Here is a 53,318-nt window from a genome sequence, read left to right as displayed (position 1 = left end):
TAGTTATTAATGAAGTATTTAGTTGTATTTATTGCTTTGAAAACAGCCAGTAAGATGTCACTTGCCCTCAGCAGCACCATCTTAAACCGCAACTGCAGAGGTTAATCGAAGCAGCCTAGTCCACCACAAGCACAATGACAGCATCTACAGGAGGAACCATGTCAAGAATGTGGCATCGATCATCAAGTATTCTCACCATCCGGGTCATGCCATCTTTTTGCTTCTAAATATCCCACACAACCAGGTTCAAGAACAGCTACCATCAGGTTTTTGAATTGACCTTCACAACCTTAACCCCACAACAATGAAAACAAAGGAACACCAGTTTACTCTGGCCAGATCTCTATTCATCCCATTGAAAGCAGTTATTCTGCAATTCTCTAATTTTATTGCAGAGTGGGCAACAGACACAAAATGCTGGAGGAACTCAGCAGGCCAGGCAACATCTATGGAAAAAGAGTACAGTTGATGTTTTGGGCTGAAACCCTTCAGCAGAATTGGAGAATGAAGCTGAGGAGTAGATTTAAAAGGTGCCGGGAGGAATGAAATAAAGAGCTGGGAAGTTGATTGATGAGATGAGGTGAGAGAGGTACGTTTTTCTATTGACGCTGCTGGGCTTGCTGAGCTCCTCCAGCAGTTTGTGTGTGTTGCTCGGATTTCCAGCATCTGCAGATTTTCTCTTGTTTGCAGAGTGGTCAATATTCTTTTCCTCAGCAATCATTGTATCATTAGGTTTTGTATACAGGTAGCTATCTCTTAGATGTTTGTCCAATGATGTTTTCTCCAAATGATCTGGTTCGTTTTACAGAATTATATCCTAACATGCTGCCTTCCTTGTAGAACCAGAAATGAACAGATTTAAGAGGATCTGTTCAAGAATTTAGAAATTTAGGAACTCCTCCATCTTTGTTTCTTTTGTAATTGTTTGGGTAAAATAAAATCCCTTATTCTTCTATTGCTTTTGTTCCTATCAATAATTTCCCTGCAAATTTGCTCCCAATATTTCTCCCCCCCCCCCCCAGTTCATGAACTATATACTGAACCTGGAAGTCATAGAGTCACAGAAAAGCACAGCCCAGATATGGGTCATTCTACCCCTCTAGTCCTAGACCCACTTAAACTACTTACTTCCATCTACCTGCACCAGGACCATAGCTCTCCATACCCTTACCATCAATCTACCTATCCAAACTTCTCTTAAACGTTGAAATCGACCTGGTATGCACCACTTGCACTGGCAGCTCATTCCTCACCCTCATGACCCTCTGAATGAAGAAGTTTCCTCTCATGTTCCCCTTAAACTTTTCACAGTTCACCCTTAACCCATGACCTTTAGGGTAAATTCATTTTTGTTATTTCTTAACTCTATATTTCCTAACTCTAAGTGGATAGATTTTTCTGGGACATCTCTCTCCAACATTGCATTGTTCTCCTTTATCAGAAACACCACTGTTCCTCCTTTTTTCCTATCACTATCTTTAACGTTATTGATATTTAGAGCTTATTCCTGCTCTTTTTAAATCAGGTACCTATCTTGTGTTGTTAACCACGTAATGGTAATGACAACTGTTGTTTTCAGGGGAAAACATTTAAAAAATTGAGTAATCTGAACTTCAACAGATATAAATTTAATAGAAATTAGCAAACAGAAATTTTACTTTTATTTATTTAGTGACTGTATAACAAGCTTATCACTTTCATCTGTGGATGATTCCAACATCCTTCCAGGCAGCAAGTCAGGATCCAGAAAATTCAATCTGTTTTGATTGGTAACCTGAATTTGACTTGACTGTTTATTTCTTTGTAGTTGCTTTAGTTTCTCAGAGGCTTTAGCTTCACTGCCCTTTGAGGTTTTACTTTCTAAAGAGTCACCTGATTGAAATAATGTTTCTATGAAGCTGTTTTTCTTGTCATTCCTTGAAAGTGATGGAAAACAGTTCTCAGGTTTTGCACTTTGTCCATCCCCTACGTGTTGCCTCAGTTCATTCACTTGACTGCAAAACTTCCCAAAGGATGGCTCATAACTCCTGAATGAAGAGCCCAGATCCAGCAACTCCTCATTTTCCGACCTTTCATGTCGTCTTTTGCTGTTATTTTGGCCCACGCACGATAGTTTGTAGACAGGAAGCCCTTTGTGGAGATTTTCAGTTTGCTCTGTGAACCTGTAACGTCTTCTGAGCCTAGAAGGAGTTTTATTGGAGCTGTCAGTCAATGGAAAGGCCTCATCTGCTTCCTTGATTACATCATCTAGTGGTGATTCATCTCCGTCTGTCTCAGCTTTTTGCTGTTCTCTTTCCTTCATCGACGTGGTCTCCTCCTGATCTCTGAATTCTTTACTCTCAAGGGCTTCCTTCAAAATTTGGGCAGCTCGCTCTTTCTCCTGTTTTTCTCTTTTTTCCTTTTCCAGGTTTTCCAAGATATCTTTCTCGACCATCTCTTTCCATCTCTTCTCTGCCTGCTCATATTCTAATGAGAAGGAGGGGAAAAACATAAATTAATTCACATATGTAAGTGAATAGTTAAGGTTTTTGGCATCTGTAATATTTAAGTATCGACAACTTGACACCTGGTGGCCAAATATGCAAGAGAAAGGTTCCTGTAATTTTATTGGGGTAATATAGATATATAACTACTGGTGGTTCCACAGGGGTCTGTGTTGGGATCAATTCTTTTTACCTTATATGTCAATGATATGGGATGATGGAATTGATGGCTTTGTTGCAAGGTTTGCAGACAATATGAAGATAGGTGGAGGGAGTGGTTTTGAGGAAATAGGGAGGCTACATAAGGACGTAAACAGATTAGGAGAATGGGCATTGAAATGGCAAATGAAATACAGTGTCAGGAAGTGTATAGTCATCCACTTTGGTAAAAGAAGCAAAAGGGTTGACTAAATCAAAAGAAAGTATAACAATCTGAGGTGCTAAGGGACTTGGGAGTCCTTGTGCAGGATTCCCTAAAGGTTAATTTGCAGGTTGAGTCTGTGGTGAGGAAAATAAATGCGTTTCATTTCAAGAGGACTAGAATATAAAAGCAAGGATGTAATATTGATACTTTATAAAGCCCAGGTGAGGCCTCACTTGGTGTACTGTGTGCAGTTTTCAACCCCTTATCTTAGAAAGGATGTGCTGAAACTGGAGAGGGTTCAAAGGAGGTTCACGAAAATGATTCCAGGATTAAATGGTGTGTCATATGAAGAGCATTTGATGGCTCTGGTCCTGTATTCACTGGAATTTAGAAGAATGAGGGCTAATCTAATTGAAACCTATTGAATGGTGAAAGGCTTTGATAAAGTGGATGTGGAGAGGATGTTTCCTATGGTGCGAGTGTTTAAGACCAGAGAACACAGCCTCAAATTAAAGGGGTTTCGTTTTAGAATGGAGATGAGGAGGAATTTCTTTAGCCAGAGAGTGGTGAATCTGTGGAATTTGTTGCCACAAGCAGCTGTGGAGGCCAGGTCTTTATCTATATTTAAGGCAGAAGTTGATAGATTCTTGATTGGTCAGGGCATGAAGGGATATGGGGAGAAGGCAGGAGATTGGAGCTGAAAGGAAAATAGATCAGCCATGATGAGCAGACTCGATGGGCCAAATGGCCTGATTTTGCTCTGATATCTGATGGTCTTATACTTATTACTTCAAAAATGTAATTTAATTGGAATAAAAAATAAACACCGAAGAAAACTGTGCAAAAACCTTTTACATTTATGGTTGTCACACTCAGTAATGTAAAAAAAAGTTTTAAGAAAATGAACAAATGTAGCCCCATGTACTTTTGTGGTCCTGTTGGGGCGATACTCTGATTTTATTGTTCAAGAGCCTTTCCCACCCAATGTCGTCCCTCCATGTGCTGCAGCAGAAGGAGTCCATACTGGGGCCCTTCCCACATAGATGCAATGATACTTGTTATTATTGAAATTTGGAGCAGGTGTAAGCCACTCCACAGCACTGCTACCCAATTCTGTACCACTGTACAGTTGGACCATAGGTACACCAGTATCACTTATATGTTAGCTCCAAATTCTTAGTTGCAATTTCTTACCTTTCAACTGAACTTGTCTTCACAAACTTTTGTATTAGTTGGGGAAGAAGATTCTAAAAAAGCATCACTCACCATGTCTAAAACTGCTTTTTGATTTCATGCCTAATGGCCTTCTCTAACTTGAACACCCAACATCTCCTGTATTCTATAATTGTCCATCAGAGAAAATATTTTCTCTGAAGTACACAATGTAAGTAGATTCTGAAATGGACCATGATTGGATGTTCAAGGACAAACTAATGCATATACATTATTGAGTTGGTTTATCATTTTAAGGGTCATACTGGATCATTGTTTTATTTTCTAACTTCAAGAGAATACAGATCAAGTTCATGAAGTATTCCTTCTAATTTAGATGTATACACCCTGATATAGGTAGCAGGGTGGAGATAGGTCTCTACTAAAGGAGGTGTAACGTGCTCCTTCCCTCCGCTAGCCTGCTGGTTTCTTTGGACAAGGTGTAGCACCTGCTTAGCGCCCCAGTCACCATCATTTGAAGTTATCGAAGCAGGTGGTGGATGGTCGTATGAGCAGCTGATACATAACACAAGTCCTGGTTATGCGACCACTGACACCAGGCAGGCAATCTCCGAAGAGTATTTATAAGGGATTAGACACTACCCAGAAGAAGGCAACGGCAAACCACTTCTGTAGAAAAATTTGCCATAATCACGGCCATGAGATCATGATCACCCACATCATGACACGACACATAATGATGATGAGGACACCCTGGTAATCCTTAGTGTACCCTGTCAAGCTTAATATATCTTTCCTAATGTTGTGCCCAAACTTGTCTCATAAATCCCTGAGGTAAAGGATACATTCAGAAACTTCTCTGAATGATGTACCCATAGGAAGTTTTGGTTGATGAGATAGGCAAAGAGAGGGAAGTAGCAGAGGCAGCTGAATGGTTGATCTCAGTTTTAAAGAGAAGCTAAACCATGAGCTCCCACTGCTTATAGTTGGAGGTGAGATGGAGGAGAAGGTTAACCAAGTAGGAAAATATGGTTGGTACTGAAGTGGGGAAACCAGCAATTATCATTATATTCTGGAATATCTCAGAGTTTCAAGCAGTTTGATCAGAGTTAGTTAACTTAAGCAAAGATGCTGTGGTTTAACCAGACTTGGAAATTAAATGTTTTAAAAAATGATACATGATTGGGGGTAAGGTATTGGTGTGGGTGGAGAATTGGTTAGCAGACAGGAAGCAAAGAGTGGGAATAAACGGGACCTTTTCAGAATGGCAGGCGGTGACTAGTGGGGTACCATAAGGCTCAGTGCTGGGACCCCAGTTGTTTACAATATATATTAATGACTTGGATGAGGGAATTAAATGCAGCATCTCCAAGTTTGCGGATGACACGAAGCTGGGTGGCAGTGTTAGCTGTGAGGAGGATGCTAAGAGGATGCAGGGTGACTTGGATAGGTTGGGTGAGTGGGCAAATTCATGGCAGATGCAATTTAATGTGGATAAATGTGAAGTTATCCACTTTGGTGGCAAAAATAGGAAAACAGATTATTATCTGAATGGTGGCCGATTAGGAAAAGGGGAGGAGCAACGAGACCTGGGTGTCATTATACACCAGTCATTGAAAGTGGGCATGCAGGTACAGCAGGCGGTGAAAAAGGCGAATGGTATGCTGGCATTTATAGCGAGAGGATTCGAGTACAGGAGCAGGGAGGTACTACTGCAGTTGTACAAGGCCTTGGTGAGACCACACCTGGAGTATTGTGTGCAGTTTTGGTCCCCTAATCTGAGGAAAGACATCTTTGCCATAGAGGGAGTACAAAGAAGGTTCACCAGATTGATTTCTGGGATGGCAGGACTTTCATATGAAGAAAGACTGGATGAACTGGGCTTGTACTCGTTGGAATTTAGAAGATTGAGGGGGGATCTGATTGAAACGTATAAGATCCTAAAGGGATTGGACAGGCTAGATGCAGGAAGATTGTTCCCGATGTTGGGGAAGTCCAGAACGAGGGGCCACAGTTTGAGGATAGAGGGGAAGCCTTTTAGGACCGAGATTAGGAAAAACTTCTTCACACAGAGAGTGGTGAATCTGTGGAATTCTCTGCTACAGGAAACAGTTGAGGCCAGTTCATTGGCTATATTTAAGAGGGAGTTAGATATGGCCCTTGTGGCTACAGGGGTCAGGGGGTATGGAGGGAAGGCTGGGGCAGGGTTCTGAGTTGGATGATCAGCCATGATCATAATAAATGGCGGTGCAGGCTCGAAGGGCCAAATGGCCTACTCCTGCACCTATTTTCTATGTTTCTATGATAAGCCTTCAAGTTTCTATTTGCTCAACTGAGTAAAGTACTGGGGGTGGATCAGCCGGGCTGCAGAGGAGAGTGAGTTTTACAGGGACAGCAGCAGCTCAGGTGGAGATTGAGCACAGTGGCAACTCCATACATTTGGAAGCAGTTGGAAGCCAAACACTCAGCAGTTAACAATTTGAAAATGTTGCTAAAAGGTGGAAAACTTTTCAAGAAGCAGACATTTAAGCAATGGGGTTGAATGTGAGTGGAGAGGGATATAAGTAACTAGTTTGAGATGGCTTTATTTGTGATTGAGATGATGGAATAAGAGAGAATGTGAAAAATTACAGTCTTAAGAGGTTGCTGCAGCTATGTATAGAGAAGTTGTGTGGAGACCCAAGTTAATGGATAATTGGATGACAGAGAAGAGAGAACAAAAATGAGTTGCTGACATTACATGTAAGCTAATTTTCAATTATCGTCATATTATTGATGTAATCATCTACAAGTTATATTTGGCAGTAGACTTGGTCATGTGAACTGATGTTTTGGAGGAAAAGGTAGAGACACTATTGATCAATTGGGCAAATGCACCAGATGGCACTGGCATGTTATTTCATGCTCGTTAATTATTGCTATTTATTTATGTCTGCATTTGCACAGTTTATTTACAGCAAACAGCTCCTGATGTTTACAGTTGATGTTCGATAGATTTGCTAAGTATGCCCGCAGAAAAAGAACCTCAGGGTTGTATGTGGTGACATGTATGTATTCTGATAATAAATTTTACTTTGAACTTTGAAATGAGACAAAGAGGATAAACATATCTGCACAGTGGAGGCGTGCCCCTTGTCCCAGGCGGTAATCCTCATCCATTCCTCAATGGTTGATTAATCATCATAAACATTGGCACAATTATATGGAATGTTTCTTGTTAGAAAAACTTGCAGCTCATATTCTGGGATCCTGGTAACTGTACTTGGGCAGTTAGCCCTGATTTGTTACACAAACGGGACTGATTGTTTTGCAACTGCCAAAATGTTCCCAGCCTGATTTGTATCCATTGCACTGATCGGCTCTAACTCAATGGCAGAAGAGGGAGGCCAAGGCAAAGCTGGGAGCTAGAGTGGGTGCATGGACCCAACAGACTGAAGGAAAATCTGAGGCAAAAATACTGGGGGTAACTTTAATCTGCGAAACAGCTTTCCAGCTGAAGTTCTTGCCACGCTGCTCCTTCGTGGTGTCGGCCTATGTCACCTGAATTCAGGTGAACGTAGCTCTATCAATATTAGTTCAGCAGCCAGGAACAAGAAAGCAGTTGATAAGGCTGGACATTTATCTAGCTCAAGCTTAAAAAGAGGCAACAGGAGATTTTAAATTCCAATTCTATACAATGATCTTTAATTATTTCATAAATATTTGTTGATTTTGGATGTCGGTTTTCCTAGTGTCAGGTAGAGATTCAGAGCCTGATATCCTTGCATTATATCCACAATTATATATGAGGAGTCTATGATTGATACAAGATGTGACTTATATCTTCAGTGCACTGAATGTTAAATTTGTAAAAAATAAACATAAACATTTGATTTTTGATGTTTCCCTGCTCCCCTGAAGGAGTAGAATTTCTACCTAATCATGGTTGGTCAAATGTTGGAAACCCTCCAAATGTATCACCAAGGTGACCATACCTTTCCCTTGAACCTGAGCAAGAAATGTCACAAAAGGCAACGTGTAGAAGGGAAATGTTGCAAACGGCAAGCACATGAGGCCATGTGTAGAAGAAGGGAAAGCAGACCCTCATGTCCACAGGGTGAGAAGTGTCAGGACAGGAAGCTGAGTAATTATGATGGTCGGGCAAAAGTCTAACTCAATGGCAGAAGAGGGAGGCCAAGGCAAAGCTGGGAGCTAGAGTGGGTGCATGGACCCAACAGACTGAAGGAAAGGGAAAGGAGCAGCATCAATCATTATCCATGCCCTCTTCTGACCTCACTGAAACCTTTATTTCCATCAACCTGGAGGGACTGTGGAATACTTTCCCCAAAGTCGGCTACCCGCAGAAACATACTGCTTAACATTTGCTTCAAGATGGCATCTGAGTCATGATCCTAAACAATGGGTCGATAACAAAAGAACCAATCTCAATTTTCTCACAAGATGACAACACCAAGCAGACAGGAGAAGACTGAAGTTTATGCTCAGTGACTGTTTCAATGTTCCCATATTCTCACATGCTTATGATTCCCTGCCCCATGACTGTGTCCAGGAGAAAACAGGATGGATGGAGAACATCAAATGCCTACAGAAGCCCTGGGTAAGCAATGAAAAGACCATCTCATAAATTACCCACCCTCCTACCCTGTTAAATTCATTCCGCCCCATCTGTGGAAGAACTAGGATCAATAAAGCACTCATAAACAAGAGAAGATCTGCAGATGCTGGAAATCCAAGCAACAGACACTAAATGCTGGAGGAACTCAGCATGCCAGGCAGCATCTATGGAAAAGAGTACAGTTGATGTTTCAGGCTGAGACACTTCAGTAGGACTGGAGAAAAGTAGCTGAGTAGATTTAAAAGGTGGGGGAAGATGAAGGAGAAACACCATGTGATAGGTGAAACCTGAAAGGGAAGGGATGAAATAAAGAGCTGGGAAGTTGATTGGTGAAGGAGATACAGGGCTGAGGAAGGGGGAATCTGACAGAAAGCCATGGAAGAAAGAAACGTGGGGAGGAGCACCAGAGGGAGGTGCTAGGTGGGCAAGGAGATAAGGTGAGAGAGGGAAAAGGGGATGGGGAATGGTGAAGGAGTGGGGGAGGGGGGCATTAACGGAAATTCAAGAAATCGATATTCATGCCATCAGGTTGGAGGCTACCTAGACGGAATATAAGGTGTTGTTCCTCCAACTTGAGTGTGGCCTCATCACGACAGTGGAGGAGGCCGTGGATACACGTATCGGAATGGGAATGGGAGGTGGAATTAAAATGGGTGGTCACTATTTCTTTTTGAAACCACTATTTCTTTTGTAGGCATCCTCCCTAAGAAAATACGGCCTTAAAGAATTGCTTTAGGATATCTAAATGGAGTGATAAAAGTGAATTAATTTTTTGTCTTCACTTTCATTCTTCTCTCCTCTCTCCAATATTAAAATAGTTACCCATAACATGTAGTATCAATACATTTTAATTATCTGAATAGGAGGCGTATGGAGGGCTATGATCCAGATGCAGGTTGATGGAACTAGGCAAAATAATAGATTGGTGCAGAATAGATGGGCTGAAGGGCCTGTTTCTGTGCTGTGGTGCCCTATAATTTTTTATTTTTCTACCTATGTACCCATTCTTGTAGCCTGATTATTATTGGGTTAATATACTTTGCAATTATAAAGCCAATCCTAAAGACTAATGTTTTCCTACCACCTAAAATGCATTCAGCAAGAAGGAGTCAGGCACTTGTGAACAGCTGTTAGACTTGAAAGATTGCTAATAAGCCCCCACACCACCCCTGCAAAATTAACCACTAGTAATAATAGACAATAAATGTATGTAATGTACAGAAGAACAGCAATTAGTGTCCACAGCAGCTTCTGTCTGCTTTTAAATGGGCAAATGACTTCAGGTTCAATTGTCCAGTAATTTCATAGGAAGACCGGTCTTCTTTAAATGAAAACATTTTTCTATTCATAACTCCGACTAATGATTTGAACTTACTGGTAAAGCACAGCCGATAACACAGAAGATGCAATGGCTCTAATGTATTTTAAAATATTTAAAGAGAAGCATTAACTAAAAATGCCATTGAGATATATTCACTAATACAGGATCTGAACTGTAAAGGTTAACAATTTGTAATTTTCCATGTATTAACATTAGATTGCGAGGTACAAATTAATAGCATTTACAGTTACTACAAATTGTGTGTTCTTGTCTGTTTATTTTTGCTGAGTACTGTCCTTGGTAAATTGGATAATGGAATTTTTCTCCACTGATATTGCTCTCCATCTCACACCAGTTCCTTCTGCACTCAAGGCTTTTATTTCCCTGCAGTGAAGTAGTTTGCTCCTGTTTGGCTTCTCTCTCATGATCATCAGTGATACAATGAAAATCCCGTATGAAAGTTTCTGGGAATGAATGTTCTATGGTGCAACCTTTCTGAATTCAATTCTTAAAAAAATGTAAGCAACACACACAAAAAATGCGGGTGAATGCAGCAGGCCAGGCAGCATCTATACGAAGAGGTACAGTCAACGTTTTGGGTCGAGACCGTTAAAAAATGTAATTGTTTCCCATGTTATTTCCTATAAATGCTTTCAGTGTAATCAGAATCAGAAACAGGTTTCATATCACGGGCCATGTTGTGAAATTTGTTAACATAGTGACCAGCAGTACATGATAATAGAGAGAGAAAAAAGCTGTGAATTGCAGTAAGCGTGTGTCCAGTTACTATAAAATGTATTTCCCCCCCCCCCCAGGAAGTTTTCCTGTTTTATTGTTCTGCAACATTGAATCACAGTGAATTTAATTTGGCGTTTTTTGACACTGATCTTTTGTATCAAAGTGAAAACAGATCTCTACAAAGTGATCTAAATTAATTACAAATATAAAACACAAAATAATTGATTGCATAAGTATTCATCCCCTTCAAGTCAGTATTTAGTAGATGCACCTTTGGCAGCAATTACAGCCTTGAGACTGTGTGGATAGGCCTTCATCATCTTTGTACAACTGGACACTACAATTTTTCCCCATTCTTCTTTACAAAACTGCTCAAGGTCTGTCAGATTGCATGGGGATCATGAGTGAACAGCCTTTTTCAAGTCCAGCCACAAATTCTCAATTGGATTGCAGCCTGGACTCTGATTTGGCCACATTAACTTTGTTGTTTCTGAGTCATTCCTGTGTAACTTTGGCCTTATGCTTAGGACCATTGTCTTGCTGGAAAATGAATCTTCTCCTGACTCGCAGTTCTCTTACAGACTGCATCACGTTTTCCTCCAAGATTTCCCTGTATTTTGCTGCATTCATTTTACCCTCTACCTTTACAAACCTTCCAGGGCCTGCTGCAGTGTACGCCAAACATAGTGTTTAATCTGATAGCCCAGAAAGCTCAATTTTGGTTTCATCAGACCATAAAACATTTTTCCAGATGACTTCAGAGTCTCCCACATGTCTTCTGGCAAATTCTAGTCGAGATTTCATGTGAGTTTTTTTTTCAACGGTGGCTTTCTCTTTGCCACTGTCTCATAAAGCTGTGATTGGTGAAAAACCTGGGCAACAGTTGTATGCGCAGTCTCCCATCTCAGCCACTGAAGCTTGTAACTCCTCCACAGTTGTCATACGTCTCTTGGTGGTCTCCTTCACTAATCCCGTTCTTGCACAGTCACTCAGTTTTTGAGGATGGCCTATTCTAGGCAGATTTACAGCTGTGCCATATTCTTTCTCTTTCTTGATGAATGACTTAACTGTACTCCAAGGGATATTATGACTTGGAAACTTTCTTGTATTCATTTCCTAACTTGAACTTTTCAATAACCTTTTCGCAGAGTTGCTTGGAGTGTTCTTTTGTCTTCATGGTGATTTTGCCAGGATAATGACTCACCAGCAGTTGGACCTTACAGATACAGGAGTAATTTTACTACAATCTTTACACAGGTGTAATTTTACTATACATGTCTCCAAAAACAGATCTCCATTTAACCAAATTATGTGACTTCTAAAACCAATTGGCTGCACCAATGATGATTTGGTATGTTATATTACAGGGGGTGAATACTTATGCAATAACTTATTTTGTGTTGTATATTTGTAATTAATTTAGATCACTTTGTGGAGATCTGTTTTCACTTTGACACAAAAGAGTCTTTTTTTGTTGATCAGTGTCAGAAAAGCCAAATTAAATCCACTGTTATTCAATGTTGTGAAACAATAAAACATGAAAACGTCCAAGGGGGGTGAATACTTTCTAAAGGCACTGTGTATACTTACTGTCATTTGCAATTTTCTAATATAAAGCTCTTATATTACTGGCCAATTTTACAACTCTCTGCATTTACTTTGATCCTGTGCAATAGCTCTCCCCCCCATACCAGACGATGATGCACTTATACAGTTAGTGAGTATAAGTGTAAATGAGTAAGAACCATTCAACATTAAAATGGACCAGATTTACCTTTTCTTAATTTCACTGCCTCAGATTCTGTTTCATTGTCGTCCTTTATGAGTTGTCTAATTGATTCTTTGTCTTCATCGTCGACATCTCTCAGAGCCTCTTTCTGTTACAGGAATACATCATCCAAACGTCAATAGAGCCACATTACATCTGATAATAATAAAAATGCAAATCAGAATGGTTACCTTACTGTCGATGGTCTTCTCTACATTTGGAAGGACATTGTGTGGAGAAAAGGAATTGATGGGAGAAATACGTTCTTCTGTCTGTATTGCTTTGGCTATGTTTGCTGTGTAACAAACAGACAACAATTAATGAAGCTGTGGAATCTGCCAAAGGCGAGATCAAAGCAAAATTTGTAGATATAAGTTTTTATTCTATCACAACACATTCAAACAGCGTTAATTCTTTCACAATTTTGACTGAAGTGCAGCCAAACTCATTGGAAATTATACAGTGCCATATGTACCAGAATATATAATTGAACTTAAGTAGAACATAGGGAAGACTAACATCAGTCCCTAAAAACTAGCACAAAAATAATTCAAGTGCAAATAAGGGCCAATTAAATAGCAGTAATATTTATGCATCCATACAGGGAGCCATACAGAGCTACCAGAGGAAAGGGTTAAACAGGTACAAGAACAACTGATAAAAGACACTAGGGCAGGACACTAGGATAGGAAAGATTTTGAAGGATATGGGCCACCTGCAGACAAATGGGACTAGATTGAATTGGCATCTTGGTTAGCATGGGCCAGTTGGGCTGAAAGGCCTGTGACCACAGTGTAGATCTCTACGACTCCACAATTGAGATATTTGGCACAATACCATCTTAACTTTGGGCTCTGATGGTTCACTCTTGATAAATTGAAAAATGTAAAATGTAAAACTGTAACGGAGGAAAATCATTCATCTATTAGACAGAACATTTTTAAAGACACAGTAAAGGACTTATGGGATAATGGGATAACTAGGGGAATATAAAAGGATTCAGAAGCTAATTGGATGCTGTGTATTGATGGATTTGGTGGGTCAGTAAATTATTTATTGAACAAGAATGTATCAAATGGTTTTCCTTCTTCCTAAAATTTTCTCTACATTCAATTCACAAGTTCCATAAAATCAGGAGCAAAATTGATGTGGTATACTCAGTTACATTGCAAAGCAAAAGCTTTGGATGATGGAAATCTGATATAAAAACAGAAAATACTGGAAATACTCAGCGGGTCAGGCAGCATATGTGGAGAGAGAAAAAGAGTTAGCGCCACAGTTCAATGTCCACTAAGTGGTTTCAGGCGAACCACTTTCTCTCATACAGCACCGCCACCATTTGCATCATTCTGACTCTCATGGTCTCCAATCCATAACAGATATTCCCCTAATGTCCCTTCAATCTTTCCTTCTTTGCTGCAACTTAAAATATGCTTAATTTCTAAATTACTGATGAAAGTTCATTCAATTGGAATAGTTGGTTCTCCAGCATTTCTGTGATGTAACTTTGGTTGTTTCTCCTCCTGACTGAATTAGGGTTAGTCCTCTCTCAATAGAAATGATAGGGAAAGAAATATACCTTATATCCTTTACAAACTTGGCATACTATAGATATCCTTAGCGTTTGTAAATATTAAGATATTAAAAACAGATTATTCAATAAATGCTAAACGTTTGCGGGCCTTTTGGTGGTGAAATGGGTCAAGCTGCAACCATTTTCATTCATAGGATTAAAATAAAACCTATTTTATTTCATGTTTCTGCGTTTGTGTCTTTGGTCAGTGGTGGTACAATGGCACCCCTTAGTGTTCAACTGGTGAATTACTGCAGCCGCTCTGATCCTTCAGCACAGTGAAGTACTGCAACTGCACTACATACACAACCCACCTATGAACTCCATTTTAATGCATAAGAGAAAGATGTCCGATTGTTTTCCCGTCCTTCCCAGTTTCTCATCTTCCTGATAACATCTCCATCTGTTAACTGAATGGTGTAATGACTTCCATTTTCTTCCCGTACCACAGAGCATCTGCCCGGCACCAGCGTTTTTCGCTGGATTTACCTTTGATGCTCAGGGCAAGCTCCGGTTTTCCCGCATTAGCATAGGCTTAAGCTGGTGATGGTATTGTCCGCTCAGTTGTCTCTGACGTCTATTAGATTCTACGAGTGGTCCAATGGAGCACTGCATCTTTCCACATTTTCCCAGCACTCTGACTGGAAGCCTGTCCCTCACTAAACCTGTGTAGTGTTCAACCCTGGTTCAAGATTATCAGACCCTTTCAAATTTATGGGAGAAATCAATTTCTGAGAAAACAAATAGAACTACTACTTTTAAATAATTGCTTAAATGAAATTTGCGTAAATATCCACGTGCTTGCCTGCATTTAACTGCAAGTGTGTGTGTGTGTATATATATATGTGTGTGTGTGTGTATATATATATATATATATATATATATATATTTATGTTTATATCTGTGTATGTTTTAGTCTTACAACTTTATTAAAAGAGCGCTGATGGATGGTCTCGGCCCGAAACGTAAACTGTTTACTCTTTTCCCTTGATGCTGCCTGGCCTGCTGAATTCCTCCAGCATTTTGTGCCCGTTGCTTGGATTTCCAGTATTTGCAGATTTTCTCTTGTTTGTAATTTTAACACATTTTATTTTGTAGATGTTGAATAGACAGTTGCTGCTGAGGGTGGAGCCTTGTCTATTTAGAACATAGAAGATTCCAGCACAGTAAAGGCCCTTCATCCTATGACATCCGGTCTTTTAACCTACTCTAAGATCAACCTAACCCTTTCCTCTACCTAGCCCTCCACATTTCTGTGATCCATTTGTCTATCTAAGAGTCTCTTAAATGTCCCTAATGTATCTGCCTCTACCACCACCCCCGACAGGGTGTTCCACGCACCCACCACTCTCAGTGTAAAAGACATCACCCCTATCCGCTCTATCTGTGCCCCTCTTGTGCACGTCTACCAAGACATTTTGCCAGTGCAGCCGATTGGTCACACTGAGATAGCCAATACCCTGAGCCGATGTAGGTGTCTGTAACTGCAAGGAGCAGTCTGACCTAAAGGTTATCTCAGGGCAGCAGAGCATCTGCCCATAGCCAAGATTTCACAAATAGCACAGCATGTTGAATAATGAAATGGGGTTAGACAATTAGGCTTGTGGTTGTTATGATGCAAAGCACAACTATTTATTAACTATTTTACTTATTGTTGGTTAACTAGGAGTCGAAGGTGCAAGCAATCTAAACAAAACATTAAACTCTCTAATCTTCTTTATATACTGCCAGAGTAGCACACATAAATGCTGGAGGAATTCAGCAAGTCAGGCAGCATCTATGGAGGAGGAATAAACAGTTAATGTTCAGGCTGAGACTCTTCATCGGGACATATACTGCTAGATCTCCTTTGGTATTGCTCATTGAGGATTTTGGTAATATGGGTACAGAAGAGTTAAAGTAACTCCTATTTAAATAATATTAAAATACATATCAAGAGTATAATGAAGAGACACAATAACAATTTCTTACATATTTTGTATATCTATCAGAGAATCTCTATCATCTGATATGTGAGATCTGCCAGACAAAGCTGAACAGCTCAGACTGGCTTTCCCTCACTGAAGTGTGGACAAGGTGATATGCTCAGTAGCCATTCTAATATTAACACCACACCATTTTTCACTCATTCATGGGACATGAACAGCACCAGCCAGCTTTTATTGTCCTAATTTGACTCTAATAAAGTGGCCACTGTGTAGATATTTATCGTGAATAAAATCTCGTTCTGAAATAGAAAAAAAATCAGTAATTCCTTTAACTGAGTGTCTTACCAGGCCTTTGACAAGACAATTAACTGAGTCTATGAACTAACTACATTGCTACATTTGGATTGACACATTAGCCATCCCGGACAGAGACAGCAGATTTCTTTCTCTACAGTACACGAGCAAACAGGATATCAGAGGATTGGTGAGATTGCTCCTCCTTATCACAAGAACGTGCTCCAACAATCTCTAATCTGCTCCTATCTAGAATGCAGAAATCTAATTATAGAGTCGTAGAGTGCTACATACACAGAAACAGGCCCTTCAGCCCATCTAGTCAGTGCCGAATTACGACAACGGAGTCTTGCTAAAATGGGATTGACTTAAGTCTTTCGTCCAGCGGCCAGAAAAGTTAGTTGCAGGCTTTTACATGGAATGTCTGGGGCAGCATGGTAACATTGCGGCTTGAGTAATGCTATTCCAGCACCAGTGACATGGGTTCAATAATGCCATGGTCTGTAAGGAGTTTGTATATTCTACCTATGACCACATGGGTTCCCTCTGGGCTGGTAGATCAATTAGTCATTTGGGTGTAATTGGATAGCATAGGCTCATTAGGCTGCACGGGTCTGTTGCATGCCTGTATCTCTAAATAGATTTGTAGTTGCATATCCAATTTTTAATTTTTAAGACCCACTTGAGTGTGTGTGTGTGTGTGTGTGTGTGTGTGTGTAAGGGGAGGGAGTTAATACTGAGGCCATAACAGTGGGAATTTAACTCTTAACCTTTTCATACAAAAGTAATGATACCATTAGCAACAAAGTCACAGTAACTCTGGTACTGGAGTATGCCTTACAATGTTTTTCAATCAAATCAAAGTTTAGGTAAAAGGCTGTGAATGACTGCTATTGAATAACATTATAATAATCAATATGAATGCACCCAGGTTGATCTACCTTTGCGTCTTGGTGATGATGAGTTATTCTTTGTGATCCGATTAACATAGATATTTCGAGCTTCCAAGAGCCTTTCTTTCTCCTAAAAGATTTAAAAATTATTATCAGACATAAGCTCAGTATAATCATATGTATCCACTATCATCTAGAAGGATGTTCTGTACACTTAAGGTTCAGAGTAAGCTATTTTAAAAAAGGAGCCAAAGTCTTCCAATAGCAAAACATTTTTGTTCCTGTTTTCTGCAGAAAATTTCTGAGTTTAGTTGGCGTTTGCTGGAGACAGTAAATTCAGGTGTTGCAGCTGTGTAGTGTTAGCATGCCTTAAGGAAGAAGGATATTACAAGAGGAGACCATAATCTGCTATGGATTATCTTAGTGAATGATTGATAATCAATGCAGATCAAAAGAGCAAGCTGTCTACCATGCTGGCATGGCATAAGAAAACCTGTTACTGGGGAAGGGAGGGATTGTAAGAGCCAGTATTTGATTGAAGGGTACAGTTGAAAAATCATAAACTCAAAGGAGTCTGCAGATGCTGGAAATCCAGAACAACACTCACAAAATGCTAGGGGAATTTAACAGGTCAGGCAGCATCTATGGAGAGGAATAAACAGTTGACATTTTGGGCCGATACCCTTCATTAGGACAGACAAAGGGTCTTGACCCGAAACAACAAAATTGGCCTGAAAACGTCCGCTGCTTATTTCTCTCCATAAATGCTGCTTGGCTGGGCTTCTCCAGCATTTAGTATGACATTTGAAACATGTTTTTCTGTTGATTTGCCTTAGAAACCATAAACTATCTTGATTGACATTCGCTTTCAGATTTGCCCCAGATGCTAAGTTTCACCAGTGTCAGAGGCCACGTTTAACAAATTACCAAGAATAGTAATGCCACATCCAGGCAATTTGCAGGTTATAACAGGGTCCCGTTCCTGAGAACTGTTTGTAATCTGAAAAAATTCTAGTCAAAATTGACAAGTACAGTGTGAAGGAGAGAAAACAACTGTGACAAGTTCTTATTTGCCAAGTAGGTAAAGCTGGCAGCAAGTCTATCTGCCAGCCTCCTGTACCAATGACAGTAGAAACATTTACTCCAGACCAATATCCTATAACTGGAGGTAAACTGAGGCAAAACTTCTCATGTGAAAGATATGTTGTGGATCTCTCTCTAAGGTAAATAAATGTGCTCAAGGTTATTTTTCACCTTCTGACTCAATTTGACATAACATGAACACAAGGAAACTTATTTCCCAGGGATAAGATTTCACAGATAGAAAGATAGAACTGAGAATTTAGAAACTCTTTGTATAGAAATTGTGATCTCTGCTTGCAAAACATTGTGCACATTCCAGGATTGAAAGAGCATTTGATGGTTCTGGGCCTATAACTGGAATTCAGAAGAATGAGGGGTGACCTCATTGAAACCTATTGAATGGTGAAGGGCCTCAGTAGAGTGGATGTTTCCTATGGTGTTGGAGTCTAGGACTAAAGGGCACAGCCTCAGAATAGAGATGAAGAGGAACTTCTTTAGCCAGAGAGTGGTGAATCTGTGGAATTCATTGCCACAGCCAGCTGTGGAGGCCAAGTCAGAGGGTATATTTAAGGCAGAGGTTGATTTTTTTCTTGATTGATCAGGGCTTGAAGGGATATGGGGAGAAGGCAGGAGAACGGGGCTGAGAGGAAAATTGGATCAGCCATGATGAAAATGGCGGAGCAGACTCAATGGGCCAAATGGCCTAATTCTGCTCCTACATCCTATGGTTTTGTGATGTAAACATAAGCCAAGAAGATCCTGGATTCCATTATTAGACTATCTTGAGTTAGCTCAGCTTAGAGAAAGATAATTTAACATGGGCGGCACAGTAGCAGAACAGTTAGCACAATGCATCTCGGGGCATCTTGGAGTCCAATTCCAGCACCGCTCTGTAATCCCAGCTGGTCAGCACATTTCCCTGCCTCATCAACACTGGACTCGGTCTCCTTTCAGACCACTAATCCTCCTCTCAGTATGAATCAAGGACAGTATCCTGTGTCTACCCATTAAAAAGCAAGAAATATGCAAGGTTAAGTAGGGATGGAATTAAATGTAAAATTATGCTTACTTTTTTCAATGCTCTTTCGTACATCGACTGTGAAAGTTTTGTTTTGGTCACAGAAATAAATGTGTTATTATTGCCAACTTACTTTTCATTTTCAATCTTAGTTTTATTTCAGCTTTACACTTTGTATGGCTACACTTTTGAAAGTGATTAACAAGAAAGCAAAAATTTCAACAAATGCAGCTTTATTCTCATTTCAGTCAATTAGAACCTTATTTCAGCCACTTTCTGTAACATTTCTTAGCTGACTAACTCCTTAACCAAATGAAACAGTATTTTTTATTAAGAGTTCACTGAGGTAAATTCTTCCTTTGATCCAAATTAGTGAAATTGGCAACATTATCATCTCAGAATGTCAGGCTGCTCACTTTTGCAAAGAGAAATACTTGCACTTTTATCTGAAAAGGACTAATCACTGATACATTGTTAAAACCTCTTTAGTGCTTGGATTGTTAGCTGGGTTAAAATCACACTTAGAGAACCACTTTTGCATTTACCCTGTGGTAGCATTGTGGTTGTTACTGGACAACTAACTTCTGATCAAACCACAGGATCAAATCCCACCAAGGCAGCTGAGAAATTAAAATCAGAAATTTTAGAAAATAGTCTCAGTAATGGTGGCATAAAATTTCTGGATTTAACAATATTCATTAAGAGCTTCAGTGGATAAAATCTGCCTTCCTTATCCATCCTGGCTACATGTGATTTCAGTTAAATGCTGTTGTCTCCCAACTGCACCCTGATTAAGCCATTAGAGTACAGTCAGACTGGGGAAGACTAATACATTTTGGACTTGCCAGCAATGTCCATAGAACATTTTACTTTAAGCTGATATTATCCATCATAGGAACAGTGGGACTAACTCCTGGGTTGGGGAGTACTTCACCTGGTCATCAATGTAGCATCCTGAGGCAAATTGAATAACTGCCCCTCAAGTTAAATTGGAAACTCCTGGAATGGTGGAAGTGCATATAACTTACACAGTAGTATTTTACTGGGGTTCTGCAAATCCCACCAGAATTATGCTGGGTAACTACAGAAATCCAGGAGAACCTTTGAAGTTATGTGGGACAATGTAAATGGACTCTCTGGCTGATTTAACTGTTTTAACACGGCATCCATAACTATACGCACACCAACATATCTAGAGCTGAAGCAACACACACAAAACTCAGCAGGTCAGGCAGCATCTATGGAAATGAGTAAACAGTTGATGTTTTGGGATGAAACCCTTCTTCAGGACTGGAAGGGAAGGGGGAAGGTGCCAGAATAAAAAAGTGGGGTGAGGAGAAAGAGGCTTGCTGGAAGGTGATAGATGAAGGCAGGTGGATGGGAAAGGTCAAGGGCTGGAGATGAAAGAATCAGATAGGAGGGGGCAAAGGGGGAAATAGTTGGCAGGTGAGAAGAACTTGCCTATTACTTCCCCCTGGGTCCCCTCCTCCTCTCCTTCCTATTGTCTACTCTCCTGTCAGGTTCTTTCCTCTCCAGCACTTGACCCTTACCACCCCCCCTGCCTTTTCAGCTAGCCCCTTATCCCTCCCCCCAACTTTTCATTCTGGCATTTTCCACCTTCCTTCTCAGTCCGGATGAAGCGTCTCGGCCTGAGACATCCACTGTTCACTCTTTTCCATAGATGCTGCCTGGCCTGATGAGTTGCTCCAGCGTTTTGTGTGTGTTGCTATGACTTTATTAGCATTGGGTTACTGAGCCATTAATTTGTCACTATTATCAAAATGTTGTTAAATGGGATTATTCTAACTTCTGCTCATTCAACCTTAAAAGTTTTGAAGTTAAATTGATGTTTTCTACTGAACAATACTCTCTCTTCACCTCAGAAGACCACATGGCTGGAAGATGATGATCTAATAGACGCAGTCCCCACTTTATGGCATTTCGGATAGTGGAACTGAGCCCTGACAGAGTTCACAAATCGCTACCAGTTTGCATAACAAAAGTTTGCTCTTACAAAATGCATGTGGAAAAAAAGTAAACACACACAAAATATTTTCAACTTTTTCATAATTTCTTGATGCATTCACAGACAATACAGCTTCACGTTACAGAAAATCATGAGGCAGATTGTTTTCTAGGAACAAAGTCCCCACCTCTCCGAACATAGTATAGGGGTTGCCTGTATATAAATAGATAATCGTGTGGATTTCCTTCACTGGCTTGGTAGATTAAAAAGAACAGTGATATTGAGAATGAAGTACAGATTGAGAAGTCCTGGATTTTACTTATGACTAATAATGTGTTGGTCAGCTGGCTATTAGTGGAATACTAAGATTAGCACCAGTATCTATAAGGTCAGGAAATAAATTGAGGCTCCTGCACTCCTCTGTAATCCAGTGACCCTGCCATAAAAACTTATCTATGTCAGTAGAAAAATTATATCTCGGTTGAAAGTTGGTTTCAATGACTTCCATCATACAGGCTGGTCACAGCTTTTTTTTCTCCAGCAGAATAAATTCCCAATGTTAAGTATTAATGCAAGTGATTTGATATAAAGATGATGTCATATAATTCCATTTGAAAAAAAAAGCTCGGTGTCCTTTTGTAAAAATGACATGAGAAGAAGACTCCCTCCAACCTATTGTGAGCCAAGATGAGTCGTCTAGGCTCATTCAGTCTGGCTTTGCCAAAGGGCTATCCCGTTTCAAAGATATCACACTGACCAAAGACAGAGATCATTTTCTGCTTTTATCTGAACACCTGACCCTGGGGAATGGGCATGTCACTTCGCCTCTTAAACTTTCTGAATTTACTTTACTTGCCATGTATTTTCAAACTGAAATATAGAGGAACTCAAATACTGTGTAATATGACCGTGGAATTTTTACACTGTTCCATTAAATATTATCATTACATATAGTTAAGAAAGGGCAGTGATTGGTGTCAAGTGTACAGGCTAAGACATTATAAAATAATCTGGTCAATTAACATTAATTATAATCTTATTGATGCAATACTAAGATAATGGGGAAAGTATAGGGGGGATGTTGGTGGTATGTTTTTACCCAGAGTGGTGGGTACATGGATTGCCCTGCCAGGGGTGGTGATAGAGACTGATACATTAGGGGCATTTAAGAAACTCTTAGATAGGCAGGTGGATGATAGAAAAATGGAGGGCTGTGAAGGAGGGAAGGGTTAGATTGATCTTAGTGTAGGTTAAAAGGTCAGCACGACTGTGTGCACGGAAGGGCCTGTACTGGTCTATAATGTCCCATGTTCTACGTAGAAATTCTTCATCGTTCAGTGATCAGCTAGAGATCCTCCTTCTGAGGAACCTCTAATGAATTTCAATGGAAAGTTACCACTGGTGATGGTGGCATCATTGTTGGCCGTAATGGCCAATGATAGGCCGATACATCTAGCTCAGGCTCAAATCTAAAAATGTGGTGTACTGACGGGCTGCTGACAACACCCTGGGATAGCTGCAGAGAGCAGGGAGATGGACTTCATGGTGGGAAGGTGGTTTGGAGGCTGGTGATGGAGGAAGGAATGAAAAGGGATAAAGGTTAGAAAAGTAAATGACACAACTGATTAAATTTGTTTCCCACTGCATAAAAATCAGGCCTACTTTTTAAATATCACCACACAGTGCTAATATTAATTTTAAAAAATGTAATATGTTTTACTGATTTAAGGATGTGCTTATGTTGCTGATTGTTGAATTTTTAAGCAAATCAATCACTGGCCAATGGGTCAGTTAAAGCAATACCGTCAGCATTTGGTTCAGGGTGCGTTGCTCCATTTCGAGCTTCTTTATCTGATCAAGTGCCTCCCGTGTCTTTCTGTGTTCTGTTGCCAGCTGATGATTGAAACTTTTACCTTTTAACTCCAGAATTCTCTCCAAGTCCTAAAGATACAGTGAAAAAAATAAGCACCTGCAGGAAAACCACGGGAATACTGCCATTCAGGACAACACTGTGTTCAGACAACCTTTACTTTCCTGAACTTCAGGGTCATCAGTAGAATAAATCCACTGCCACATTCAAATCTGCAATCAATGGCCGATTATGCTTTACATGAGGAGAAGATTCACCGCCAGGCTCAAGGACGCCTTCAACCCCACAGTTATAAAACTACGGAACAGACTTTTTGTACAATAAGATCGACTCATGATCTTACAATCCACCATGACATGGCCCTTGTACCTATCCAGATCATGCTCGCTTCTCGCTGCTGCCATCAGGAAGGAGGTACAGGACCTCAGATCCCACCCCATCAGGTTCAGGAATAAGTATTACCCCTCAAACATCAGGCTCCTGAACCGGCGTGGATAACTTCACTCACTGCAACACTGAACTGATTCAAACCTAGGGACTTACTTTCAAGAACTCTACAGCTCATGTCCGCAACATTATTTATTTATTTATTTTATATATTTGCAGAATTTGTTGTATTTTGCACATTGGTTGTTTATCCATCTTCGTTTGTGTGCCGCTTTTCATGGATTCCATGAAAATCAATGAAAAACTGCACACAAATAAAGATTCTTTGTATTTACTGTGAATACCCGCAAGAAAATGAATCTCAAGGTGATATATGGTGACAGATATGTACTTTGATAATAAATTATTTTTGAACTTTGAACTTTATTGCCTACCTGGTCTGCTCTTTCTCTGTAACTGTAACTCTAACGCTACATTCTGTTTTTTGTTTTTGCTTTTACCTTTTGCTCCCTCAGTGTACTTGTGTGTTGAAATGATCAGTATGGATGGTAATACAAAGACTTCTCACTGTATCTCAATCTGTCTGAGGCCTCCGCTGGTCACGGTTGACTATGAATATTGCGTCCTTGCTGGTTAGAGATACAAGCCTGGGCAGTACAATGTGGAGAGCAAACTGTTGAACCACATATCTCAGTATATGTGAGAATAATAAACTAATGAACAATTACCATTTAAAAGACAGACAATTCTCCTCTAGTACCATTGCAACTAAAGGGCTCACAACTAAAACTAAAACAACTTTCCTCCAAAGTCTACTTGAATAGCACAGCAATCAAGATTTGGATTCCTGGTTAATTTTAGTGCTCACATGAATACTGTGTGTGCTTTCAGTCAACTCATCACATCATGAAGCCTGGAAGTTAGATTTCTCTCCCCTTTGTGGCTATAACCTGTCCCATTCCCACTGCTCTTCTCCCTTTACACTAATGACTGCACCTCACAGGATCCATCTGTTAAACTCCTGAAGTTTGCAGATGACACAGCTGTCATTGGCCTTATCCGAGACGGTGATGAGTCTGCATACAGACGGGTGGTGGAACGGCTGGCCTTCTGGTGTGGTCAGAACAATCTGGAGCTAAATACGCTCAAGACTGTGGAGATGACACTGGACTTCAGGAGGAGCCCCCCAGTACTCCCCCCCCCCACTCACTATACTCAACAGTATTGTGTCTGCTGTGGAGACCTTCAGGTTTCTGGGTGTCACAATCTCCCAGGACGTGAAGTGGACACCCAAAGCGGACACTCTTATCAAAAAGGCTCAGCAGAGGTTGTATTTCCTACGTCAACTCAGGAAGTACAACCTGCCTCAGGAGCTGCTGATTCAATTCTATTCAGGAATAATCCAGTCTGTTCTCTGTTCGTCCATCACTGTCTGGTTTGGATCAGCTACCAAACAAGACAAGAATAGACTCCAAAGGACTGTCAGGGCTGTGGAAAGGATTATTGGTGTGAAGCTGCCCTCGATCCAGGACTTGTATGCATCTAGAGTCAGGAAGCAAGCAAGCAGCATCGCTGTAGACCCATCACACCCTGGGCATCACCTGTTCCAACTCCTTCCTGCTGGTAGGCGCTTTAGATCACTGTATGTCAGGACAAATAGGTAAAAGAACAGTTTCTTTCCGTATGCCATCAGTCTTATGAACACTTGAATTTTAGTCTATTATAAACCAAGTCCACCTGTACATACACAGGCATACCTCATTGTATATAGTTCATGATTATTTGCACTGTTGTTTTGTTTGCTTTTTGATTCTGTACAGTGAGAGCTCAGGGAAACCGGCATCAAATTCCCTGTATGTGTCCACATACTTGGTGATAATAAAGGATTCTGATTCATTCACTTTGTGCAAACACTGCCACAATGGGAAAGTGGCCAAAAACTTTTAAAACAGGTTAAGTACATGCAGTGAAATGGGAAATTGGCTAATTGTAGTAAGATATGTCTACTGTACTCAAATCCTCTTGCAAATGCACCATTTGATTTTTGAATTTCTTGCTGTTAACTTTCAGTGATTAGAGCACAAAGGCTCTTTATTTCTCAGAACATCACCATATTTCAATCTTACACTACACTAGCCATTCCAACCAGGGGAAACATCAACTCTGCATTTACCCTGTCAAGCTCTATACAGCTTTTGTATTCTTTATAACTCAGCAGAGGATATGATTAGCTTGGTCAATCTCTCCTAACAGGATAAATCCCCATTGCAGGAGTCAGTTTGGTGAACCCTCTTCTTCTTTGGCTATCCATCCCATTTCCATTCAGTAGAAAGGAACAGCGTGTGCGTGAATGGATTTTAGGTGAGTAGGGGGTTGCACAGGTCCAGACCCACCCTCTCGACATCCCCTCCTGGATCCAGCGGCATGGTGGGGTCTAAGATGGCTGGGGGAAGTTCTGTTGCAGTGAATGGCTAGACCAAGCTTCGATGCAAGAGATCCCCTTTCCACGCTTCACGGCACATGGTTGCTAGTTGGCCGTTGACCCTACAAGAGGGTTCATCCGCCCTTTGACAGGTCTTGTTTTTTTGTCCTGCAGGGTGTCTAGCCACCCTCCTCACCAGGCAAGCCTGGTGGGGGAGCCGATTTAGTCGCCAACCACCTGCCCATGCGACAGGTAGTACTGGGTTACATGGTACCAGTAGCACTCAGACGAGTGACCTAACCTTAACTGAACCCTACTGCACCATCACAAGGAGTTTCTTTCATAAGTAGGAAGATCTACCTTAGACCTACCGTAAAACCTTACATAAGTGCAGAAAGTCATCCACATCATCTTGCAATAAAGGCCAACATAGTGTCAGGCCTTCTCAATTACTTGCAGTAGCTGTAAATTAACTTTCAGTAATCCATGCCAAAGCACACCACAACCTGGTCATTAACACATGTTAATCTCACAGCATTTAAAAAATGTGCTTTATTTTGTATCTAGTCCCTGAATAGGAATAGAGTTGGTAATACAGGTCGACCTTCACTAATCCGACTACCTGTAATCCGGTTCCTTCGATAATCTGGCACTGATTATGCTTCATGTGATCCTTCTGTAATTCGGCATTTTCACTAATCCGGCACTCCTCAGGTCCCAATGGTGCCGGATTGGTGAAGGTTGACCTGTATAATCATCTTCTGGGAAGCCAGAAAGCACCATGCTATCAAGATGTCTCATGATGAGAAAGTGGTTCGTATAGTAGCTTAAACAGGTCGTCTGCTACTAAATATGGATTTGTATTTGGCCCTGACTGATTGGCCAAAGTTGTTCCTAGTCTGTTGGCTTTGATTATTCAACATGTAATGAGTCTTGTTAAACTTAATAAGATTTAATTTGCACAATCTTGCTAACAGGGAGATATTAGAGATTTCTTGTGAATATATGCCTCGCAAATGGAAAAAAATACACAGTATGCTGGAATAAAATGTCGGTACTGAACCACATTGATAACTACACAGATAAAATGGGAATACACAACTAGGGGTCCAAAATTAAACATACATCCAGTGGCCACTCCTGTGAAAAAAAATTCAAACCACCCCGTCTGGCACCGGCACGCGTTCTATGGTCAAAGTCACTGAGATCACATCTATTCCCCATTCTGATATTTGGTCTGAACATAGCTGAACCCCTTGACCATGTCTGCATGCTTTAATGCATTGAGGTGCTGCCACGTGATTGGCTGATTAGATATCTGCAGTAATGAGCAGGTGTAGAAGAAGAAGAAGAAAGCCCTTAACTCCGAGTGGAGTCATCGGGACGTGGTCATGACAGCGTTTTTTAGCAGGCTTTCTTATTTTTACAAGGCCGAATTGCTAGCTTGACGCTCAACCCAGCACGGATGGAAAGCGTGCAAGGGAGCCGGCTGGATTCGAACTCAGGAGCCTTCACTCTGAAGTCCAGCGCTGATGCCACTACGCCGCCAACCGGCTAATGAGCAGGTGTACAAATGTAAAAATGGCCATTGGGCATATATACTGTATCTGATTAATATTCAAATATGTATCCTTTGTTACTTGTTCAACATTTCATTACCACTGAAGACAGGTTAACTGAATATACTGCTGTGAGCAAATTGACTGCTATGTTTGCATGTACAGTATTCATGACTGCAAGTCCAGACCTCATTATTCATCACAAGATACTAAGGATGTGATTGCTAAGCACAGCTAGAGAAGTGAGGGATAATAGATATAAATAAATATTCATTCTCCCTTAAGCATAGGAAGGTTTGTTTGCCATTGGGTATGCAAGTCCCGTTAACTCTAACTAAATCCACACAACGGTTTTTGAATAAAGTATCAGTAGTACAGATCTGTAGGTGGGGACTGGTTCCTCTGATTTCTAATGTGTCAGAGTATTGGTTGATGATAAAAGATATATTTTGTTCTATTGACAAAAAAAAGATAAGAAACGTAACCAGGAGCAAGCCATCTGGTTATTCTCCAGCACCAGCTGCTTACCCGTTTCTTTTTTAATATAGATAGATGTTGTTTTCCCAGAAACTGAGCACCCGTAGCCTTGTTGGGTGGCAATTTCAAAGATTTACCGCCTTCTATCTGAAGCAATTTCTGTTTTTTAAACTTCTGTCCTGAATGAATGATCATCCTGCTACTTTAAGATGCTGAGCCTGGTTTCAAGCAAAGTAAATATAACCAGGAGAAGTAAAAATTTAGCGTCCTTTCTATGAAGCTACTTAAGAATTTTGTGAATTTCCCATCAGACACAGGAGCAGAATTAAGCGATTTGGTCCATTCAGTTATATCCACCATTCAATCATGGCTGACTTATTTTCCCTGTCAAAACCATTCTCATATCTTCTCCCCATAACCTTTTTTGCCTTTACTAATCAAGAACCTATCATCCTCCACTTTAAATATATCCAATGACTTGGCCTCCACAGTCATCTGTAGCAGTGGATTCCACAGACTCACCACTCCCTGGGTAAAGACATTTCACTGAAATCATCTCTTATTCAAGAGTTTAACCCCAGTCTGCTTAGCCTCCTTTCAAATAACAAGCTCAACGTCCTTTGCTGCAGTTGCTCCAATGCAAATATATCTCTCCGTAGCCTGGGAGATCCTCAACATTCAGGTTTGGTCTTCTAGGACCCTGTAAAACTGGAACAAATGCCTCTACTGTTGTACTCGTATCCCCTGGCTAATAAAGCCAACATTTAATTTTTACTCCAAATTACTGGCTAAACCTGCATATTAATTAGAATTACCCACGCACACAGACATCTGTACCTTTCAATCTCTGTTTACCAGAAACAGAATCAGATTCATTATCACTGACCTATATGAATGAAATTTACAGAAGTAGAGAACTAAGAAACAATATTACAATAAATTACAAAGATAAATAAATATTGAAAAGGAAGGCAAAAGGCAGTAATCATGAATAAATCATGATCATGAGCAAAAGATGTCTTTAATGTTGACTGAGGCGCAAAATATTTTTCCATGTTACATTCCATCTGTCACATCCTTTGCCCATTAGCTAAATCTAGTTATACCTCCCTAAAGCCTCTTTGCATCCTCCTTGTATACTACACTGCCAGCTGGCTTTGTATCATTAGCAACCCTGAACAGATTATACTCAATCCCCCATCCAAATCACTAATGCAAATTGAGAACAGCTGGGCCCCCACATCATTCCCAATGGCAATCCCTTGGTCAACAAGCTCCTAACCCAGAATGACGTGTTTACTTCCATTCTCTGTCTTCTGCCCTTTAACCAGTGATCAATGCGCAACAGTGCATTACTCCTGCACAAGATTCATTTCTGTGGCCCTTTGTTAAGGTTGAATATATGTTCCACTGGTTCAGCTTTATCTATTCTGCTCACTACCGACGAATGTAATTTTGCTTTCATGGTCCTATGCTGAATCTCCTTAGCTCGATTATATCTTCCATGCACAGCAGGCCAAATCAAAGGTGGTGATGAATCAGCATAGATTGAAAATCTGGCTGAGTGGCACCACGACAACCTCTTACTCAATAGCAGCAAGACCAGGGAGCTGATGGTGGACCAGGAGGAGGAAACCAGGGTGTCCATGAGCCAGTCCATAAGACCATAAGATATAGGAGCAGAAATAGGCCATTTGGCCCGTTGAGTCTGCTCCAATAAATATTTGATGCACTCCTCATCAGAGAACCAGAGGTGGAGAGGGTCAGCAAATTTAAATTCCTCCATTTTATTATTATTATTTCAGAGGAAGTGTACTGGGCCCAGCACGTAAGTGCAATTATGAAGAAAGCACGACAGCGCCTCTACTTCTTTCGAAGTTTGCGAAGATTAGGCATGACATCTAAAACTTTGACAAACTTCTATAGATATGAAGTGGAGAATACATTGACTGGCTACATCACAACCTGGTATGGAAACGCCAATACCCCGTGAACAGAAAATCCTACAAAAAGTGCTGGAACACACATAAAAAATGCTGGTGAACGCAGCAGGCCAGGCAACATCTATAGGAAGAATTATAGTCGATATTTCGGGCCGAGACCCTTCGTCAGGACTAAGTGAAAGAAGAGATAGTAAGAGATTTGAAAGTGGGAGGGGGAGGGGGAAGATCCAAAATGATAGGAGAAGACAGGAGGGTGAGGGATGGAGCTAAGAGTTGGAAAGTTGATTGGCAAAAGGGATACGAGGCTGGAGAAGGGAAAGGCTCATAGGACAGGAGTCCTAGGGAGAAAGAAGGGGGGGAAGCCCAAAGGATGGGCAAGGAGTTATATATAGTGAGATGGACAGAGGGAGAAAGAAGAGAGAGAGAGAGAAAAAAAAATAATAATAAATAAGTAAATAAGGGACGGGGTACGAAGGGGAGGTGGGGCATTAACGTAAGTTAGAGATGTCAGTGTTCATGCCATCAGGTTGGAGGCTACAGACGAAATATAAGGTGTTGTTCCTCCAACCTGAGTGTGGCTTCATCTTGACAGTAGAGGAGGCCGTGGATGGACATATCAGAATGGGAATTGGCCACACATTTTAATTCCACATCCCATTCCATCCCCCTCCTGTCTTCTATCATTTCAGATCTCCCCCTCCCCCTCCCACTTTCAAATCTCTTACTATCTCTTCTTTCAGTTAGTCCTGACGAAGGGTCTTGGCCCGAAACGTTGACTGTACCTCTTCCTATAGATGCTGCCTGGCCTGCTGCGTTCACCAGCATTTTTTATGTGTGTTGCTTGAATTTCCAGCATCTGCAGATTTCCTTGTGTTTGTGTTTTTAAAAAGTACTGGATATGGCTCAGTCCATCATGGTGAAGCCTTCCCTACCATAGAGCACATCTACGTGAAACATTTTTGCAGAAAAGCAGCATCCATCATCAGGGACACCCAACACCCAGGACATGGTCTCTTCTCACTGCTGCCATCAGGAAGAAGGTACAGAAGCCTCAGGACTCACACCATCAGGTTCGGATACAGTTATTGCCCCTCAACCAAAGGGGATAACTTCACTTACCCCATCTTTGAAATGTTTCCGTAAACTATGGACTCACTTTCAATGACTCTTCATCTCATGTTCTTGATATTTATTGCTTATTTATTTATTATTATTACTCCTTCTTCTTTTTGTATTTTGACAGATTGTTGTTGTTTGTACACTGGTTGACTGCCCAAGTTGGTGAGGTCTTTCATTGACTCTATTATGATTACTATTCTGTTGTGTATTTATTGAGTATGCCCGCAAGGAAATGAACCTCAGGGTTGTATATGGTGACATATATGTACTTTGATAATAAATTTACTTGGAATTTTTGAAGGAATATGGTAAGGAATCTTAACATTTTCACCTCCACTGACATCTCACCAAGAGGACGCTGTGTCCATCGTGGACTTTCCAAGAGTATGTGTATTTCAGCAAGGCGTAATATTTCAGGAGACGGAATCTCCAAAGTTCCACCAAGATATCACGTTGTTAACACTTAACAATACAGCAACTACATTACCTGTGATGGTGACAATATGGAACCCATTAGTTTCTATGGTGCAACGTCTTTCCTGACAAATGTCAAGGTCATTAGCAATATTTTACAGTTTGCCGAACAACTTCTGTGACAGAAGGGTTGAGTTTTGTTGAGGGTCTGGAATCACAATGAGGCTGAGAGATTTCTACCCCTGAGGACATTAGTGAAAAAAAAAGATCTTGGGCCAAACTAATGATGACATGGTCACCCACACTGAGACCAGCTACTTTTTTAATGATTGACTATTTGAATAATTAGCTTTTAAGATCCCTGTCTGCCCTAGTGTTTTCGGGAAGGAGGTACAGGAGCCTTAGATCCTACACTACCATGTTCAGGAATAGTTATTGCCCTTCAACCATCAGGCTCCTGAACCAGCATGGATAACTTCACTCACCCTAACTCTGAATTGATTCCATAACCTGTGGACTCACTTTCAAGGACTCAACAACTCATGTTCTCAATATTTATTTACTTATTTTTTGTATTTGCACAGTTTATCTTCTTGTACACATTAGTTGTTTGTCAGTCTTTGCATGTAGTTTTTCATTGATTCTATTTTTTTGTTATACTCTGATTGCCTTGAAGGAAATGAATCTCAGGGTAGACAATACTGAACTGTGAACTTTGAATTTTTAGCTCTGGACTGTTAGTCCAGTCCCCAGGATTAATAGTCTGGAAAATTAACCTCAGTACTATCTTTCCTCTTGTTGAGCAATCCTCCAGGCCAAATTTTATTTGTGTGAAATGGAGGAAACTAATGCCAGGGCAAAGGAGATATTAGGAGAGATTAAATAATTTGCGTAAAGAGTGGTCATCTTGTAGTGAGGCAGAGAGGTGGAAAGGAAGAGAGAAAAGTCCAGCATGTGATGCAGTGGCAGCTGAAGGTTCTTCCAGCACAGATGGAATAAGTGGATACAAATACACTAGACTGAAGGATTCAGGAATTATATAACTCAGGAGGTGGTTATAGATGTAGAGATTTAGGCCACGAAGTAATATAACTGGGCAGGATGAGAATGTTAATTTTCATGAGGGAATGGGAGCCACAGTCAGTGAGGAAGGGCAGTTAGTGAGTGGACCTGATGTGGAATGAGATAACATCAGGTGTTTTGGATGAACTGAACTTCCTGGAGGGTGAAGGAAGGGAGACCTGTGAGGACAGTCTTAAGTTGGTGGTCACGCACGTGATGTTACAGAGGGAAAGTAGAGTGTCGTTGTGGAGAGGTGGGTGTGATTGAATATCATACCAAAAGACGTAAAGTTGGTTGCCTTTTAGCATCGACTCACCCAGTGATAAACTTTAGGAGAGCTCAGTGAAACGTGGATGTAATTGGCCATCAATATGAATAATGTTTCATATTCAGCATTCTAGTATCCACATTTTGTCCCTTTTTAACTTTTTGACAATCCTTTGTATTTTCCCCTTTTTAACAATACTTATTTTTCCACTTTTTAAAGTTTTAGACAATCTTTATTATTAACAGCTCACCTGGATCTTACGTTCATCAATCTCAAGTTTCTTTGTCAGCTCAGTCAGTTTACAGGTCAGCTCGTCCCGTTCTTCCAAGTCCTTCTTTTCGCAGATAGTCTTTAGCTTCTGTAGAGTGTTCTTTGTTTTCCACAGCTCTGCCTCCGCCTCTTTTAGTTGCTTCGACACATACCGGTCCTGCTCCTTTGACCTCCTCAGCATCTCCTTCAACATTTGTATCTCGTTTGTGTGCCTGGTTAATAACTGGGGCAAATTGTTCTGCTCGTCCTCGAACTTCACCAGGGCCTTCATGTGTCGGTACTGAAGCCGCCTGAGCAGCTTGTTCTCCAACCTGGCATTTTTCAGCTCTCTCTGGAGGTCATACACCTCATTCTTCAACTCCTTCGTTTTGTTCAGTCTGGCTGACAGGATGTGGCGAGTAACTGAATCATTACCCTGCTCCTCGGTGTTTATTTTAGTAATTTTTTGTGATTTATTCTTAAATGTAGACTGGTTCCAACTTTGCAGCACTTTAAACCTTGGTTTAGTTTGTACTATGGAAGAAAAGAAAATGGCGCACGTTACTTCTGCTGTCTGCATCAAATGGTTGAATACACTCAGTGGGCACGTTATTGGGTATGTCTGGACACCTGCTCATTAATGCAAATATTTAATCAATCAAATCATGTGGTAGCAACTCAATGCAAAAAAAAAAAATCCAGGCTTGGTCAAAAGGTTCAGTTGTTGTTCAGATCAACCATGAGAATGGGGAAGAAGTTCAGCCCAGTACATCACAGGTAGAGCCCTCCCAACTATTGAGCACATCTACATGAAACATTGTTGTAGAAAAGCAGCATCCATCACCACCCAGGCTATGCTCTTTTCTTACTGCTGCCATCAGGTAGAAGATACAAGAGCATCAGGACTCACACTACCAGGTTCAAGAACAGTTACTACCCCTCAGCCTTCAGGCTCTTGAACAAAGGGGGATAACTACACTCACTTGCCAATTCATTGGGATGTTTTCACAACCAATGATCTCATTTAAGGACTCTTTATTGTTATTTTTTGCTTTTTACTTATACTTACATTTGCATGGTTTGTTGTCTTCTGCACTTTAGTTGATCTTCCATTGATCCTGTTATAGTTACTACTCTCCAGATTTGCTGAGTATGAAGATGAATTTCAAGCTTGCATATGGTGACATATATGTACTTTGATAATAAAATTTACTTTTAAGTTTGGACTTTGAACCTTGAAATGTGATTGTGACTTTGACCATGGAATGATTAAGGTGCCAGACAGTGTGGTTTGAGTATCTCAGTAACTGCTGATCAGCTAGGATTTTCATGCAGAGCAGTCTTTGGAGTCTCAACATTCTTGGAGAAAGGTGCAAAAACCAAAAAAAAAACATTCAGTAAGTGGCAGACCTGTGGGTAAAAATGCCTTGTCAATGAGAATGGCAGACTGGTTCAAGCTGACAGGAAGGCACCAGTAACTCAAATCACTACGTGTTACAACAGTGGTGTGCTGAAGAGCTTCCCTGAATGCACAACACGTTGAGCTTTGAAGTGGATGGGCTACAGCAGCAGAAGACCACGAACATACACTCATTGTCCACTTTATTAGGTACAGGAAGTAACTAATAAAGTGGCCACTGAGTGTGAAATATGCTTCTTTGTAGATATTAGTCACTAGATTCATCGCTGTGCAACTTCCAATGCTCCCAATTCTGTGCTTCTACTTCTTTTCAACTTGACAGAAAGAGATTAAGAGATAAGAAACTCCGCAGTACTCCTCTGAAACAAGCAATGAGTTGGGCATTTGGAATGTAAAAATGATGTAATTGTTTTATTTCTTTGTTTTATCTCCACATCTTTTGTCTCTGTTTACACTTGCTGTCATGGGAACTGTTCTGGACTAGGCTGGAGTGCAGCACAAATGTGTCCAAATCAGAAGACACAGCACACATTAATTTTTTTTGGTTACAGGATAAACTGACTGGTTGAATGATGGTCTCACATGAAAGCACCAATGCCCAAGAACAGAAAAGCCTACAAAAAGCAATGGATGCTGCCCAGTCCACCACAGGCAAAGCCCTCCCTACCACTGAGCGCATCTACAAGGAACGCTGCCGCAAGAAAGCATCCATCATCAAGGACTCCCACCATCCAGGCCATGCTCTCTTCTCGCTGCTGCCATTGGGAAGAGGAACCTTAGGTCCCACACCACCAGGTTCAGGAACAGTTATTGCCCTACAACTATCAAGCTTCTGAACCAGTGTGGCTAACTTCACTCACCTCAACTGTGATCTGATTCCACAACCTATGGACTCACTTTCAAGGACTCGTGTTCTCAGTACTATTATTTATTGATTTGTCAGTCTGGTTATTTGTTATGTTTTGTCTTTCACTATTGGCTTCTTTTTGCACATTGGTTGTTTGTCAGTCTTTGTGTGTGTGTGTGTCTGTGTGTGAATGTGTAGTTTTTCATTGTTTCTATTTATTTGTTCTACTGTGAATGCCTGCAAGAAATGAATCTCATGGTGGAATATGGTGACATATAACTTGATAGTAAATTTATTTTGGATTTTCATTCATTTCATTTGAAAAATGAAGAAGCCAACACTGCCGTATCTTCTAGTAGTTTTGCTAGCTAAGGATTGTTTCCAGTTAAGTGAATGATAAAGATTGGATATTAAGTTGCTCAGAACTTATACCCTCCAGAAAAACCACAACCTTGTCGTTGGGTTTGGAGGCTTGTGTGCCTCAATGACCCAGAGAGCTATATTGGCTGGAGTCAGGGCTTTATCCTTTGGCTCTTGGTAGGGTCACCCATGCCAAACAGGTCAAAGGAGAGAGGCCAGACTAAGAGCAGCCCACCAGTCCTCCAGGTTTGGGGGTTCAGCTCAGGGCTAACAACCCTGACTGGTAAAACAAAACTGTTATGGAAACAGCAATGAAAAATCCTTCTACGTCTGAGTCTGATGGTATTCCTAAGTGTCCACCTGGGACTTGCATGACTGAAAACCGAGGAAGCTACTGACATGATGAAGGAAGCCTTGAACATCACCAGGGATGGAGGACCTTCATTGCTGCTCTAAATGTTAGCGGCGTTATGACCAGTATGTAAGTGAAGAACTTATACCATATGCTCCCTTTGACCTCTGAAGCTGCAGCCAACCTGTGAGTAAGCACATAGGAAAGAAACTCTCTGCTTTGGGAAAATAAACATATATCATTTCAAAGTGCTCTTATTGGTTTTTCAGAAAGGTAGAACAAGTAATTGGCTGTTTTATTCATTCTTAGTGTAAGGGGGTTTCGACTTTTATGTTACTGCGGAGGCTAATTAAAATGGCGTCTTTGTTATGTTAATCTGGGGAATGCGGCTTTGTTGTGTTAAACGCTGAGAAAGTTTGCGCTAGCAGCTTGTTTTTGCTGTAGAGTGTGATAAGTAAGTGCTATTAACCCATTGGGATAGTTGTTATGGTTTTGGTGTATTTGAAGATACTGTATGCGCGGGGTTTTGGGGCAGAAGGCAGGAGAGCGAGACAGAGGATGGACCAGGTGCTGTGAGTCCGCTAACGGGGTCGGACCCCGAGCGGGACGTTCGGCGAGGAGATGGAGACGGACTCGTGTGGAGCGTCTGGTCGACCACCATTGTTGGTCCCAGGCGGCCGGTCGAGGTGGTCTGAGGGGGTCACAGGGTGAAGAAGAAGGTCCTTGTGCTCCAACGGTTTCTGTGCACGAAGAGATTGAACTTTGATAAGTGTGGCGCCTTTTATTTTCCTTTTATATTTTATTCTCTTTTAATTATATAGTTCCAGTAATATCTATAAACTGTAAATCATTTAATTGCATCTGGTGTATTGTCTGTTATTTGGGCGGGGTGGGGTACCTCACACAGCTTCCACACCAACGAATTACCCAGTTTGGCGGGGCCGAGGCTGTTTCCCTAGACGACAGCGAGCCGAGCGACCCTGAGGGTGGCCGGGGGGGCTACATTAGCAAAGGATAAAATAATATCAATTATAACCTCACCACAGTTCAAGTGATGCAAGTGGTTATTGTTTTGGAAGGACAGGCTCCTACTGTGGCCTAATTAAAAATTCTGTAGTGAACAGCAAAGCACTAAAAAGATAAGAGATGAAGCCCTGTGCCTGTTTTACATTTTTCGGTACAGATGATCTCTCTGTACTTGCATTATAATCTCCCTCTTTTTATATTCTCTGCCCTGTCAAGTCTACCCCATCCAACATTGCATCACTGGTCAAAGGTTTCTGATTATAAATCCAACCGTTACCCTCTGCCTTTGCTCACCAATTTTGGATCCAATTTGCTAAATTGCCATGAAACCAGTCACCCATCTGGGACCTTATCAAAGGCCTTACTGAAGTCCATCAACTTAACAATGGTTCAAAAAATTTAAATTATCATACAGACAGAACAAAGTCATGCTGACTATCATTGATTAATCCCTGCCAAACCAAGTGCTGATTAATCCTGTACCTTGGGACTTTCCCTAATAGTTCCTCTACCACTGATACTAGATTGACCGATTAGTAATTACCTAGTTGAGACCTTATGGCCTTCCTGAATTAAGATACCATACTCGCTACCTCAGGTTATCTGGCACCTCTTCTGCAGCTAGAGAAGGTTTGAAAATTTCTTTCAGTGGTCCAGTAATCCCCTCCCTTCCCTGGCATAATAACTGTGGAGATGTTTCATCAAGCCTTTGGAACTTATCCATCTTCAGGTCCATTAAAACATCCAATACCTTCTCCTTTTCAATTGAATTTTATTCTGGAGTTCCGACGAACTCCATGCTGAAATCTCCAACCACAAGGGTATTCTCTCAAATGAACGCTTTAAGTACCATGTCCACTTTCTATAAGGGCTCTCCTGTATTCTATTCTCTATACTTGCCAATAGGTAGAATTATGCAGGGTGGAACTGCAGTTTGCCCTTGAATTTGAACTCAAAACTTGTGACCCTGAGCATCAAACATAGCCCCTTGGTTAGACCACTACAACAACACAGACACAGACTTTGGTCCAACTAGTCAATGCTGGCCTGGCTTTCCACCTAGTCCCATATACTTGCACTCAGATCATAGCTCTCATTTATGTACGTATCCAAACTTCCCTTAAATATTATAACATTCATTCATTCATTCATTTATTTATTTAGAGCTACAGTGCAGAATAGGCCCTTCCAGCCCTTTGAGCCGCGCTGCCCAGCAATGCCCTAAATTAATCCCAGCCCAATCACGGGACAATTTACTACTACCGATTAACCTACCAACAGGTATGTCTTTGGACTGTGGGAGGAAGCCAGAGCACCCGGAGGAAACTCACACGGTCACAGGGAGAACGTACAAACTTCTTACAGGCAGTGGCAGCTCATTCCTCATTTGAACCACCCTTTGAATGAAAATGTTCACCTTCAGATTACCATGAATTATTTTACCATTTTCCTAAACCTACAACCTCTAATTCTAGTCTTACCCAGACCCTGGGGGAAAGCCTGTACATGTTTGCCCGATCCATACCCCTCATCATGTTGTGTACCTCTATAGTATATCCCCTCATTCCCCTGCACTCCAGGGAATAAAATCCAAACAGTTCCCTTTAACTCAAGTCCCAGCAAAATGAAATATCTTTAGCAATTACTCTAAGGAAATGGCACCTTCGGAAGTTAGTTTCGTTTGTTAGGAAGAACATGGTGATGCAGAAGAAATCAATCGAGTTTTATTTCCCAGGGTCCTATGATACCAAGTGTGATTGTGGACTTTAGCACTTGGAATGAGGAAGACAAACATCAAACTCTGAACTGCGTCTAGTGTTGCAATTTTACTGTCTGTCATTTGAATGTTCAATCCGTATACATCTTTACAACCTTTGCCCCTGTATAAAATGTGGCAACCAAAAGTTTGGATTGATAAAGTTATCCTTGTTCTGGACACCTGACACCATGGAGTTTTGATTCCACAGCACGCATGTCTGATACTGACTCCGTCCTTGCCCGTTTCTCCTGCCCCTTGCTCACTCCCACTCAAAGCTGGAAGCAGTCAGATTTTGCCTAATCCCCTCTTTATATTTTAACACCCACCTAAGCTAAACCCATTTATTTTAGGGGTTAAAATTACCTACCTGGTTACCTACCTATCTATTATACTTAAAAGTGTAAGCCCTTCTCACGCTAGCAACTGAATTACTCAATTATTACATTCATAAAGCGGTAGTGATTCACAGTTGAAAAAAATTACCTCAAAAATCAAAATGAATTTCTTAAGAAGAAAGTAGTTAAGTTAATTAATTTTAGGATGTGCTTGATAACAATCAATCTGAAACTGAATTCAACTGGAAATTCAAGCAACACACATAAAAAATGCTGGTGAACGCAGCAGACCAGGCGGCATCTATAGGAAGAGGTACAGTCGACATTTCAGGCCGAGACCCTTCGTCAGGACCAGCTTTTTTTAAAATGTGTGTTGCTTGAATTTCCAGCATCTGCAGATTTCCTCGTGTTTGCAGTTTAAAAGAATTGTCTTGTTACTGGTGACCACAAAACTACCATACTATAATACAATTGCATCTGATTCCCTAATATCCTTAAGGAGAGAAAATATATTTCTCTTGTATGGGCTGATCAATTATCTTGTAATAGTATTCAAAAGGCTATGACTCAAAAGAGGGGATATTTGGTTGCTCTTAGCTAACTTCTGTGGTAAATCAGATAAACCAGATGGCTTCATGCATCAACATAGACACCAATTTAAGATAAGCTTGCTTCTGATCCCGTTGATCTTGGCCCGAAACGTCGACAGCACCAGCATTTTTATGTGCGTTACTTAACAGATTTTGTGAATGTGAACAGCAGGTACTACGCTCTAAAAGTAACATGATATAATCATTGTTGTGTTTATAAATAATGTATCTTCTAGTGTACCATGAATAATGCTCATGATTCAAGATAGTTTAATGTTATTTTCTGTACAGAGATGTAAGGAGAACAAAATAATTGTTACTTCAGACCCGATGTAGCACAATAAACACACAAAGGATAAAAAATGGTAGTCATAAAAACACACACAATAAATATAAATCTGTAAGATTGCTTATGTACATAGATTGATTGTATGTCCATAAGGTGATGCTAGGCTGTTGATAATGTGACGGATGGGCAATAATACAGTAGTGGTGGAGCTAGTGGGTGGAGGTGCTGATCAGCCTTACTACTTGGGGAAAGTAACAAGTTTTAAGTCTGGTGGCCCTGAGGTGGATGCTAAGTAACCTCCACCCTGACGGGAGTGGGACAGACAGTCCATAAGCAAGGTGTGTAGGACCTTTCACGATGTTACTGGCCCCTTTCCGGGCACCTTTCTGTATAGCTGCCCTTGGTGGCTGGTAGACTGGTGCCAGTGATGCATTGGACAGTATTGACTACTCATTGCAGAGCCTTCTGGCGCGCCACAGTGCAGCTTCCGTATCAAGCAGTAATGCAGCTTGTTAGGATGCCTTCTACTGCGCATCCGTAGAATGATGTGAGTATAGATGTTCAAAGTCCAGCACTCTTCAGCTTCCTCAGAAAGTAGAGGTGTTGGTGAGCTTTCTTGACGGTGATGTGCATTGGGACCATGAGAGGTTGTGCGTGATGTGCGCTCCCAGGAGTCTGAAACTGCTCGCAGTTTCCACTGCTGTGCTGCCACATTAAAGGGTAGTATGAGTGATCCGAAGACCCAGGACACAAAATTACATTTGATCCTGTTATTTCCTGGTAAACTTCTGCAGGTTTAACTCTGGTAAAACTGAAGTAATTACATCATAATTTTCATTTTTCACTGATGATGTCATTAAATGCAAACTACCTGTATAGTGTATGATGCACCCCGCCTATTGGGTAGAGGAGTGAGTAATAAGCACTGAGTTTTCCATGAGGTTATATACTACAAAATCTGTGATTCTGAGAGATTGAGTCACCAGGGAATGAGAGGGTATGTTATAGACATATATAAAATTATGAAACATATTGGGTTTTTTTGGCATATAAGGGATTGTGGATGACTGAATGAGGCCTCTGTTGGTCAAGGCCAACCATGGATGTAGAGTCCCAGCTGTCTAGATACATGAGCCAAGGCACTACAATATGGAGAGTAAACATTTGACCCTGTAGCAAGCTCCCTCTCTTCACGCATCTGATGAGCCCAGAGAAGCAGCAGAGACCAATACAGTTTGGCACCAACGGCATCACAGGATGCTGCCTGACCTGCTGAGTTCCTCCAGCGTGTTGTGAGCATCACAGGAGTTGCCAGTCAGCATTGAACTTAACGTAGAGCTGCCTTGGGGACTCCAGCTCCAGACTTTATCCTTGGGGTTTACTCCTGAAGCCTTCCCCATGCGTGGGTATAGCCGCAAGGCAGCGGAGGTTTGCAATGAGCTGTCAGCTACAGCTGACAAGCCCCCTCTGCCTGGTTTTAAAGTTCCAGTATCCCGCCTTTGCCCCTTCTCCTCACAGTAGAAACGGTTCCAATGGCTAAGCCAAACGTGAAGGCCAGGAGCTAGACTTGGTTGTCAGGGGCTACTTGAGTCGCACACCATTGGGCACATTTAATAGGTAGTGGGAGCTTGTTCCCACTATGACTCCCGGCTATAACAACCTTAAGGGATTGGGTATACAACCAAGTCATTGATATACTTAAAGTGGAGTTTGATGGGTTCTTGATTAGTCAGGGCATCAAAGGTTATGGGGAAAAGGAAGGGGAATGGGTGGAGAGGGATAATAAATTAGCCATGATGGAATGGCAGACTAGACTCAATGGGACATGCAATTTGGCATGCCCCTGTCAACCCTTAACCATTTTTGTTGATGCACCATAGAAGGTGTTCTGTCTAGAACTGTAGCAACGTGGTATAGTAACTGCTCTGCACATGGCTGCAAGAAAGAGCTCAGTACATCACAGAAACCAGCTCCCCAGAGGATCTCTGTCTATACTTCTTGCTGCTTCAGTAAGGTAGCCAGCATAATCAAAGACCCCATTCACTTCGGACAAGTTCTCTTCTCCCCTCTCCCCTTTGTCATTGCATAGAAGATATAAAAGTGAGTAAGCATGTACCATCACGCTAAAGGACAACTTTTACCTCACTATCATCAGATTCTTGTACAGACCTTGGATAAGGAGATGGATCTCAGTCCTCATAACCTACCTTGTTCTGACCTTGCACTTCATCGTTTAACTGCACTGCACTCTTTCGGTAGCTTCATTCTGCATTGTTATTAATTTACCTTATTTCAGCTCAGTGCTCTGTGTAGTGATTTGATCTGCATAAACATTTTGCAAGACAAGCTCTTCACTGTATCTTGTACATGTGACAATAATAAACCAATTCCAAATGAGGTCTGACTAATGCCTCATAAACCCTCAGTATTCAATACTTCCTTTTATATTCTAGCCCTCTAGAAAGGAATGCTAATGTTGCATTTTCCTGATATATATTTATTCACGTTTACTTTCTTACAGATGCTGCATGGAATAGGCCCTTCTGGTTTTTCGAGCCGCACCCCAAGTACCCCCCGACAACCTCAATTTAACCCTAATACCAATCACAGGACAATTAACCTACCTGGTATATCTTTGGACTGGGAGGAAACCAGAGCACCTGGGGAACATCCACGCATTCCTTGGAGAGGACATGTAGACATATAGACTAGGAGAAGACATACAGAGGGCGCCAAGATTGAATTCCAGCCACCCGAGCTGTAATAGCATCATGCTAACCACTATGCTAACATTTCCCTTCCTTACTATCAATTCAACCTGCAAGATAATCTTTAAGGAATCCTACACTCACACTCCAAAGTCCCTTTGGACTTGTAATTTCTGAATTCACTCCCCATTTAGAAAATGGCTTTTATTCTTTGGCCATAGATCGACTGGAGAGCTCGAGACTGTTTCCCAAGGTGGAAATGACGAATATGAAGGGACATAATTTTTGATGATTGGAGGAAATGGTAGGGGAATTTCAGATAGGTTTTTTCTGCAGTGAGTCCTGGGTGCATGGAACACACTGCCAGGGATGGTGGCAGAACCAGAGAGATTAGGAGCATTTAAGAGACTCTTAGGCACATGGATGATAGAAAAATGGAAAGCTGTGTTAGCAGAAAGGGTTAGATTGATTTGAGAGCAGGTTAAATGATAGGTGCAACATAGTGGGCCAAATGGCCTGTTCTGTGTTGTAATGTTCTATGTCCTGCTGTTCTATGTTCTAATTCCAAGTAGCATACCTGTTTTTTGGTTGCTCATGTTGTTGTTTTTCTCAACAGTTTCATTCTTTGTCTCCTGCAGTTTTCTTTCCTCATCTTCTCCTTTGAATGACTCAGTACTGCTGCTGCGATCATCAAAGTCCTCGGAGTATTCCGTGAGTTCACTGTTTCTTTGAGACCTGCTGCTCTTGGTGCCATTGCTTGTCTTGATATTGGAATTACTGCTGTTGGAAGTAGAGCCTTGGATTTGTCTTCTCGAGGAATGATCTGAAGGACTGCTCCACAAATCCTGTTCACTGGCCATGGTCAGGAATATAATCTTTGTTGGTTAAGACTTCTTCATATTGGATATCACAGTAAAACCTCCAATAATACAGGTTGTTCTGAAAGATATAGTATCATACACAGTTTCTGTAGAAGAAAAAATTGGGAAATATTAATAGAAATCTAAAATATAAAAGAAAGAAATCCTTAAAAAATGCAACTTAACCTTCCTTTTAAAATTGTAAAAAACCAATTCACTTATTTGGATGTAACAATTACTAAGAATTATAAATACCCATTTAAAGAAAAATTTCTTACTTTATTAAATTATATAAAAAGAACATTATCAAATTGGTCGCCTCTTTCGTTATCGTTGATTGGTCGAATTAATTGTATTAAAACGAATGTTTTACCTAAATTTATAAACGACTTTCAGGCATTACCCGTTTTTATTCCTAAATCCTATTTTGACTCTCTGGACTCTATTTTATCCTCCTACATATGGAAAAATAAATGTCCTCAATTGAATAAAATCCATCTCCAGAAAGTTAAAAAGAATGGAGGTTTAGCTGTACCAAATTTTAGGTTTTACTACTGGGAAGCTAATATACAGAATCTCACGTTTTGGTTATACTATATTAATCACAAGGACTGTTCCGGGTGGGTTTCTTTATAATCTAACTCGGTTAATAAATTTTCTATTATCTCCCTTTTGGAATCTTCACTTCCTTTATCCTTAAGTAAGATAACTGAAAATGTGGTAATCAAACATACTTTGAGGACTTGGATACAATTTAGAGAACACTTTGGTTTATTGAGATTCTCCCTTTCTACTCCCATTTTTAAAAATTATCTTTTTAAGCCTTCTATGACTAATGTAGTTTTTAAAGAATGGGAACGATTGGGCATTACATGTTTCTGAGATCTGTTTGTGGGAGGAAGTCTTGCTTTGTTCGAACAATTGTCAACTAAATATAGTTTACAAAAAACCCATTTTTTTCGGTACTTACAAATTAATTTTCTGCGATCTCAATTATATACATTTCCTAATAGTCCTCATAAGAACGTATTAGATGAAATTCTTAATATGAAATCATTCTATAATGATTCAATATCCAATATTCATGATATGTTGTTGGGAATGAGAAATGATTCTTTAGACAAAATTAAAAATCTTTGGGAACAAGTTTTACAGACCTCAATTTCTGAAGAAACTTGGAATGAGATTCTTAAATTGGTTAATACTTCATCGTTATGTGCTCATCATTCCCTTCTACAATTTAAAGTGGTTCGTAGGACTTAAATGACTAAGGATAAGTTATCTCATTTTTATATGGATATATCTCCCTACTGTGATAGGTGTAACAATGGAGGAGCTTCATTTATTCATATGTTTTGGACTTGCCCAAGTCTTGGAAAATATTGGAAGTAAGTATTCCAAACTTTTTCTGTACTCTCTAAAGTAAATTTTAAGCCTAATCCTTTGACTGCTTTATTTGGTATTGTTGGAGGGAAAGATATCATCTTGAAGATATCTGATCTGAACATTCTGGCTCTTATCTCTCTTATGGCTAGGAGGGCGCTTTTGTTTAAATGGAAGGATGCTGTTCCGCCTAATCATGCTCAGTGGTTACAGGATGTTATGGCATGCTTAAATTTAGAAAAGATTTGTTGTTCAATTTCTGAATCTAACCAAGATTTTCAAAATTTGTGGGGGCCGTTTTTAAAATATTTTCATAATCTTTGACTTCTTGTTAAAGTACAGAAGTTGGTTAATAGCATATTTTATTATCTGTTAAGTTTTTTTTTCTTTCTTTTCCCCAAACAGCCTGGACATTGGTAGTGTGTGTTGATCTCTTTTTTAAACATAAAATTGTTTATATTCTAATATACAAATTAGTCTAATCTATATGAATATAGAGTAAGGAGTTCATTAATGTGATTCAATATACTGTATCTGGTATTATTATATTTTTTTCTTTTGTTTTATAATATGTATTCTCGTGGACTCTGTATTCTTCTATATAGAAATCAATAAAAAATATTGGAAAAAGAAAAGAAAAAGAAAGAAAAATGCAACAGATCAGTCAATATCAGAAACTATCTTCCTCAAAATTCACCGTTATCTGTCACAAAATTTAGCTCTTTGCTATTCATTCAGTTTACTTTTTCATTCTCTTTTTTCAAAGTATCATCACATGATGGACCACAGAAGGCCATTTGGTTCACTATTCTTCTGCTGGGCCTTGTATAGAGATTCTGGTTTGTTCCACTCCCCTCCTCTTTTTAATGTTTTCATTGTTTTCCTACTAGTAGGCAAAGCATGGAAACAGAATATAGCATTTTAATTAGTATAATCAGAAATGGTAAAATGTAGTCAAATTAACTACTTCGTACAAGATTTTAGTTGGCTTTATGATCCACAACATCTGTTATTAGTATTCACAGTACTGTAGAGACTGTTCTGCCCCAGGTTATCTAAAGGCAACAGATTCTAATACTGATTTCTCATTGACTATAGTTGTGTGCTGTGGCCTGTAGGTTACATGAAAGCTACATTCTGTAGCTACATCTGAAGTTGGAGGTTAGGTGTAGTTTGGGAGGCCTGGAATTTGAAAACATTGGTTTGAAATGAGTCCAGTTTAAATTGTTCATTTATGCAAAAGTGGACCAGACTTGGAGGAAAACCATTTTTTACCTGACTGACTTAGAGTGGTTCTATCGGGAACTCCCAGCTGTTGGCAAATCACAGTTCAGCTTATTGTTCTGAGGACGAAATGCAGTGGTGCACAACAAATAATAATCAGATATCAATGCTTTTGATCTCTTTTTCCATCTCTGAATGCACTTCTGAGCTTAGTGTCAGAGTAGTGATGTGCTAGAGAGAGGGAACAATTGTACCTTGCATCTTGCCTCTCAGCTTTGCAGACTGGCAAACTGGCAGATAGCATGCCATCTAAACTGTCTGGGGTTACTGACCCAATGGCAAAATGTAGATGTTTGGATGAGTTCATCATTTAATTTTACCTTAATATTTTTGTTTACTTGTTATATATATTTAACTAGTTGAACATATGTGAATAGATTTTAAAAGTCTACATTAGAGTAATTTAAAATTAGTTTAAAAGAGTGAGCTGAACCATAAGACATAGGAGCAGAATTAGGCCAATTCATATGGGGGGTATAGGGGGCTCTGGACAGAGGTAGTACCTTTGATGTCTGTCATGCTGCTCCCTACCAGACAGGGTGGACGGGCATCACCAGTCCTCATCCATCTCCTAAATCTCTCATGTGTTGGCTCCAAGCGCCATACCCCTGGTAAACTGCTTCAGCTGGCAGGCTAAACCACGTGAGGGGTTGGTGTTAGCACGGCACCACTGGGCGAATGACTTCCACGATGAAGTCACCGGCCAGGACGGAAAGGTTCTCAGATGAACTATAACGTCCACATGTTCACGACCAAGGCGAGCCACCTAGTTGGAGGAAATCAGCTGTGGTCAAACCTGGAGAGGGATGGGCTCCACCAGGTTTCAGGTGCCCAAGACATGCTGCATGATGAGCACACCAAAAAGCAACTTCATACCGGATCGGTCGCAGGCCGGGTTACCAATGACCGCGCTATCCGTCTCCCACCAGGGCAGATGTGATAAATGTGCTACTGGTGATTCGACACAGAAGATCCGTGGCAGAGAGAACATCACAATCGCCACATAGAATGTAAGAACGCTGAACTAAGCAGGGAAACTCAAGGAACTCACGCATGAGATGGAAAGATACAAGTGGCACCTCCTCGGGCTCTGTGAAGCCGGATGGAAGAATGCTGGAGAAGTGCGTACTGAGGAAGGACATGTACTCTATTGTAGCGGAGAAGAGAGCAGACATGAAAATGGCTGTCCTAGGATGCCAACCAGTGTCAAGCAGGCTCATGACCATCCGCCTGCGAGTAAAGCCACTCAACATCACAGTGGCACAAGTTTACGCCCCAACAACAGACTACAACAATGAACACATTGAAGAATTTTACAAGAAACTACAAGATGTCATCAACAAGGTGGACAAAAGAGATACTTTGATCATTCAGGGTGACAGGAATGCCAAGGTGGGCAGAGACGTACAAGATGAGTGGGGGGATCTCATCGGCCACTCATGCAATGACACCTCCAATGAGAGAGGACTACGCCTGCTGGAATTTGCCAGTTATAACAACATGGTGCTGTGGAACACATTTGGAGAGCACAAAGCATCCCAAAGATGGACCTGGCATGCCCCCAACGGTCAACATCTCCAGATTGATTACATCCTGGTGCAAAGACGGCACAGATCTGGTGTGAACAGACCGAAGACCAGAACATTCCCAGGAGCAGACGTGGGCAGTGACCATGACCTTGTCATGATGAACGTCAGAGTGTGCTTGAGGAGAATCAACAAGCCAAAAAACAGCCGGCTGAGATTTGACCTTGAAAAACTGAAAGACATGGTTCCGGTAACGTCATTGTCCAAAATGGCAGCTTAAATCAATAGCTCCTCTGGAAAAACGCATATTTTGCCCCGTTAATCCATCAAATGTAAGATCGTACGAAAATATCTGAATTGATAAGGGGGGGCAAGAATGGGGAAAAAGAATGGAGATAAAAAAAGCACCACTGCGGAGCCTATGGAAGAGAGAGGTACAACGAACGGCTCTCCTACCCGAACGCGTGGTAGCAAGGCTGACGATGGGCAAAGCGGCAAATATGATAAGGATTTTGGAAGAGACAAGGGAAGTCCAAAAAGATATAAAACAGCAACTCAATGATATAAAGTCAGAGCTCGCCAATGTCAATCAGAAAATAGCGATGGCAGAGACACGAATTGAGAAGGTGGAAGGTCGTGTGCAAAACGTGGAACAGATACTAAGTAAGGCGATAAAAATATTAAATCAACAGGAAAGCTTGACCAGGAGGGAAGATTGCGACAGAAAAATATCAGGATTTATAATGTTCCCGAAGGAGCAGAGTGGTTGTCGATGAAGTTTGTAGAAAAGTTGCTGCCGGACGCACTGGAGATTCCCCCGACTATGGAGATTGAAATTGAGAGGGCGAATCGTGCGCTCGTCCCGAGGCTTTCTGGAGACAGAGAAAGTAAGCCGCGCTCAATAGTACTTAGATTCCTTTGATTCAAGAGCAAGGCGGAGATTCTACGAAGGGCCTGGGGTAAGAAGAGGATGTTTTGGAACGGGAAGTTAATATACTTCGACCAACATATTTTAAGCAATTGGATTCAATTATTATACTCTTCATTTGGAATTATAAACCCATTAGAATTACTAAAAAGCACTTGTCAAAGCCCAAGGAGTAGGTGGTTTTGCCCTACCGGACATTAAAATATATTACTGGGCTGCCCACCTATCCATTCTTGCATGGTGGAAAAAAGGCCCACCCTCTACCTCAGACTCATGCCCAGCATGGTTACGCATAGAGTGAGTGCCTTGTAAGAAGACTTCCTTACCAGCTCTCCTTAATAGCCCTACTGCAGTTAATAAGTCACAATTTAGTAACAGCTTCATGGTTGGCAGCACTATAAGAATTTGGAAGTAGATTCAACTACACATTAAGGCCCCAAAAACATATATTAACACTCCAATTTGTGACAATCATTCCTTTTTGCCTGGCCTGAATGATATTGTTTTTTCTACCTGGAAACAGAGAGGCATCAGTAGTGTGGGTGACCTATATATTAATGGAAACTTTGCCTCATTTGCGCAGTTACAAGCAGTTTACAATATCCCTGCATCTAGTTTTTTTAGATATTTACAAATTTGAGATTATGTTAGCAAATATATACCTAACTTCGAAGTTTTAGACAAACATGAGTCCCTGGAGGCAATAATTAAATTTGATCCTGTTACTCGTAGTGCGGTATCCTATTTTTATCAAATCCTACGTAATGGACCTCGGGTGAATACTGCAGGTCTTAAACAGGCATGGGTGGATGAATTGGGTATAGAACTGACAGAGGAGGTCTGGGATGAGTTTTTTTGAGTTTGTTTGGTCAACGTCAGACACAGACTTATACAGTTTAAAACAATACGTAGACTTCACTATTCCAAAGAAAAGTTGCACAGTTTCTACCCTGATGTTTCACCAGTTTGTAATAGATGTAAATCTGTGAACAGTAACTTGTCACATTCATTCTGGTCATGTCGTAAGCTTTATGCATACTGGAAAAGTATTTTTCACTGTTTCTCTGAGGCTTCTGGGAAGCGGTGGGAACCAGACCCACTTATAGCCAGCCTTGGAGCAACAAGCTCCCTATCTTCAGCCAATAAGTATGAAAAAAAGGCTGTATTGTTTGGCATGGTGTTAAGAAGTTAATCATGCAAATGTGGAAAATGGACCCTGTGCCTATGTATGATCTGTGGCTGAGAACTGGCAAATACTTTACATTTGGAGAGACTGAGACTATGTAATGAGGACAGAGGGGACATCTTTGAAAGGATATGGGGCCCTGTATTGGACTTCCTTACGGATTGAGGACTGAGGTTTATTGGTGCAGTGCACCTCTGCTGTGTATGTTTACTTTTGCCTTTATATTTTTCTCCCTTTTGCTGCTCAATATTAGATTTTGTTAAGGTTGTGGTTTTTGCAGATGTACTTTTTTTTTGTTTTTTGTTTGTAATAAAAAAAATATGAAAAAAAAATACTTCGACCAAGATTACCCCCCAGCGGTCCTACAGAAACGGAAGGAATATTCCAAAGCGAAACGAATATTAAAGCAAGAAAAAATTAAATTCCAAACCCTGTACCCTGCTAAACTGAGGGTGTTTTACGAAGGAGGGATACAGCTATATCAGACAGTGGAAGAGGCGACTACAGACATGAAGAACAGAGGGCTGCCCATTAGCGTGGTCAGACCGATGGAAAGCCTGACTGAGCAGTTATCCCAATCTGCTTTGGAAATAGTAAGAGAAACGAGAAAGCAGGGAACAGGAGGAGGATGAGAGAAGGGTATTAGGAAGAGACTGAGTTCTCCGAAGACAGCCCGCACCTTCTCCAGAAGAGCCATAAGGTTTGGCTAACTTTAAAAGTGCTGATAAACTAAACAGAAGCAAAAATAGACGGTGATATACCTATCTCGAGAAATACCTATTATAATGTGGATTTTATATTAGTCAATTTTTAAAAATTCATTCATTCACTCCTTTTTCCCCAACTAAATGAGAATATATACATGGAAGGAATACACAGGGAAATCAAACTTACTTTTATAGGTATTGCAGCGGGGGCCCTCAACTCACAGGTGGGAGGGGTTATCCCCCACAGCTAGACGTTTCTTCTAGCTCAACCCAGGGTCATCTAGAGACCCCAGCCTTGGAATCACACCTCTGTTACCTTTTTATTACTTGCGTTTCTTGGCTCTTATTTGTTCAGGTAGTAGATCGATTAAGTTATATTTTGCAAATTTCAATGATACACTAACAGATAAATACACATGGCTAAGGACAAGGTAAAATTCATTTCTTTTAATGGCAATGGGCTGTTGAATCCAATCAAACGCAGTAAAATTCTATCAAAAATGAAAAAAGAACAAGCCCATGTAGTATATTTGCGGGCAACTCACTTAGGTGATAATGAGCATGGAAAATTAAAGAAAATGGGTTTCACTAATTTGTTTTTCTCCTCATATAAATCAGGACATAGAAGAGGAGTTGCTATTCTCATCTCAAGCAAGCTAACTTTTGAAAAAGTATTCGAAATGGGAGATGGCAGATATATTATGGTAAGGGGGAATATAGACGGAAATCCAGTTACTTCATTGAATATATATGCACCCCTAGAAAGTGATATTAGTTTCTTCCAGAAAATTACTAATATTATGGTAACAGAAACAGAAGGTCTCTTGATATGTGGGGGAGACTTAATTTTACAATTACAATCAAAGTTACACTCTACCAATAGGAAAACTTATGAAACAAAGTCCTTACATAAGAAAGTTAACACTTTTTGAGGATGTTGGTCTAATTGATATATGGAGGGACCTTTTCCCTGACGGAAGGGGCTACACTCATTATTCTGCCCCCATTCCGTATCATTGAGTAGACTTGAATTTAGTTTCCAAATAGTATTCTTTGGTTCTAGGTCAAAATCAACAGATAAATATATAGGTGCATGGTCACTTACATCTATTGTCCCAATAGGAACAAACTAAAAAAGAAATTGGTCTTTACTTAGAATTCAATGATAATGGAGAGGTTTCACCTCCCATTCTATGGGATACTCTGAAGGCTGTCTTAAGAGGGAAAATTATAGCGATATCTTCATATAAGAAAAAAAAGGAATAAAACGTTAGAGGAATTACAAAATAAGCTGAAGGAACTAGAAGAAAAACACAAATTGAATTTGGCACAGGATACATTAGATGAAATTTTAAAAATTAGGAATGAAATTAATAGCTTGGCTATGCAAGAAATCAGGAAAAATTTAGTTTCTGAAACAGAGACACTATGAAAGTGGATCTAAATCAATGAAAATGCTGGCGTGGAAACTGAAAAAAGATAGCAGAAAATACAATTCATAGAATTAGGGATCCAAGAACAAAAGTGATAAAACAAAATAAGCTAAGTGATATTCAAGAAGCTTTTAAAATGTTTTACAAAACTCTATATTCCAAAGTTCCGGGGGAAGCATAACCCAAATTGACACCTTCCTGAATTCTTTTGAGTTACCCACTTTAAGCAAAGAACAAAATAGAACAATGACTGCTGACATAACTGAAGCTGAACTAAAAACTGCAATTAGTAGACTTAAATTAAGCAAGTCACCAGGATCAGATGGATATACAGCAGAGTGGTATAAAGAATTTAGAAATGAGTTAATTCCTGTTTTACTCCCCACATTGAACTGGGCTCTAAGAAAGGCACAAATGCCACCCAGCTGGAAGGAGGCGATAATCTCAGCTATACCGAAAGAAGGCAAGGATAAAATGGGATGTGGATTATTTAGACCAATATCTGTTCTTAATGTGGATTATAGAATATTCACCTCCATCATGGCCAAACGATTAGAAGAGTTTCTACCCACACTCAGACAGGTTTTATACAACAATGCCAAACACAAGGCAATATACGAAGGACACTTCACATTATGGATCATATAAAAATGAAATTGAAGCAATAGTGATAAGCGTGGACACTGAAAAGGCATTTGATTCGGTCAATTGGAATTTTCTTTACAGAATTTTACATAGATTTGGTCTACATGACACAATTATTAAAACTATACAGGCACTATACAACAATCCTACTGCCAGGATTAAAATCAATGGATATTTATCAAATAGTTTTACCCTAGAAAGGGGCACGAGACAGGGTTGTGCATGGTCACTGCTACTCTTTGCATTATATCTGGAACCATTAGCTCAATACATCAGACAAAATGAAGATATCAGGGGAATTACTATTAAAAGGACAGAGCATAAATTGGCCTGTTATGCAGATGACATTTTGATCTATCTAAGGCAACCAACATACTCTTTACCTAAATTGATGCAATCCTTTGAACAATATGGCCAATTATCAGGATATAAGATCAACATAGATAAAACCCAACTACTTTCATATAACTACAGCCCACCAAGAGAAATTGAAAGTAGGTATCCTTGGGCATGGCAAACAGAGTCCGTCAAATATCTATGCCAAAAGATTTGGCAAAATTATCAGAATGCAATTATCAGCCTATATATAAGAAAAATTAAGGAAGGTATAACAAGATAGAACCTAATTCCTTTTCTTGGTCTCATTTCAAGGATTGAATCTATTAAAAAGAATATACTGCCCAGACTACTATA

The 53,318-nt window shown here is 40.5% G+C and overlaps 1 protein-coding gene across 1 annotated transcript; it reads right to left on the bottom strand.

Annotated features, from left to right (window-relative positions):
- Positions 1–1,660: 1,660 nt before the first annotated feature.
- Positions 1,661–43,533, bottom strand: LOC134347469 (lebercilin-like protein). The gene is made up of 7 exons (XM_063049794.1): positions 43,251–43,533; positions 32,989–33,521; positions 23,021–23,158; positions 17,199–17,280; positions 12,654–12,757; positions 12,469–12,571; positions 1,661–2,466 (listed from the first exon to the last, which is right to left on the bottom strand). The coding sequence occupies exons 1-7, from the start codon at positions 43,531–43,533 to the stop codon at positions 1,661–1,663; spliced, it is 2,049 nt and encodes a 682-aa protein (XP_062905864.1).
- Positions 43,534–53,318: the final 9,785 nt, after the last annotated feature.

Source organism: Mobula hypostoma, chromosome 6 (assembly GCF_963921235.1).
Source record: "Mobula hypostoma chromosome 6, sMobHyp1.1, whole genome shotgun sequence".
NCBI classification, from domain to species: Eukaryota; Metazoa; Chordata; class Chondrichthyes; order Myliobatiformes; family Myliobatidae; genus Mobula; species Mobula hypostoma.
This window is presented reverse-complemented; position numbering and strand designations above follow the sequence as displayed.

What these genes read in the sequence shown, in the direction of transcription:
- LOC134347469 (XM_063049794.1), bottom strand. Translation starts at nt 43,533, where the DNA reads ATGGCCAGTGAACAGGATTTGTGGAGCAGTCCTTCAGATCATTCCTCG. An exon ending in CATGAGCAACCAAAAAACAG is followed by an intron (nt 33,522 to 43,250) that starts GTATGCTACTTG and finishes TTTCTTCCATAG; the next exon opens with TACAAACTAAACCAAGGTTT. An exon ending in CCCTGAACCAAATGCTGACG is followed by an intron (nt 17,281 to 23,020) that starts GTATTGCTTTAA and finishes TAAATCTTTTAG; the next exon opens with GAGAAAGAAAGGCTCTTGGA.